The sequence below is a fragment of the Pseudopipra pipra genome, chromosome 10 (genome assembly GCF_036250125.1).
Source record: "Pseudopipra pipra isolate bDixPip1 chromosome 10, bDixPip1.hap1, whole genome shotgun sequence".
Classification (NCBI taxonomy): Eukaryota; Metazoa; Chordata; class Aves; order Passeriformes; family Pipridae; genus Pseudopipra; species Pseudopipra pipra.
In genome coordinates, this window is record NC_087558.1 from 12806805 (window position 1) to 12867752 (window position 60948).

At 52.1% G+C, this 60948-nt stretch overlaps 1 protein-coding gene across 2 annotated transcripts; it reads right to left on the reverse strand.

Annotated features, from left to right (window-relative positions):
- Positions 1 to 27087: 27087 nt before the first annotated feature.
- On the reverse strand, positions 27088 to 60540 carry XXYLT1 (xyloside xylosyltransferase 1). 2 transcript variants are annotated; one of them, XM_064666343.1, is made up of 4 exons: positions 60130 to 60540; positions 54600 to 54747; positions 40518 to 40650; positions 27088 to 28210 (listed from the first exon to the last, which is right to left on the reverse strand). In XM_064666343.1, the coding sequence occupies exons 1-4, from the start codon at positions 60523 to 60525 to the stop codon at positions 27814 to 27816; spliced, it is 1074 nt and encodes a 357-aa protein (XP_064522413.1). In that variant the 5' UTR covers positions 60526 to 60540; the 3' UTR covers positions 27088 to 27813. The 2 variants fall into 2 exon arrangements, with proteins under 2 accessions (XP_064522413.1, XP_064522415.1); XM_064666345.1 differs by lacking the exon at positions 60130 to 60540 and adding an exon at positions 55187 to 56206.
- Between the last annotated feature and the right edge of the window lie 408 nt (positions 60541 to 60948).

The following is a 60948-nucleotide window of genomic DNA, read 5'->3' on the forward strand; positions in this document are numbered from 1 at the left end:
ATGATTTTATTCCTACAGCACCAGCCTTCAGTTTGCAATTTAACTGTGCCGGAGTACACACCACCTGCAGCACATAGGCATTGCAAAATCAAAGCAAATTAATGCTTTATTTTGACACAAGAAACATCACGTCCAGTCAAGAGGTTCAACACCTGCACACGTCCTTTTCAGCATCCTCCCCAGCCCAAGCCACCATAGCATCCCATTCGGTGCACACTCTGCTGCCACTGCTGTGCCCAGTCTGATCCCAGTCTAAAATGACCCCGTAAAGGATATCTTGTGACCTTCCCAGCTTTTGCAAGGAGATGACACAACGACCAGTTGTGACCAGTGCACTACTGCCTCTGAAGTTCAGCCTGGAAAGCCAGCAGCTACTTCCCCAGCCCTGTGCTGTGTGAGGGAGGGATTCATGGGCAGCACGTGATGGATCACCACTTTTAGCCCTGTGACAGGCATGAGAATCTACTGTTGGGTCTTTCATAGGTTTTATCTCAATGTGGAGCCATAAAGAAAGTGGAAAATGCAGCCAAGCACTTTGATGTGGATCAGCACAGAGAGTTCCCAGCATTCAGGCGGTCACCTCAGACTCCCCAGGTCACCAGAGGACGTTTTCTTCTTCCAGCTAAGGGCACAGACCTCTGAGAAAACTGCTGCAGCCCCAAGAACCTGGCATGTGTGAAAGTGTATTTGGAGGGAGGGGGGAATTTCCATATGAAAGAAGGAGTTGACTTGGGAAGAAATAGGGAGACTGCAGCATGATACTAACATGAAAAGCACACTCATGAATATGGGCTGGGTAGGAGAGCCCAGAAACACCCGTTTCCATGTTTGCAAATGCAGATTTATTTTGCATGCAGGACAAATGCTTTCATGTCCCAGCAGTACAACCCTGCTAGAGGGGCTCCAGGCCCTTCCAGCATAAACCTGCAGCAGCATGCTTGGGATGCTCCTGTACTGCTGCCACGACACTCAGACCCTGCGGATGGGGATGCACCTGCAAGTCTCATCCCAAAAACCATTGCTTCCCATGAGTCCCACTGCTGGAATAGGAGTGAGGGTTCTGCAACATACTGCTCACAACACTCCCTATTCCTCCTCTTCCCCTGCATGAAACCCTGCTTGCTAACTCACAGTCACAGTCTGGGAGACCCTGGGATTCCAGCACAAGAAATACTGGCATATAAGTTCCCTAAGGCTGAGGTACCCTTTCTGTTGAAGGATTCTCACATGTATTTCAGAGTTTCTTTGAACAAAATCCAAGCCCAGTTCAGCAAATTGAATCTTTTACCATGGTGCTAAATTTCATACAAATTTCTAAACCTAAAAAAGCAATTTATTAGGATTCTATAACCATGCAATTACATCATGAGACAGGAAAACAGTGACAGAACTTATAAAAAAAAAGCCAGGCTTACTCAGCTCTTAATGTAGCACAAGTGATCACTCAGGCATCCTTGGAATGAGAATTTTGAATTAAGGTTGATGATAGCCTGAAATAATAACCTCCATACTGTCTACAAGGCTTTTATTCTATTAACTCCAGCATCTCAAGCAGGATGATAAATTCACTCACTAATGGTCAAATAGCACTTTTTCTTATAGCTTATATTTTATTTCTCTTTTGCAGATACTGTCTGTACAATCCAGCCTGTGCCGGTGCCGACAGCACTTGCAAGAAGCCTTTCTATTCAACTGACTTTTAATGACTGAGCAGCTTTGCTGCTGGGGAAGTTTTGGTCTCTGAGATGAAAATAAATGGGACATGCCTTTATGTCTCGCTACTCTGTGCTTTGCCAGTTCTTTTTTTGCACAGAAATACCACCCGAGTCCCCAGGACATGGATGAGCACATTCACAACCCCAGCCCTCTGGTCTCTGCTGCCTGGTTCAGCTTCACTTCTCCAGGTTCAGACCTCCTCATATATTTTGAGGAATATCATGATCCCCTGAACTGTCATTTATATCCCACACCTGGTCTGTCACAAGTTTATCAGGGTTGCTGTAAGGGTGATAAGGACCCTGGCTCTGCTGTGGGAATGCAGTGATTCAAACAAAGCCTTGCCTAAATACTGTGTCTTGTCTATGGACAAGGAACCCTGCAGCAAATAACTTTTTTGATTTATACTCAGGACACAGGTACAATAAGCAATTTGGTAAATAAAATGCAATGCCAGCTGGGAAGGGCTCAAGCTCTCAGGGAATTTTCCCCTTCAGAAGAGCTGATTATTCAACAACCTGACATTTAAAGTGTCCTAAATTTCTTAAACTGGACTCATAACTGGAAAATGCAATGGTGGATATCAGGTCCTTAGTGACAAAGGGGAAAATCTGAGTCCCGATTCCCCTGGCCCCTTCCCCTGCCTGGTATTTTTCCATGGCCTGGTTACCCTTTGGACATATCCCAAGTTGCTTCCTGTGGTGGTCTCTGAAATTCATTTAAATCAGGAAATTACTCTGCCTGTTTTTCTCCACAGACTATATGTGTCCAGGCTGACAAAGCACAGCAGGATGGATGTCAACCATGATTTAACCCTTCATATCCAGGGCCAGGCCCATCTGAAGGACACCTATCCTCTCAGCTTAGTGTGCCAACACTGCAGCTTCTGGAAAGGCTCATTTTAGTTATCCTTGTCTGGATCCTCCCTGACTCCAGTTCATCATCCTTGGGACTGCTCACAGCCCTTGGGATGAAGGCACACAGTGGTTTTAGGCAGGTACAAGCTCCGCTGCAGGGTGGTGGCTGATGCACAAAGCAGCACATGTCATGCAGATAGTGCCAGGACCCATGGCAGCAAGACCAACACCACTGCTGGAGCACGAGGGAAGGGGCTTTCAGGAACAGAGCCACAGGGCTGTGCAGAGGCTATTTCTCAAAGAGACCAGAAGTGTTGCTACAGGACAGGACATGGCAGAGGCTGTTCTGCAGTCCTGTGGGGGCTAAGCAGGTCTCATCTCCCCAAGAGACAGCTGAGCCACAAGTGCCTTCAGTAATTAACATCAGTTTCTGACAGCTACATCAGCCTTTCTGGTGCATCAGCTCCACAGGGAGGACCAGGGACTTTTCCAAGTCTGGAGCACTCCTGGCATAAATGCATCTGCAGCAACCAAGCAGAGGTGCCACCTGAGCTCTTGTTGTGAGCACTGGCAGCCATAGGGACCATGCCTGCTTAGCAAGGGAAGGATGGTCACTTTTGCTTTTTTAAAGGACTTTCCCAATCCCCATGTGGGACCAGATCACACCCATGGTGGGGCATGGCAGCTGTGGCAGAAAGCCAGATATAGATTTGAGGCTGACTGTAGCCTTTAAATTCACATTGGGAATGATTTGAAGAGACTCCATCATCCTGCAGTGATGATTCATTTGGCAAGCTCACATATGTGGGAAACCTTCTGACCTAGACGTATATTCCAAGCAGAGCAAATGGCCTGTGCCCACTCCTGCCAGGAAACTGCCCAGGCTGGTGCCACCCATCCTGCCTGGCACAGCAGGCAGAGGACCAGGTCAGGAGGAGGGAGCTTACAGAGTAGGGCTAGACCAAGGCTAAGCCAGCCAAGGTTCCCGTATCCTCCAGCTCAAACAGCCAAGCAGAGCCTGCTGCAAGAAGACAAAAGGTTGGAAAAGTTGATTAATAGAGGCTTGGGAACAAAGTTGACTTGATTTCTTTTGAAATGGAGAGCAGTTCCTCAGACAGCAGCTGGCATGAGCCTACACAGCTTCCAGTGGGAAGGAAGATAAATGCTTGCCTGGATAGAGTCCAATCCAGTGCGAAGGGAGATGCATTAAGGAAGTAAGTGGTTCACAAACAAACACGTGGCTCTCAGTCCCAAGGTGCTGAGATAGGCTTGTAGGACCACGACTTGGGCAGGGGCCACCCCCAGAGCACTCTGGAGGCAGTGCCAGGCAGTGTGTAGTGGTCACAGCCACCTGTGGGACAGCCACACTCTCATCCCTGCATGAGCAGAGCAGAGGCCAGCAGGAGACAGACCCTTCCATCAAAGCCAGCTGGGCCAGGAGATGCAGAGAGCTGGTTTACAGCCCCTGGCAAATGTTCCAGGAGTTGGCCAGAATGGAGAGCAGAGCTACTGCTTGTTTCAAAGTCTACATTGCACTGGTCCTATAAATCAAAGCTTTTTCCCTGCACTGTTTGTGATGTGAGTAAACAGAGCACCAACTCCTGGCCAGAAGGACAGGGAAGGTGGCACCAAGTATTTGTACTGCACAGCACCTTCTGCTAAATGGGGAATAGATTGGGGTAAACTACTCCAAACCCATGTGGGAGTGGAGCTCCAGTCCCCCTCTCCCAGCAGGATTGCAAAAGACCTGCTGGCCTCCATTGAACTGCCTCAGCTTGCAACTGTGGCAGGTAGTCCAGCCACAAACCACACAAGCTAAGGGAATGATTCTTTTAATTAGGGGCAAGCCTCATCTCTTGAGTAGCTTGCAACACTTAAAGGGCTGTTTGTAAAGAAAATGTTTTATTTCCAGGGAGATGGCTCACTTATGACAGCTGTAAAATCCATTAATGAGAGCATAAGAGTTCTAGAGCTGTTACAAAATCCACTGGCTCATTTCTTGCCTTTAGTGTTGCTTACAATTCAATTTGCACACAGGATCATTTGTTTAGCAGATGTCACAGTAGCAAAGGTGAGTTAACTGCATCCAGCATTCCCTCACTCCCAAGACACAATCGCATGCTGCCAAAAACCTGTCTGCATGACCCCTCTGCCAGGATGGGGCCAGCACACAGCATCTCCTGCCACAAGCACATGGTCCCAGCCACTACTTGCTGGTCTCTTGGCATTCCCCTGGGTCACACCAGGCAGCTGTCCCTGTGCAGCCCACCTCCACCCAGGGGGGTTCATAGGTGCCCCAGGCAGTTGTGCAGAGTCCCAGCATCATCTTCTGGGCTTTGCTCCCCATCTTCACAGTGCCTAGAGTATCTTGCAATACCCAGCCCACGTGGACAGGTCCCTTCTTTGCAGGTCCTCTCTTGTATGGGGCAGCCTTGATTATGGTATGACAGCAAATGGGGGTGGGAAGAATGGGGCAGCTACCCATCCTAATCCTAGTCCTTCTTCCGTAGGGACAATAAAAAAATAACATATATTCCCATAGGAACACCACTCAACTTTGCACATTGAACAGAGAATCAATTAAACCAAACAGCCTCTCCTGAAACTGATTCTGTACAGTTTAATTAAACTCCACAAACAGCTTCACACACCCAGCTTTAACAAGGAGGCAGAAAAAACCCACTGCAAAAGCTCCAGCAAAGTCACACCAGGGCAGAGACACTGACCCAAGCAGGCAGGAAAGGTCTGGGGCAGAGGGGCTGCTGGCAGTGCCAGTCCCAGGCACCTTCTGTCACCGATGCTTTTGTGATGCAGAGATGGGAGTGCAGCTTGTGTTGATTGCTGTGCTGAATTGCAGTGCACTGTCTCCATTTATTTGATTTGTATCGCCTGCAGGAAAATGCTTTTGCTGTCTTCATGCACTCTAAGCATTTGGCTTCAAAATAAAAGCTCTGGGGACCTGTCATCACATGCTTTCCTTCCCATAAAGAAAAGGCAAGATCCAGTCTTTTTGAGCTGAATTGCAGAAAAGTGCTCAAGCCCACCGCTGCTGCTTGCTCAGGGATGACCTTGCAAAGGTTGTTTTTGAAAGCAGCTGCCTCCTCCTGCTGCAGTTTTACGTTTAAGCTGTCACATCCTGACTTCCCTGCTTTACCTGGAGGACTTCAATAGCCTTTGGAGGAATCAGAAAAGTAGCAGCATAGCTCAGGCTCTTCCACCCTGAACAAATCTCTCAGAACAAAGCTCTCAGAACTTCATCTGACATGTCCACACGCACGAGTGCTTCTGCTTTTCCACTGGCATTGCAGGGGTGCTCATGTGCATGGCACAGCCCTGTGCCTCTGTGGGATGGGAACAGGTCGTGTCTGCTGGGGGCCTGGATCCTTCCCCTCTGCATCCGGTGAGCTCTGGCAGGATTTCCTCCTCTCCAGACATGCAGAGGGCCATGGGGGAGGTATGTGATGTTTGTGTGCTGTGCTCAGTGCTGCTCCTCCTGCCCCATACACATGTGCATGACCCAGAGCAGTTCCCAGGGACAGTGGTATGGATTTGAATGGCCTGGGTGAGTCCCAAAGAAAAGCACAGGTCAGAGTTGCTGGGAAAGAGTTTGTTTCTGCTCCTGGGAAAAAGGAGTGGGAATTCAGTTCCCCAATTTCCCCCAGTGCAGGTGCTGGTTTCTTTCTCACCTCAGATGCTTCTGTGCAATGCACTTTCTGTGGTCCATTACAAACACACAGATCATGGGGGATGTCACTGCCAGCAGGGACACCAGGCAGCTGCAGTGCACCCTGGGTTCCACTTTCCTCAGACACCTTCACACAGCTACCTGGCACCTCTAGAGCCACACATGCCCAGGCACCCGCCCACAGGAGCAGAGCCTCCCTGCCAGCCCACCACCAGCCACAGAGCTCATTCCTTATTCTTAGGGGAAGAAAATATTTTAATTATCTAATTTGCAACTGACTCCAGTCCATCAGATCAAGACATTCAGCACAGCACACCTAAATAATATTTGTCTAATTCTGCATTGCTCCAAAGCACTGTTTTGCTCTGAAATATTTAGCTTGCTTCAACAGCACTGTTACTGCTCTACCAGATCTCACTCCTCCTGTCTCTCACTTTATCTTTGCCTCTCCTCCCTCCCCCTCCTGTTTTTCCCATCTGTGTTTGGAGCAGAGGAAGCGGAGATGAAACACAGGCTGCTGACTCTTCCTGCGGGCTCTGAATCGCCCAAACCAGTCGACTCCATTCAGTCTCTGCCTTTCTCTGCCCAATTCTGACAAGCTCTGTGAAGATCACAATGTATTTACTCTTCTCCCAGTGCAGTGAGGAAGATGAAGCATGAGTACTCAGTGTATTGGTACAGAAACTGCAAAGAGAAGCTCTGCAAATGTGATGGTCGGAGGATCCAGAAGGCTCTGACCTGACCTAGCACAGGGTCCTGGTTAAACGATTTGCTGAGGGCTGCCAAGGGGCTGTGCAAGCATTGTGCAAGGCAGCGTGCTGCTGACTGCACAAACTACCTGCTTATTTGATTTGTTACGGTTTACACACACACACACACACATACACACACACACACACACTGCCTCCAAAGGGAAAAAAAAAGGGTCTTGAAAGCTCCCACCGATTGTGCAGAGAACTGCGGCATTAGGGATGTGAAGGTGGGTGACCTCACCAGCTCACGGTTCATTCAGCAGCAGCTCATGGGTGTTGCTCACCGGAGAGCAGAGCCATCTCTGGCAGCTCCCTGCCCTACTTCTCTTTCAGAAATACATAATTGTGACATTGTGTTACATAATTTATCATGTTACATTGAGATTGGGCCGTCCTTGTTCGGTTGATTCCTCTGGGTGTTCGAGCTGCTAGGGAGGAGAGACAAGAAGTGCTTGCAAGGAGTTTTCTCGACAGGAGAGGCCCCATGCTGCCATCCCACAAACAGCCACTACTTTAGAAAAAGCTTTTAGAGTTCAGAACAGTTTGAGACACCCTATTCCTGAGCATGCAAGCAAAAGGAGTTGTACAGAGACCAAAGTTTAAGTTCAGAGCAGACCTCAGTCTGACCTGGGAGTACAGAGATAGCATCTCCTGCCTGCACCATGCATGTGCACAGCTCCCCAGCACACTGATTGAACCACAGGGTGTCAGAAAGGACCCCAGTACACCAGCAGAGATCATCTCAAACAACCTGCTGTTTTTCCAGTGCTCCCTTACGTGCTGACCAAAGGCACAAGAAAGGGGCAGCCACGAATGGGTGGCAGTGCCTGTAAGACAGGCTGTAGAGCCAAGCAAGCCAGCATTTGCTGGACAAGTATCCTTACAGAGGAGGGTTACATGCTCACAGCCACAGGCAGACTAAACTGGCCAGAAAACATCTGTGCAGAGCAGCAGGAATTACAGTGCAAGTGCTCATTTCCCAGAAGGTGCTAACGTAAGCAGGGGCTCCAGGTGCCAACATCCCCACGGTGGCTCCACATCTCCCATGGGACAAGCTTCACGTGCACCATGTTTCCACCTCCTCCACTCGCCAGAAGGATGAGGCTCAGCCTGTCCCGTGACACATTCTGCCGAGTCCTGGCTCAACCCCTGCCTGGAGCCCTGCCTTTGCACTCCCAGCACAGTCCCAGCTGCTGCTCCCTGTCCTTGGCACATGGAATTTCACTGGTATGCAATAACGGCACTTATCCTGGGAGCTACCACTCTCATTCCATCAGTGGCAGGATGGCCAGCTCCAGCCTGCATCCTCCCCCGTGCCGGAGCGCCAGGCATCTCTCACCTACTCCCCCGGCCTGACGTGGTGATGAGTTTTGCAGGCACAGCAGCAATTCCTGAACCAACCCCCTCAGCTGTTTAACCTGGAAATGAGTCTATCAGCCCCAGGAATCATGACACTGCCCCATCCCTGGAGACTCCAGCCTTCACCCAAGCAAAGCATGTCCAGCTATGGGACCTACCCATCAGGGAGGGGATGCCAGCCATGCCCAGGGCAGCACAGAGGCGCTGTGGACAGTCACTGCTCATGACACTTCCCCCAATGCCACAGCAGTGGCCCTGTGTGTGTGCACACCACCAGTGAGCCCCAGCACGCCCTTGTAACCACTGCCTACCCCCAACCTCCTCACGAGACGGGGGTGCTCAGCAAGGCACTACCAGGAACTGATGGCAGACAGCAAACAGTCCTTGCTGTCCCCAGAGGGAACTTGCTTCTCCTGTTAATATTTGTAACTGATTGACACTGAGTTTTGCTGCATCAAAGCCTGTTCAATAGAGGAGTCAATGCAGTGTGGTACCCAGGAGCATAGGAAGGATGGCTACAAACCCAGGAACAGGCAGACCTTGGGGCCTCAGCTCAGAGAGGCACAGGGCAAGAAACACTCCAGCACCACCAACCTGGCACAAATAAAAAACACTGCATACAAACACATGCTCTGACCAAGTCTCAAGGGCTAGAGAGAATTAAAGATGCCACTTGGCTATTATGAGCAGCTCCTAGGGGATCAGCTCTTGGTGTTGCATAATTTAATACTTTAACCAATTAACTAAATGAGTAGAAAAGTCTTTCCTGGTAAGACAAGCAGATGACACAAGCTGATGGTGCCATAAACAACAAGGAGCACATACTGCAAGTGCCAGTGATCTGAGTCACCCAGGGAACAATTCAAAATACTCCTTGAAACTGTGAGCACAAGGTCAAGCTTGGACCTGAGGGCACAGATGCTACAAAGGATGAGAGACTCAGTATAGGGAAACAATAGCTGAGGACATGACCTAGAGACCACAGCTGATGAAAGCAACCAGGCTGCCCTGCAATGATGAGGCCATTGATAAATCACTGTTCTGTGTTTGACATAGCACTCAGAGAAAAATAAAACAACTTAGAAAAGATCTCTGGAGGTTTCTGGTCCAACCTCCCACTCTTATCAGGACTATTGTAAACACTGGATCAAGACATTTGAGTTTTAGAGATCTCCAAGAACAGAGACACCCCCAGCCCTCTACCCCCAGTGACTCCTGGCACAAAAAGATGGGGAAAAGCTGCCTGACCAACAAAACAAGGCTTCAAAGTGAAAGGTATGAAGAGCAAGATGTTGCAGGTATGGTTAGTGGACACAGACATGTCAGAAGGAGAACTGAACCCTCTATCTAGGGGAGATCAAATAGCACCTCAGAGCTAAAATGCAACACCCAACAAAAGTCACTTCAACATCATTAAAATTTTTCTACAGTGAGACAGATCAGACACTTACCAGTGAACTGGGAGAACCAACTACTGCCATAGGTCTCAAGCACAAGGAAGAGTGAGCCTTCCTTTGTGAGCAAGGGAGTACCTAAATAGCCTGACCAGAACCAGCTGGGTGCAGGAAGCCAGTGGATGGCTAGTAACAAAAGCCAGTGAAGGCAATGAAGGTGTGTTGTGCTGTGGGATTGGGTTGGGTGTTAGGAGAGTTGTCAATTGTATGCAGCTGTCCTTCCAAGGTAGCAGCTGATGTGCAGCTTTGAGAAGTCCCTGTACCAGCTGAATCATCCTTCCATCGTACCTCTGTTAAACCTTTTTGTCCTGCTCACACCTACAGGCATCTGTCATCGCATCTTCACCGGGTGTGGGTGTGCTGGGTAGTGGTTGGGCAGCAGCACCCTGTGCTCTGGGATGCTGTCCTTCTTGTGGCCATCTTCCTATTTCCTTCCCCATTCTCATGACTGAGTCAGTCCCTGTGCAATCCCAGAGTGCTGACAGCAAACCAGGCACACGAGCTCTTGCACAGGGCCTGCAGCCCTGCGGGAAGTGCCTCGGGGCTGGGATGGGTGGCGAGGCAGCAACCTGGGAAACAAGTGACACTGGACGCACAGCCCGGGGGCTGCCACGCAATTTGGTCCCCACTCTGTGGATGTGCAGCCCAAGGGTTGCACCAGGTGCTGCTTCTGCATGAGAGTACGTGGAAGAAGGCATTTAGGATTTAGAGCAGCCCATGGATTTGCTGGGGTGAAGGTGGCCAGGCAGGGCAGGAGCGAGGGGCTGGGGCAGGGTCACAGCCAGTGCGTGCTGCCATTTAGCCTGGCTGGAGAGCTCGCCATTCCCCAGCCACCAAAAATAGCTGCCACCCAGCTCTTGGGTGATCCACAGGCAGAAATATGTCCCAGCCATGCAGTGACCTCCTTCAAAGAGTGTACAATTAAAAAGCAAGTTTATAATTTGATAATTTGTAGAGAAGAAATTAATTGCTGGCTGTATCTTGTCCTGGTTGGCCTGCTGTGATGACTGGTGCACATGCTGGCTCAGGAGCTCCTGGGAAGGGTAATTACTGGGGAGGAACCCACAGGAGGCCAGCACAGCAATGAGAGGTGCTGTTCACCTGACAGCCTCAGTCTTGGCCATGCACACATGTGCATCAGGCACTCCAGCATTAGAGACATTCAGGTTACAGCACTCGTTTCCTGCAGGACCCTTCCTAGATGTGAAATGTGGGAGAGTCCCCCACTCCACCACAGCCCCTGTGGGCAACCACCAGCCTGCTCCTTCTGGGCTTCTTTTGGGGCAGGAGAGAGCTGGAACCTTCACACACCTTCAAAAGCAGGTTTCTTTTTATTTTCTTAGTGTTACTGAAGCCAAAAATGTTTTCTGTGTGAAATCCCAGCAGCCAAGCCAACGTGCTGCCCAGGGAGGGGTGCATGGAGGAATCCCATCCCTGCACAGCACAGCACTGAGGAGCCACTCATCCCTCATAGGGCTGATCCTTTGGAACATCACCTCACAGGGTGCCCAGTTTCCCACTAGCAGAAGAGCCCTCTCCCTGTGCTTTGGGTGTTGGCTCCTGTGCTGCTAATCGTGTGTGTGGGTAGCATGAAAGGCTTATCTGCCCCTCCTGGGATGAAAGGCAGCCATCACACTCACCCTTGCAGGAACCTGCCCAGCCACCCACCTCCACCTCTGCTCTGCCGGGCGCTGCCTCGGTGTGATGGCTGGAGAGCCCAAGGGGAGCAGCACCCAGGGGTCTGTGCCCACACAGAGCAGGACGGTGCCACAGCCCACTGGAACAGTCAATGGGTTGGAAAACCTGTTACTGTGAAACCTGGAAATGACTGGCCAGCAACAGGGTCTGCAAATAGAAAGCTCAGAGCAGAGGTCAAGAACTGCCCCAGCACGTCGGCCTTGTCCTCAAAGCTGTGACCAGGAGAAGGTGCAGGTCTGCATGTCACGGGGTAAAGGCAGGTGCAAAAATAAAGACCAGAATAAATAGTCTCTGACAAACTGCATGAACATCAGGAGCCCACGAGAGTGGTGGGAGAAGCAGTGAGCATAAGGAGAAATCTCTGCCCAGACTAGAAACGCAAAGGTTGACAAATCATGTAGGCAGCAACCCAGAAAAGGAGAGGTATTTGATAAATATTTCTGTTCAGCGTTTAGTAAGCAAAAGCCAAACAATACAGCAAGTTATAAAATAAAATATAATCACTATAAAACACTTTCCACCCTAGGAGGTCTTCAGGAAGATGTTAAACAATAGCTACTGAGGTTAGGTTTTTAAATCGGCAGGTCTGACACATCGGTGAGTGTAAAAAGGAGCCGGGGAGGGAGCCATCTAATTAGCTCCTGCAGGTCCCTGGGACTTCCCCCGGGGTCCCAGCGCTGGCGCACTGCCCGTTCCTCCATGGAGTAAACAGGATGTCCCAGGCCAGTCCAGCTGACATCAGTCCTGTGCTGCGGGGCGAAACGGCCACGACCGGATTCAGTCGATAAAGGTCTGAAGTGGGGAATTATCATTAGTGTCAATTAGCACCATTTTATGAAAAAAGAGATCTTGGCATATCTACGTTCTTGAGATTGTCCCTATCAGTCACACTGGCGGCAGCACTGATGTAAGTGGCTTGCGTAAGGCGTTTGGCAACTCCAGCTGCTTGGAGCGAGCCCATGGAGCCAGTGCATTGGAAATCCAGACACTCCGGAGGTCCCAGAGCCTTGCTGCAAACATGGCACCACCGCTCAGCTGGGGTGTTTCCGGGGGCCTCTGGCAGGGGTTAATTCTCAGCCCTCCATAATTTAACACTTTCTCGGTTTCTAGTGAAGGTGGAGCTGCCCAGGCTCTGGTGAAGCAATTCTGGCACAGGTACTGGGAGCAGGCTGTACTGCTGGAACAGCACTCGACACCCAGGAGAGGAGGCTGCACACAGGGAGGCTGGGGGACACCCTCCCACCCCAAAAAAAAGGATACCTCCCCAGGGAAGGGACTGAACACAGCTGCCTGGGAGGAGCCTGCAGCCTCCCTGCAGAGCCATGCCCAGTGCAGGGTCAGCATCTCAGGAGGAGGCAAGAAACTGAATAAAGCCCAAAGAGGAAGCCGAGGAGTGATGGATGGCTAAGACAGACTTTTAATGGAGAGAAATTCCCGGGACACCATCCATGTGGGCCAGAAAGAGAGGTTAAAGGGCTAACTTGATCCCAGCTTATTAAAGCTCTTTTTGATGTGATTAAATGTTTGGCAGTGCCTCTGTTTGGCAGACAAAGATGAGAGAAGGCTGTGGTTAGAAATAAGGCATGGATTTCAGTGCGTGAGGGCAGCACCCCCTGAAATGCCCTGTCAAAGCCTGCAGTGAGTTCCCCATCCCTGGCGATGCTGTAACCAAGGTGTGGGAAGGCTCAACATGACACAGCCCTGCAGCTCCACTCTGGACAAAACCTGTGTTTACAGACCAGCTCCTGCCATGGGGCTGACCCCGTGCTAGCCCTGCTCAGCAGGGTGCACCAGGGCTGCAGGCAGAGGGAGAAGCTATTGATGGGCTTTCATAAATATTGACATAACAACAGCTTCAGGGAGGGATCTGGGTTTACAGCTGGCCTCTCCCTGCCCGTCCTTCATCATTTATCTGGAGCAACAAATCATAGTCCCCATGGACTTGTCACTTACTGGGTTTTGATGAATGCCTCTTCTAGGTAATTCCAGGTGAAGACAACTGGTTGCTCCATTTTAGAAGGCAGTTTGCTGCTGATAAGAAGCAGTGAAGAAAACTTGGCTGATTAATATACTGTCTTCTTTGACATGCATGCTAGAAATGGAGGAGTGAATAAAAAGGTGATGATGAACAGTGTGATTACAGACCCACAGGGGGAAATGAACATGTACTTCAAACTGGAGGCAGCAGAACACAACTCAAGCCAAGATTAAAGATGGATTCTTTAATCTGTCCTCGTGTGGAGGCCACCAGCTTCTCTGTAATTTGGTGTGTAATTGGAGTAATTACTGAGAGCTCACTCTAAGGAGTGTGATGGAACATTATGTTGGGTTGTTTCTCTCTCTAGTGATGTGGCAGCTCCTTGTAAATCGTTCTGAAGTACCCGGGTGTGATGCCAAAGGAGCTGGGCATGGTCTGTGCTGGCCTCTGCACCCATCCTATGAGAATAGAGAAAGAGTCCTTCAGCAGCAGAGGTAATGCTCAGAAATTAATTGCCCAGCAATCATTTAACTCCTGCTCCTCTTTTCTCCTCAGTTCTCCCAAGAAGCATTGCTTGGCAGGCTGGGCTGCCTGTAATCACTGCTCCACAATCAGAGCTGCTTTCCTTCCAGCAGGCAGCTGCCCTTCTTGGGTTTTTCCTTCTGCTCTAGCCTCCTAAACAGCCCTCTGCCAGTGGCTGCCTCTTCCCTGTCGCTCAGAAATGTGCCACAGTTGTTCACAGTTGCTGCAAACCATCCATCAGTAGTGTGGTGATGCCCTCTTACTTTAATGAAGGCATAACGACCCTGTCATGGTATGACTATTATGGCAATCCCAGGTATCAATCCACTGGCTACTGCCAGTGATGACCAGTCCCCAGACAAGCTCTGTGGTTGCAGTGAGGCTGCAGCATCCCCTGCATCCCTGTCCTGGGCACTCCCAGCTCCCAAACCTCCCCAGCTGTGTGAGCCAGCTGGGGCTGAGGCATCTCCTGGGTGTGAGCCATGGGCAGACAGTCAAAGCAAAGTGGGTGAAGCCACACACCAGCCAAGAGAACACAGGACATTTATCTGCCACCTTGGGAATATCAGCTGAGGAGTGAGTTTTGCAGAAGACACTGGGCAACACGTGGCTGGGAGGGACATTTATGCCCTGCCTACAGTCACTGCTACTGATCTTTGCCCACACCACGACATCAGTGGGACAGCAAAGCAGATCCCCCACAACGGGACCTGTCCCGTCTCTGCACATCCCTGTTCCAGCACAAGCCAAGAGCAGCACTGATAGGTGCGAAGGTGTGGGTGATCCTGAGGGAGCAGGAGGGTGCTGTGAGTATTTTGAAACTTGAAGAGCAGAAGGCTTTGCACTCCACGAGCAACAGGGCACAGACTGGCCCACAGCCCAGTTTCAGTGGCTCCTCTTCCCAACGGAGGAGCTCAGCAGCACTGGAAATCAGACCATGACATTATGCAAGACCTTTTCATGGCTGCTTATTGCTCCTCAGAAGCCATAGAGCAATCCTGCTCCCTGTGCCCCAGTGTGTAACCAGCTGGAAGCACTCGTGCTGCAGACCACGAGGCCTTCCCTCCCCAGGGCCACTGCTCTCAGGGGGCTCAGGACATCACACTCCAGCAGGCAGGCAGCCTGCTCTGCAAGGTGCCTCCTTGGCTGGAGCTCGTGGTGCTTTCCAGCACCGGATCAAGCGCACGGTCAGTTTTCCTGGCTGCTGCAGTGCTCTGCTGGGAGGTGTTGATTAGCTTGGCTGGTTGTTAATTGCCAGGAAGGGCCCAGTGCAGAGGTCAAGGGTGGCTGTTCTCTGGGAAGAGGGAGGTGAAGGCAGCCTCTGTATGGGACCAGCTTGGTTAAGTGGGTGGAGGCTCGGTCCCTGCTTGGGGAGAAGGGGTCCCACCAGTGCCAGGTCTGGGAAAACCCTACTGCTGGAGCGTGGTTCCCTTTTAAACTCCATGGATTGACATTGGTTTTGAAAAAACACAGTCAAATGTCCATCTGTGGCTCACCTCACATCTGCTCCTCACGTGCTGGAGGAAAACAAAGACCACAGTATCCAAAAAGCTCCTCCAAGGTGCACAGACAGCCAAGCCACAGCTGTGTGGTGAGCTGCTGCTTAGCCCCATGTTAATAACCATCAGCACCTCCCTCTTCAGTTTTAACATTTTTTAAATTATTTTTTTCCCCCAAATCACCCGCAGGTCTGCCCTGGGGCTCCTGCCTCAGCTTCCCCCAGCAAAATGCTGAGCAAACACCCACAGTCCTGTTCTGCAGCACAGCCCTGTGTGCCCATGTGCCAGGAAGAGCACCATCTCACCCTCCTGCGGGACACTGCCCAGGCTTCAAAGGCTGGAGAGCATGGCATGAAGAACCTACCCACATACCCACACACCCATGTACAAATTCACACCCACATGTGCTTGCCCTCCCTCAGATACTTGTTCCCTTCAGACAAATGTCCCGTCACACAGACAAAAGGTACACCCTGCATTTTGGGCCAGGTGTTGAATGAAGCCAGTCTGTGAGAGATGGTGAGGGTGTTTAAAGGCTTTGCTTATGATGTCTGCTAATGATAAGCCTCCAAGAAAGATGAAAGATGCCCTTTGGAAGCAAGAATAAGGCAGGAATGAATGCCAGCCTTAAATTACTGTGAAAGCTGACACTACCTTTTCACATTAAATGTGCAAAAAGCCTGTGTCCCACCACCTCTTGAAAGAAGCCTCCTGGATTATAAGTGTGACCGATAATGACTGGAGAGAATTCATGCCTCCTCCTGGTGAGTGCACAAGCTGCCAGCAGACATTGTCTTTCGTGCTATCACTTTTCCCTGGAAGGCATAGATTCACAAGGTGTGAACATAAATCCATGCAGAAAGCCCAGTTGATGCAGAATATATGGTGGAGAACAGGAGCCCTGCTTACTGCAAGGTCTGGGAGCAAGGAAGGGCCAATGTTTGGGGCTTTCACCTGACCAGGCAGAATAAAGCACCACTTCTTGATTTATTTTGCTTTTTGATTTATAGTCACAGACTCTCAATGCAAAGCCTTCCATGCAACACACATGGAAAGTGTTTCTTCAGGAATGAAATTGTTTACTGGACTTACTACAATCAACAGGAGGTTCTGAGTTTCCTCTCAGGCTCTCAAGGCTTTAAAGACGTCACGGTTGGCAGATATTTCACCTGGCATCATTCTGAAAGAAGAAAAATAGCTGAGGCCTCCAGGATTAACTGTCCTTTCTGTGAGAAACATTTGCCACTGTTCATACTTCTCTCCTCAACCTTTATTTCTATCAAATGCCTGTGACCAAAGATCTTTGCCCTATTTGAAGCCAATTTTTTCCCATCAAACACAGATCATTCAACACTCTCCCACACATACAAATTTCATGCTGCTAGAAAATTAGTTTCCATATCAGCTGGGCAATGAGTTTTGCCAGTCCACTATACTATATTCTGTGGGATAAAATGTGCTGTTCTCCGAGGGGAGGATGTGGGGGCAAAAAGGAATGATGCTTCCCTCAATCCTCCACCCCAGAACCCTGAGGACCTCAGCTCCAGGAGACAGGTCCCCAGTTCTGGGAACCACCCCAGCATGTTCTCAGCCGGGTTTGCAGCATTCCCCAGCAAGAACTATCCCGCAGGCCAGGAGGGCACCATGGACTTTCTCATGGGATTTTCTGGGGACCAGGAACCTGCCTGCTCCTTTTTTTAACAGCAGTGCTCAGAGAGGTCCCACAGGTTTGGCACTGGCACCAAGGGCTGGGAATGAGCTAAAAGTGCTCATTTTGTGACCAAATTTTCTCCTAAAAAAAATAAAACACCCTCTGCTTGTTTGTAAGGGGTATGGGACAGCTGTGACCCCTGTCTCTGCCCTGTGGTGGGACATTGCAGAGGGACTGGAAGTGACTCCACAGCCTTTCCCACGCCATTCCAGCCACAGGCAACAGAAAGAAAATGTGAGGGGAACCCTCTTCTGTAAAATTTGCTTTGTTTGACCAAAGAGAAAAACAGTGCAAGCAGAGGAACTGCAGGAGAGCAATCCCAAATGGCACCAGGGGACCTTGCACACAGCATGGGAGTCAGGCTGGGAAGCCCAAACCCTTGCACACAAACCCTGGTGGCAGTTTTCCTGCTGCACTGAACAGCACCCTGACCCACTCTCCACAGGGAGAGCCCATGACAGGACATTGTGGTCAGGATTGGGCTTGCCCAGTGAGATTACCACAGGTTTCTGCACTTCACCCTGTCAATCCACACAGGGAAATGGAACAGCAGAGATTTATGTTTATCCCCAGCTATGGAAAAAACGTATATCTGCCACCACCAAATCCCCCCCATTTGTTGCAGAAGTTCAAAGGGCTGTAAGGCAATAAGGAGCCTAGTTTTGTTAGCATTGTTGGGCATGGCTGCTGGTGGCTCTGAGCTCTTTGAAGGCTGTGGGAGACACTGGAGATGAGCAGCAGACAGAAGCTACGTGCTTTGAATACAATACCTTGGTTCTTCTTTCATCCAGAAAAGAAACTATTAAAGATTTGCTTGAAAGGGGCATTTTCCTCTGACTGCCATTGATACTTCCAGCTGTAGAAATATCAGCATATTTCCACTGCTTGTTTGTTATGGCAGTTTGCAAGGAGAAGAAACCATTGCCTGATTATTTCCAAGGCAGCAATGAAATTGAATTAACAATATTTGAAAATATAAAAAGAAAACTACAAGCAAATGGTTTGAATTTCTGCAATATTTGCAGCTGATAATGATAATTTTCAACTGGTGAGACACTATCCTAATGACACGCTCATGGAAAATTAGGAGGAGTATTTGCTTCCAGCTAATTGCTGAACCTCTATGCTGTGTAGCAGCACAAAGCACGTTCTAAATAAATCATCATTTGATCTTGAAGGTTATGCAACAAAACTTTTCAATTGCCTTTTCTCATCATCAAAAGAATTTTAGGATTACAGGGGAGAATTAATTTTTTTGTCTCTGAGAACATGGAAAAGCAGAGGCGTGCCCTGACAAGCCAGTTATCTGTGTGCTTTGCCATCTCTGATGATCTGGGGATGTTTCCCAGCTCAGACATTTCCTCGTGTGTGAAGTGAGGGCTCAGGGTAGGGGTGGTGGACTGGGCAGAGAAGCTGACAACGCTGGAATCCCACCAGTGCTGCTGCCCAGCCCACGCTGCAAGGCAGCCCCTGCGTTGGACATGCTCCAGAGGCAGGGCAGTGGGAAGCAAAGCAGCCTTTGGCATTGCCCTTATCCCAGACCCATTCACCCCCTGGAGCTCAACATAGCTCCAAAGCCAACAAGGAGGGTGCAGCTCCCTGTGCCCCTGTCCCAGGGGAGGCTCATGTGGGCAAGGGGCAGCATCCCCTCCTGGCAGTGCCCACTGCACCCATCCCACTGCTCCTGAACTGCTCCTGAACGCTGCGTGTGCAACCTTGGCAATGGATCATTCCTATGCTACAGACATCAGAATCCACTGATTTATCTTTCTCAGCACAATTTATCATTTCAGCATAAATGCTGTCTCACCTGGTGTTGCAGCTCTGTTTGTACCATCCCAGGCAGGTGTCACAGAGCAAAGGCTCCCCTCTCCTGGGGCTGGCCCCCGCTCCCTCCCCTGCCAAGCTGAACCTCTTGGCAGCTTCTTCCACAATGCACCATATATTTTTTTTACAGGGATGGTTAAAAATATCACAGTTCAATCTTCCTTATGTGAAAGACTGTGACATCTGAGGGAAAAATCAGAAAAAAAACAAATGAACTTGCCTCTAACTAAAACTGCACAGCAGTAGGGCACATTGCTCTGCCAGGGGCCCTCCTTAACAGCACCACACAGCCTCAAAGCCTCCAGCTGCTGTAAGCAAAATGAATAGGTCACCTGTGCTCCCCACACCTGGAATTTGGAAAAATTAGCATGCATTTTACTGTGTTTTACAGTCTGAGCCCAGGTGGTCTGTAGGAAGACCCTTGAGAGCTCGCTGCATGCTCACGTGGTGGGCAGTGTGCCGGTGGGCAACCATGGTGGCGGTTCTGGGACCCCAGGACATCACAGCTTATGGCTGCAGAGGGTGCCTGCAGTGTGGGCCCCATGGGACAAATGCCATCCCTGGGTGTGTGGGGACACAAGTGTCCCCTCCTTCAGCCCAGCCCTGCTGTGGCCACAGCACTGATTTAGCTTTGGTCAGGTCCGTGCCTGCTCTTGCAGTACCAGAAGGTCTCTATTCTACAGCCAACTATAAAGGGCCCGAGCACTTGGACAGTATCAATTATGGTTTTCAGACAGTGGATCCACAAAAAGCAAAGTTATTTTGAGAAGGATAAATGTAGCCCAGGCCAGTATATTTAATTCATGTCTGCCCACAGCCTTCCTGCTCTGCGGAGTGCAGTGGCACTTCAAACTCCATGTCTTGTCCTAGATGTGACTTTAGGGGCAGGAGGACTTTGCTTTCTAGTGTTGCAGCTCCTCCAGGAGGAATTCTGACTGCAGGAGGTGTCCCCAGAACATGCTCTGACACCCTCCAATGCTGCTCCAGGTACTCATGTGCACCCTACCAGGTGCTGTTACAGGTATATCCCCAGCATCCTGCACCACATCCTTCCCAGACAGCACATGAAGCTCTGGGTTCCTGCTGAACTGCCCATCCCACCAGAGCAGGGTGGGCATCGCTCTCCTGTGAGGGATATGAAAATGAAATAGGGAAAAGGACCCACAGCACCCTAGGACACCTGGCTCCCAGTCAGCCTCCTATCCCTTCTAGTCTGGGGCATTTGGGACTGGCAGCTGAAAGTACAGCCAGAAAACCTTGAAATACCTCCAGGCCCCATGTTGGACAGTGTTGGACAGCCTCTGCTTCTTTTTACTTTCTAGAATCAGGACAATGTGGTCCCTTCAGAGAGGCTTGGCTGAGCATGGGCCACAGAAACTCAATGGGCAGGAGGAGCTGCAGAACTGAAAACACCAGTAAGTTCATACTGGAGACTACAGAGTCATTCTTCAGGATCTGTATGTGACACTACTGACCCCCACTAGCCTGCCTGATGCTCCTGCCCAAATCCATCTGACACATTTATTCATTAAGAACCTGGTACTCTGTTTTTATTACAAATGTATGACTGCCTTGGCACTCCCTACTTAGCTCAGCATTATTTAAAAGCTTCCCGTATTTGATTATTTGATAATCCATCCTATTACACACAGCTCTTAAGGGAAGGAGAAGATGAAACACTGTGATTTTATATCCTCCTTGTTCTTTGCTGGTAAAACTTTGCCAGACTAATGACTGGCGAAAGAAATTTAGTGGCATCTGCTGAAAAATTCTTGAGGTTTACAAGTAAGTGACTCATGATAGGATATTTAATTACATTTGCTTTAATAATGCTGACTTCTTGTATTTCCTATTTTTGCAGCATCTGCTGCTTTGAAAATGTGAAACACTGGTGTGTCAGCACAGGCATGATGTGCTGGCCTCCAGTTTCTCTTCCACCATATGGAATTTTCTTCTAGATCTGTTCCTGCATCTTTTCCAGGCCAAACATTTTTGACCTGGAAAATTTACTATCCAGTGAATCTTACACCAGTTTTCTCATCCTTTTGCCCAACTTGGGAGTTAAGGCACTAGCTTGGAGTGCCTTAACTGGCACAGGACTGGCATCCTCCTTGCCTTTTGCACAGGCATTACAGTTAATTCCCATTATTTAACTGGAATACAGCCAGCCCTGCTGGACTCCAGGCACTGCTGTTTGCCTTCTGTGGAGTGCAGTAGTTTACAATGCCAGGACATCTTTTCTAATTACCAAACAAAAATTGCTGCTGGACACCTTTGCCTTTTCTGTAGGACTGAAAGTCTCCCAAACCGCTGAGCTGAGATCCTGCACAATTGCAAAATTTCGTTTGTTCCCAGGAGAGGGTGGGAACGTTGCTGATTCTCCTCAACTGCACCGTTCTTGTCCATAGTCTGAAGGCTATTTTAATCCCTGAGGATGATTCCCCACAGCTGATGCACAACGTTCTGCCCAGCTCAGCCTCTGCTCCAGCTCCAGGGGGCTGATGGAGTGGAGTCCGAGGATGGTTTCAAGGCTGGAGCTGTGACTCTGTAAGTGCAGCCTGCAGGGATACACAGTCAGGCAGAGCATGGCCTGGCATTTCAGCCATGTGGTCCATCTGTCTGCTCTGCACTGGCAGTTCTCCTGTCCTGTGCCCATGGAAGAGCTGCTGCAGTGCGTGCCCCCTGAGCAGCAAGTGGAGGGAAATTCCACCCTGGTCCACCCTGCATGTGGGTGCTTGGCTTCAGCAAGGTGAGGAACTGTGATACCTCCCAGATCACCTTCCTGCTCTCCACTGCTCTTCCCTGTACCCTCGAGTTATGCCCTTCTGCACCTGCACTACCCAGCATCTATCAGTGATGAATTTTGTTCCCATTTTACTACCTACTGCTCCATATCAGCCACATTTTCTGCAGTTCTTCACATCAGCTCTATATTTCCCTCTCCTGAATAGCTCAGCATCAGTGGCAGGTCACCATTATCCCCCATTTTCCAGATAATGGTTTTTGACTGCAGGACCATAAGGCCTGTCAGCTCAGCTGAGCATCCTTTACCTGGACAGCTCTCCAAGCCCCCATTCCACAGCTGAGGGGCTCAATCTCACATGCCCATTCACTTTTTTCCCTATTGCTGCTGGTGTTTTTAAGCACTCTGTATAAAATTTCCCTCTCCTTTGAGCTTGGCAGATTATGCTGGAAGGGCATGTCTTTGCTGTGTTCCCAAGGTAGCCAGAGAAGCCCTCCAGCACAGAAAAAAAATGAGTTTGAAAGGAAGAAACATGCAGGAAAAAAAAAAATACACCTTTTCTTTCTGACACACTGCCCAGACCCCCATGTGCCACAGGGCATCCGTAAGCAATTTATTCCCTAAACTGATACTGTCCTTAGGATCTGAAAGTGTCTGTTTATCCTGACCAGCTCCAAGGAGGGGATGTGCTGTGACAAAGGCCCCAAACCTTTCAACAGCTGCAAAATGCACTAAGAGCATCTGTAGGTGATAGATGGAGACACTCCATGCAGTGCTTTCTGTGAGCAGGTCTCTGCCTGCAGCCTGTGGCTTGCACAGCTTTAGGATTGTCACCAGCAGGGTCATAAATTGCTGCTAAACGATGGCTGAGCAGGAGCAGGAGGAGAAGCTGGCACTGGGGCTCTGCTGGTAAAGGCTGGCACTGAGGACAAGTGCCTTGCCAGGGCTACAGGATGCCAAATCCATCAGAAACAAGCCAGGAGAAAGAGCTTGAAGGTGCCCATGTGTTCGGAGCCCCAGGGTGTGGTTTCCTACCTGCTACAACTGCAACATCTGCCCCAGGAAAATCACATCTGGCTCTTAGGAACACCCCAGGACAGACACATCTGGCTCTCAGGAATGCCCTGTAAACTGCTGGGCAATGCCAAAGCCTCCAGCAGTGCCAGACCTGCAGCTCATTCTGGCAGCTCCAGACTCTGCTTTCTTTCAGCTTTTCCTTCAGAAAGGCAAATTGCCTGAATTAACACTGAGGCTTTAGGTACAATACAGCTAATGCCTATGAAATACCACAGGAAGGTAATTTGCTCCAAGCACTCCCCTTGGTTAGCAGCTGATTAGTGAATAAATAATTTCCAGAGGAGAACTGCACAAAGTGAACCCTGATAGCACTGAAAGGCTAACAGGACTGGGCAGCAATTTCTTTGCAATTAGTAATTAAAGCCACAGAGGCTCGTGATGGTCAGAGACAGAGCTACTGAAAGCCTGGCTGAAATATTTACAGGTGCTGGGGAATATGTCCCTCCATGGTTCTGCAAAGCTTTTGAGGAAAAGCTCACAAAACAATGCAGCAACCCAATAAAAATCTTCATTAAAAGGAAAAGCCAGCAGTTGCCAACCTGTGTCCCAGGCTTACTGCTCTTTTTTTTTTTTTTGCCTCTTTCTGTGTCCATCGGGGCAGATTTCACCACCCCAAGGCAGAGGGGTGGTTCTGGCACCCACCTGCTCTGCTGCTGCCAGGCATTTCTCAGCAAAGGCAAAATAATGGGTTGTTTTTTTATTTTTTTGTTTTGCAAAGTCAGGAACTCCATCTTAGCGCTGAAGCCTGTTGTTAAGGTTTGTGTTATTCTTGGCACACTGACCGAAGTGCGCTGGGTATGAATAGCAGAGAGCTGAAAAGTAAATATTGTATCCTCTGGGATCAGCAGAGAGGGAGGGTGGTGATATTGCTTAATGGAGCACCCCAGAGCCTGTTTGGGTTAGGCTCATAGTAATTGCTCCCTAGGTGAGTTTATACCAACAATTGATCATTTCAAATGGGAAAGAAGTACAAATGAGTAAGAGAATAAACACTGATGGTGTTATGAAATGCAGGAGAGGAGAGCAAAAATCACAGGCAGCTCCAGCACAGTGGGCAGAAAATCAGGGATACTGTTTGTTCTACATGCAATTTCTCACAAATGCTGAATGATACAAGAAATTGAATTTTCTTCTAAAGCTCAAGCTACAGAGCTGCTTTCCACAGCCTGGTCTTCTACAAAGAGTTCAAGGAGACCCCTTTGCTCTCCCATCTCCTTCTCCGTCCTGGAAAAACATGGGGCTCTTGACATGAATAGCACTTTGCTGTGAGCCAGCAGGTGAGAAGATAAGGAGCAGGAAGCCAACAGGCATGATGGAGGAGCTCTGTGCCCTTCCACAGGCCCTGGTTGGGGCCACTGCAGCTCTCCCATGGGTGTAAGGGGCAGTGGGCATGGTCCCATCCCTTGCCACCAGCCTGTGCTGGTGGAACTGGTCTCCTGCTCCCCACAGCTGTGTCCCCCCAGCACTGTGTGTCACAGCAGCGTGTCCCCACCTGCCACTCACCCAGGGTTGCCTTTAGCCTGCCACATCTCCAGAGGGGCTCCAACCAACCCATAACCAGGCTCTGGAGTCTGCAGAGGCCCTTTCTTAGGCAGGGGACCACCGCTGGCCCAAGGACATGGTGACAGCCCCCTGGGGACCAGGAGCTGCCTGTCAGTCCCAGTGCTGCTGCCGCAGGGTCACTGCAGCAAACCCCCAGTGCCCACGGGCAAACCGGTGCTGCTCATTGCTTTCTGGGCACCTCTCACTGTGCCTGTGCTGGCAGCTGCTGGTGCTGGCTGCCACAGCCCCAGGCCATCGTCACAGGGACCAGGAGGGGATGCTCAGGTCTGACCTTTTGCGCCTGGAGCAGCATCTGCCTGAGGACAGTGCTGGACGGCAAGGAAGGATGGGGATGGAAAGTCCCTATTCTTCCAGGAATTACCACTGAAGGAAAGGCATGGGATGGCCCAGCAGTCACCAGCTGGCTGGGCACTTAGTGCAGGAACTGCCTGTGGGGGGTGAAGGCTCCTGATCAGGCGGTGCCCTCAGGGATGCTGCCACTCTGGCCAAGCACAGCAATCTCTGCTTCTGTCCCAAAGCGGCCCCTGTGGCAGCACCCTCTGAAAAGGCTGAGCTGGCAGCCCCAGGCTGCCACTGCGGTTTCTGCAGCTGAGCTCATTAGTGCCTGCAATCAGCAGGGCATAAAGGGGAGATAATTACACAGGCAGCACGGCTCTGGCTACGTGCAGGGTCTATATATAGCACCGTGCGGGTCCGCGCTGCCTGCGGTGCTTAGTCACAGCCCCGGGGACCATGTGGGTCTGGATGGGGCAGGCACTGCTGTGTGGGAGCTGTGCCACTGGGCTCTCTGTGGTGTCTGGTAAAAACCATCCAAGCTGAATTAAATGTTTCACTTAACTACGTTTTTCCTAGCTGAAAAAATGCAGTGAGTTTCCCAGTGGACTGCCATTCTGAAAAAAATGAAAAAAACAGACTTTATTTTTGGAAAAATACCTCAATGGAAGGTTCCAGCCTGGGGCTACAATGGTAGGTGTACCCCCATCACAGCCCCTGGAACCCCACAGAGAGGGAAAAGTGCTCCCAGCACTGTGGCAAGCATCCCCTTGTCTTCAGGTGGAGGATGCCTAACACCTGGTCCATCTCCAGGGTTGGCTGTGGGGCAGGGGGGCACCTGGTCCTATGAAGCCCTGGCTCCCAAGGTGTCACCCTGTGGCACCCAGCATGGTGCTTTTGGGCCAGCCCTGACATCCACAGCCACCCCAAAGCTGCTCAGCCACTGGTAAAGCCCTGTTTGCCCATCACCCCACCACTCCCCAGCGCTGGTGACACAAGCCACCTGGCCTGTATTTCCAGCATGGCCATTTCCAAACTGATGGCAAGGTCCTGCCCTGGCATGTGAGGCCCTGTGTGTCACTGGTGCCACCCATGTGCCCTGACCAGCAAGAGCAGGGCTGGTCAGGGCACCTTGCAGCAGCATCCCAGGTACGGCAGGGACCGCGCACATGGGGCACTCCAGGAGCTGCTCAGGGCAATTGCAGGGGCCCCAGGACGTGTCAGGATGGTGACAAAGTGCCAATGCCAACTATAGGACTGTGAAACTGCCCAGCAAGCACAAGACAGCAGTGTGGCACTACCAGGACAGAGGGGAGGTGGGTGGCTCCTGGCCACGCAACATGGAATTGTCCCTACCCAGCTCACTCATAAATGAGAGTGGGCACCAACAGAGCAAAGCCCCCTTCCTAGGACAGCATGTTCTCTCTGGGCACAGCAGCAGCTCTGGCCATCTGAGGCACTTTCAAACCCCCCTTGTCCTTCAGGGTGCATCATCCTGGTGCATCTCCCACACCAAATCCTGCCCACCAGCACCCTGGGGGGCTTCCTTGCCTTGCACAGCAAGGCTGGATCACCTTGTTTTTTGGTGAAAATGTGAGTCTAACACAGCAGGGTACTGCTTCTTTCCCTCACCTTTAATCCCTTCTTTGCTGTTCTTTCCCCAGGGATGTGAAAATACTCAAAGTGGAGCTTTTGTGCTATTTGGAAAGGGATTGGTTCAGCACATCAGAGAGGGCAGGGTTGGGCTGCAGCCCTACCACAGCCTGATGTCTCTGCACATCAGTTTGAGGGAGGAGAGCCTCTCCCTCAGTAATGATAAGTTCATTCGTGGGCACAGGGGAAGGAGCCCAGGACACTCCTGCCAGACATGGTGTGCGCCACTTTTAGGTTAAGCCATAATTAGGTCTCCATCCCTCTCTCTTGCACGTGCATATCACACAGATGCACACACTGACACACACAGGCACATGCTGGCTGGGTGTAAAAGCCAGGCTGGAGGTGGGTTAGTGTGCTGTGCACCTCCCTGACAGAGACCTGTGCAGGAGCTCATGCCTGCTGGCCGGGCTCACCAAGGCAGCATTTACTTAGGGAACAGCATGCTCATACCTGAGGCTCACTCATTCACAGCACAGGCAGTTCCCAGCTCCTTCCAGACCAACCCCAGCTATGGTGGTGATGATCTTTAAAAATCCAGCTTGTATGCCAGACAGTTTATTTGCATCACTTGGGTGGAACAGATGTGGGATAAGCTATGTGGGGCAGCACATTCAACTGCCCAGCAGATACACATCAGCTACTTTTTAATCATGATAAAAGTAGGAAATCTCCTATTGCACAGGACTTCAGTTGTGCCGCAAAAAACAGCCGAGCAGGTCTGACATCTGCAGCTTTATTTCTGTACAAAAGGTTAGAGGCAAAGCTAGAAAAATGAATCTATTGGTACACGCTCACTGAACGCTTCTAGGACAAGGCAGTAAAGCTTTTATTGCTAAGAAGAACCAATGGACGGCTTTAAAGCTCATCTAGCATTCAATTTTTGTTTGTAAGTAACCCAATTTAAAGCAGTTTTTCAGTCTTTAAAGCCTTCTTGCCTTTCTGGAATGCTTAGAAAGGAAGATGACCTGAGGACGGTGTCTGCTCTCCGGAGAGACCAGACCAGTGCTCTGCATGAGGTGCAGAAATGGGCCACTGAGGAACGACAAACAACATCCAAGTGCCTGCTGTGGGCTCCTGCTGACCATCCAAGGTAAGGCTGCACAGCACCCAGGGAGCTGCACCCTGCCATGGGCAAAGGCAGCAGGCTCTGATGGCCCCTTGGCTGTCCCCATGTCCCAGCAGCTGTGGCACAGACAGGCACCATGGACTTGCCCCAGGCAGAGCCAGGAGCTAGTCTGGACAGAGTGACTGGGGATATCCTGCTCCAGCAACTGAACTCCTGAAGGGATGAGGTTACAGGCTGTGGGATACTGAAAGCTCTTGGGATCCCCAGCGATTCCCCTGGGATGCAACGGATCAGAGCTGGCCACCCTTCCCGAGGGACTGCTGGTGCAGCCACTAAGGCTTTTGCAGTCAGAGCTGCTCCCAGGGGTGGTGGGTGTTCTAGTCCTCAGGGATCGGGGTGTTGCAGTTCCCATGGTAAATTTTGACCTCACCCTCGCACTGGAAGTACTGGTCAAACACATCACTGTATCCATGGTCCCTCCACCACGTGCAAAGCTGCCTGTTCCACGTGCAGTCAAGCACATGGAAAAGCTCTGGGTGCTCCATCCCCACCATAGTGAAGAAATCCTGGTCTCCAAGGTGGCCCTTGAAGTGGTACTTCTCCGTCAGCTTCTGCACCATGGTGGGCTCCAGCAGCTGGTTGTAGAGCTTGGACTGCCTCATGGCTTCCAGGTTCAGGAGCAGGACACCACTGTTGAAGCCTGGCAGCCCATCAGGAGGGGGCTCCCCCACTTTGGTTTGGGGGTTCTCGCGGCGATACTGCCAGAAGGTGTGCCTGGAAAGAGAGGAAAAACAGGAACAGGGGAGTCAGGGAGTGCAGCTTGAAGAGCAGCCACCTCAAGTCTGGGCAGGTCTGGATCACAGCACAGGATCTACCACCCACCTAAGAGATCTTGCAGTGCCTGTCTTCCGTCTGGAGGCACCCAGCCCCTCGGAGAAACCACTGCTTCGTGGGCTGCCTTTCTCTCCGTCCCCCTGCACAGGATATTGCCCAGACCTCAAACCACGTTGTTTACCACATCCTAAAGCCCGTTTTGTTTCTACCAGCATCGTTCTGGTGAGCCAGCTGGACACAGGATCGTGTGACTGCTCACACGGCTGTGTGGGGAGACAAAACCACATCCCCAGCGCCTGAGGTGAACCACCAGGAGTGTCCCCATGGCTGGTACACACCAGAACTGCAAGTCCTGCAGTTAATGGGATCTCAACAGCAGAGTTGACAGCATTATTATTATTTGATTATGGGGAAACTCCGGATCAAAGATGGGCCTCAGTCTGAGGCTGTGCAATTAGAAGACTTGAAATATATCTGAGTGTCAGAAATATGTCTTCAAAATAAAAATAAAAAGAGAAATGCAGTGGCAGCATCTCATTAGCTAAACAAGCAGTGCCTTCAGCGCTTGCAGCCCTGGGAAGGTTCAGCTGTAGCAGCTCTGGCAGACACAGTCTTCACCAGCTAATTTCCAGCTGCCAAGGAGATGAGAGTGGTGCAAGTCTAGTAGTAAATAAAACTAACTCCAGAGGTGGATTCAAATGGGAAAAATTTTGATTACCTGAGCAAGCAGCCCCAAAATGTTTTTGGTTCCTTCCTCAGCCCTGGGGCAGTGAATACACCTCATCATACATACAGTGGTTGCTCCCACTTGCAGGAATTGAATTCATCCCATGCTATTACCCAACTACCTGGGGTTGAATCTGTCCCCAAAAGTCACTCCCACTCAGTCTGAAAATCTTCTTCCCCTCAAGCAGCATCCTCTGCTGTAAAGCTGAGCACCTGAGAGCTGTCCAAGCCTGTGGTTTCGAGGAAGGCAGGAGTGACCTATGACCCCCACCACCATCTGACAATTCAGGGCTGCCAGCACTGCCATCTCCTTCCAGCCCTCACACTTAAGGGAAAGTTACAGCAAGGTTCTTTTACACCTTGCTGTGAAGATGTCAAGGAGAAACACTGTTAGAAAGAAGAAGCCAAGGCTGCCACTGGTTCCTCTTTGAATCTGTCAGACACCGACTAAAGTCTCCATGCAGCTCCAGGCAACGAGAATTTGTAGGTAGATGGTGCAGATTTAGAACCCAAAGGTTTAAAGTGGCTTCATTAATGATGTAAACAATGAACATATTTTTTATTTCCTGATCTGGAGAACCGCAACCATCATGCAGCATCACTTCCTTACAACTTTCATTTAGATGCTTTAGATTCAAAGCACTGATATTTCCTGCTTCATTAAGGGTCTTTACACCACTCCCTTTCACCTCATTCAGAATGGAAAGGGTTTTTCCAAGTGCCAGTTTTCCACAGAAGGAGGGCTCAGTTTCTGGGCAGTCATATCCCCTTTCCTGGGAAAGGGGACTGGAGGATGGGCTGCTTCATTGGATTTCATGGGCAGCAGTGCTTGTTGGATCTAAAGGGCAGTGAAGGGAAAAAAGGGCTCTGCCTCTGCAAAGAGCAGTTGTGTCTTGGGGAGAGGCAAAGACAACTCATGGATGCTCCTGAGCATCCAGGCGTTGCAAGGCAAAGCACTCCCCACGCAGCATTAGAGGGAAGCTCAGCCTGCAGAACAAGCCCAAATCGGCCTCCTGAGGTGCTCAAGTCCAGGAGTCTGAACACGACTGGCTCAAGTTCACCTCTGCGTACTCTGCTCTCTCTGCTTCTCCCTAGCAGTGCCTAGAAAGCCATTCCTATGCCCAAAATTTAAGTTGGAAGCAGACAGGAGGGAGAGGGTGAGCAGTGCTGCAGCGTGGGGCACCTTTCCAGCTCCACAGCAGTGAACCTGACTCTTTTGATGTTCTCACCTCCAAACACACGCTGCCCAAGCTAAGAGATGAGACTACAGCCACTGCAAGCACCCAGGATAAGGAAAATGCAAGCAACCAAGCCCTCAGCATTGCCAGGCCACGGCAGAGCAAAAGCAGATCTGTATCAAATGACTCAATTTTCCAGCAATGCCTTTCCCCAGCAGATTACTCGTCGAAGGTTGATAACAAGAAAGGAGCAATGTGCCCTTTTCTGCAGGAAGAGGAGACAGACTGACAAGCAGCAATTGTTCCACCCTTCCTCCCAGTGCTGGCGTGACAGGGCCGTCCTCCCCCACCCGTGCCTGGGGATCGCAGGGGAGTGGGGCTGGAAGGGAGGACAGGGCCATCCCCAGGGAGCAGTGCTGAGGTGACATCCAGGATGTGATGAGCTGTGGGTGGCTCCGCAGTGCCGATGGTTCGGGAACTTGCTCACAGCCCTGCACGACAGCCTTGCCAGTGCTGGGCTCAGGCCAACCAAGGGAAAGGTGTTCTGGCAGGGCCACTGGCAGCAGCTGTTTAGCCTGGATTTTTCTTGGCTTTTGTCCTTCTAACGGAGGGGTTTGGTGCTGTCCTGCAGGGGTCAGGACAGAGAAGAGTGAGGCTGAAAGGCACCTGCACCCAGTTGGAAGTTGAAGGAGTGGCGCCTATGAGAGCGTTGTTCTCTTCGGAGGTGATGGATCTGGGGAAGCACAACCAGCCAAACAGCTACTCCAGCCTGCACTCCACACCACTCTGTCCTGCTTGGCATCACCCCTTGGCACCCACCTCAAATTTTGGTAAAACATAGGGGAGAAAACCCAAGGGGCTTTATGAGTGTGCTGTCAGGATGTGTCCCTGAGACAATCACCAAGGAATCGAACCCCAGCTGCAATGGAAATATCTCCCTGGCCCAAGCCCCTGGAATGGCTGAGATCTCCCCTGGAAGAGGCAGTTTAGGCAGGGCAGTGTGCCAGCAGCCTTGGCTCCAGGGTGCCCTCCTCTCTGTGCCCCTAGCAGCAAAAGCCTGGGCAGGAAGGCAGCCCAGAGAGGCCAGTCACCACCAGGATGATTCGGGGCAGGAAGCTGCTAGCCAGGAGAAGGGGAGGGGAAAGGAAGAGGAGGCATTTTTGGCTTTTGTTAACCACCCTGACCCCTGTAGATAGGAGGGAAAAGAGGTGACCTGTGGCCCCAGACCCCGTGGCATGGTGCAGGGGAGCCGTGCGGGGCTGCTGCCACGAGCACCCGCCTGCAGCCCCAACAGGCTTTGCTTTGAGGAGCTGTTTATAAACAGAGCCGGCGTGTGCTAGGAAACATCTGGAGAAGAGCATTTCCAAGCATTCAAAGGCCGGGCCCAGGCAGCCCAGATAAAAAACCCTGCTTCCACCGGGACTTCCCTTGCTGGCCCAGCGCAGGGCGCTGCGGCCGCACCTCCCCTGCCTCGCAGCCTGCGGTCACGAGCCCCAGCTCACAGAGCTGCCATCACACTTAAAAATGCCTCAATGGGATCAGCTGCTAGGGCAGAGGGGACTGCTCCACCCACCAGCTGTATTCTGCAGGCCCTTCTCTTGCTTTCATGCACAGCAAGGGACAAACAGTGCGTGGGGGGAAGACTTTGTCCAAACGCCTGATCTTCCACTCGTTCACTTCAGCTCTGGGCTATGGGGCAACTTCCTGGGATGAGCTGGAAACAGCTGGTAAAGCAGCTGGGTGCCCTAGCTGGCAGGAAAGGCAAGAAGGAGGGGTTACTGCCAGCTGGGTGACCAGTAGCAAGCTGAAAGCACTGGCCCCACAGACAGCACTGCTGGCCTTGCTGCTGAGGATGCGGAACCCCACCACGAGGCTGCACCTCTAAGAATGCAGACAGCCTCTGGGATCCCCCCAGGCAGCTGGGGACCCCAGGAGCCAGGTCAAAAAGACATGAAATGAAATGAGATGCTGGGCTAGACCCAGAGTGGCTGTGGTTAGAAGATGCTCCTGGAAGGCTGTGGGGTCTCTGAATGCCACTGCGCACCATGCACATGCACTGCATGAGCCTATGCAGTGTGGTACCCAGGGAGGAAGGCTGCACAGCTTCTCCCTCATCAAAGGGGGAAGCAAAGGCAACAGTCATGGGATAAAGCCACAAAGATAAGGGATCTGAAAGATTCTGGATATAATAAATGTCCCAGAATCAGTAAACTTCTTGCTGGAGCTCACTGGTTTGCTTCTACCTCTTGCCAAGCACTGGCAGAGTTTGGGCCAGCTGCCCAGGAGGGCAGCAGCAGCAGCAGCAGGCCAGCACCTTGAGGACACACTGTCACCAAGCCTCTCTCACAGGGGTCAGGGGCTGGGGGACCCTGAGCCCCATCCAGCCACGCACGGAGCTCCTGGCACAGAAGGGAAGAACGGGCTGCCAGCTGTCCCTCTCTGAGCCACATCGACAGCAGCCCTGCCAGCCCAAACACCAACTAAAACAACAAGTGCATGCTCTTGCTCCCTCCAAATACACTGTTCAGTTCCTGAGCCAGAACACAGATGGCTGCCGGCGTTATCCAGCTGCAGCTGCTGGCAAACACGGCGGATCCTGTGCAATGAGCAACGAGGCACAAGGACCGTGCTCTGGGCTCCGTGCGCTGCCAGGGCTCCCCCAGGGTGGGCAGGAGGACACGGCACCCGGCTGTGGTCCCACCAACCCATTCCTGGCCAAGCTGCCCACATGTTAGTGCCTGGTACCTGTGGGGCCCTGGAGAGCTGGCCACAGAGGCGGATGGGATGGGATGGGATGGGATGGGATGGGATGGGATGGGATGGGATGGGATGGGATGGGATGGGATGGGAGCCCCAATGGGAAGTATGTAGTGTCCTGATGGGGACAGGGGGATGTGTTTGAAATGAGGGGGAGAGAGACCAAACAGAAGGGGTCCCCTGACAGCAGCTTCAGTCCTGCCTGGAGGAGAGGGTGCAGGCAGTGGGAAGAGTGATGGGAATGGCAGCATGGTCCATTCATATGCTGATGGTGGCTTTCCCCCTTAGCCCTTAGAAAGAAGCAAGAGCACAGCTAAGAAACCTCCCTGCACCCTTCTCTTGGCTGATCCTTACTGTGGGATGCAGCTGCCAGCCCCTTACCATCACTGTGTTCAACCAGGATTAACCCTCAGGAAAGGCCATCTCCCCTTCCTCCAGCTCCTCCCACCTCCAAAAGCCATCTCTGCAATGAAGGTGGGCCCTTTCAAGTTTCTGCTGCAGTTGGAGAGAGGCAGCTGCCCCGGGGCTGCACTCAGAGCAGCATCCAAACCCAGCTTCCTCCACTCGCCCCAGAGCTGCCGGACCTCGGCCAGGCGAGCTCAGCAGCTTTGCAACAAAGCGGCCCTTGTTGCTAATTGCTTATTTTCCATGTGCAGTGCTAAACCCCTTCAGGAGCTGGGGCAGTGGGGTCAGTACCAGCCTGGTCCAGAGCACCTTAGCTGAAGCTGAGCAGCTTGTGTAATCCAGGAAATCTCAACTCCATGCTTCCTGGCAGCACCATGTACTCAGTGATGTGCAATGGCATCACCAATACAGCATTACCCCTTGCTCTGCAGGGAAAATTGTCACTCTGGGGCAGAGCAACCCCAATTCCCAGCCCGGGACAAAGGGCAGGATGTGTTGATGTGCACACCAGGACCATCTTATGCTCCTCTGATGGGTTCAGGGTGAGGGTCCAGCTCAGGCAGGACCTTCAGTCCTCACACAGAAAACACTGATGAACAGACAGACTGAGCTCCTCAACGAGGACATCAGTAATTCCTTAATAAACTTCTCACGCAATGCACAAATTATGTCTGTACAGTGCTGGTCTCTACTACAGCACAGCCTGCATGCCAAACTTTTAAAAAGCCTGTATTTAGAGCAGCAAATTGATCCTCAATGATGACATTTCTGCGTGGACTTAGTCCAAAAATGGGAACATTTAAATAGATGATGAGTGACAACTTGAGAACACAGTTGGCGAGTGAAACCTTTCCTTGGGACACAGATTTTCAAGGGCAGCCCTCCTCACCACCTAACATTTTTATACCCCACACTGGTGCTAAAATCATCCTCTGAATAGAGGTGGGACCATAAATCCCTGTCTAGGTTGCATCATTTTCTTTCTCTCTACAGATCAAACGCCCGTGGCACTGTGGAGTGATGGGCTGTGCGTGTCAGCGCCGGTAAAGGATGGGGGGCAACCTGTTCACAGGGGGACTCTAAAAAACTGTGGGCCCAATTATGGCCAAAATGGCAGATTTCTATTAACAACTGTGAATGAACTCTGCTCCAGCAGTGTTCTCCTGCCTGCCTCGGAAGTGCAGGCCGCCTGCCTGGGCCTCCCTTGCCTGCTGATGGGGCTCTCAGGAATAGGAGAGGTGCTCTCCCTTCACAGAAGCTCACCTGCTGCTTAATATTACTAATAGCATTTGTGCTAATCAATGCACAGTTGCGGTTGTCAGATCTTGTCCAATTTATTCATTGTTTTTAAATGACATTTCAAGTTTGCTTGGTAATGGGAATAAGTGCAACAGGTCCTACATATTAATGTTATGCACAGATGTAAACAACACAACCCTTTACTTCCTTGGATAATTTTTTTAATCAGAGGTAAAGCTGAATTCCTGAAATTAAGTCTGCTGCCAGTTCCTTGCAGGTTCTGCTTGCTCTGTAATTTTGGCTGCTTTGTGGCAGCCATTGCCAAACAATTCCTAGAACCGTTTTCCCCATGTGTCGAACAGCAGCACTTACTACAAATCAAGTCAAAATCTTGAAATGATTTCAAATCGAAAGTGCACTGGTTCTGGGGCTTGCCAGGACTGTGGGCAGGCAGCAATGACATCACCATGGCACAAATGCCAGGGCACAAACTCTCCTGCCTTCACTGACTGAGGGGCTTGGGGAACACAGAGCCCTTTGTGGTAGACAGCTCCTTGCTTCCCCAGGGCAAAAGCACTTGGAAAAAAGTCGCCAAATCAGGGCAACCTGCCTGCTTGAGGAGTCCATGAAACCAGACAAACTCAGGCAGGAGGACCTGCCTGCTGGAGATGGTTACATCCAGTTCTGGAAAGCTCCATCCCAGGCAGCAGCCCACCTGCACTGCTGTATCTTAGAACCACCACCACTGCCTCAACCGGCAGCCAGGGAATCCAGCTGCTCCCTGCTTGCAGCTGTCAGCCGTACTTTGGGGTTTTTTTTAGATTCCAAGAGAAGGTACAGGATGTACTGTCTCAGCCCAGACTCTGACAGCCTGGCCTGGCTATGGATTCAGCATTAGCCTGCTCACAGCCCAGGATAACTCTTTTCCTCTTCCAAACATCTGACAAAGTGACTTAGCACCGCTGCTGCTGAGCTCCCAGCAAACACCCAGCACTGCAAGTGCTGTGCCTCCACATTTGGAGGCTGCACAGTCCTGCTCCCACTCACTAATGGGCTTCTCAGGGTTATTTTACCAGCTCTCAAACAAACAAAACATGTGACAGAGCACACAGCACACCTTACAGCACCTCCTACACAATCACAAATAGAAACAAAGCTTTTCCTTTCCACAAAATAATGTCCTGTTTGAGGTCTCCCTAGGTTTTAGGCAGAGGCAAAGGCAAATGGCCTTGCAGCCATACAAGAACCCAAGTGTCGGTCCTTTGTAGTCTGTAGCTGTCCTTTTGATGTAGATATCCTTTCCTGTGGGACAAACTTTTATCACTGCCAGTACTGTGGATTCCCAAGCTGCCTCCAGCTTTAATTAGCTTCTTGTCATGGGGGACAGAAGTGAAGATCTTACCCAACAGCAGGAATGGAGGCAGCAGCCACCCTTCCAGCCCAAACTATGTGCATTCTTGGACCTGTGAACCTCTGGGACCTCTCCTGAGGTCCACCATCACAGCAAGTACCTTCTGCCCAGCTGGAGTAAGGGGCTAAAAGCACCCATCTGAGGACCTGTGGGTTAGGTCCTCCCTGTTGCCAGCAGACCATTGCTCTCTAAGGTGAGCAACACGGGGGCAGTGCTGAGGGCTCCAGGTGGTGCTGGCACTGGTGGGCACCCAGAGCCAATAACAGCACCAGCACTGCTTAGGAACTGAAGAGGCTGGGACGGCTGTGGGGATGGGAACAGGGAGCACGGCGTGGCACAGTGGCCCGGGGTCAGCCCGAGGCTGCCGAGAGCAGCTGTGCAATCAATACCACTGTCCTGCTTCCTCTCACACGCCACCAACGTGACCAGAGGGATCATAACCAGGAAACTCGGTAAGAATAGGGTTTAAGCTCTGCCTTTAGTAACCTGAGAGTTTTCAGGACATTTTGGGGAGTGCCGCAGCATTTCCCCACTCTGCTCCTCTCACAAGGAGAGGAGCTTGGGGCTGCTTTGAAATGGGGAGGCTTCACCTGGCCATCACACAGCTCCATTGCAGCCAGAAGCACGGCTAAGCCGCTCCACAGGCCAGGCATACACCCTGCACACACCCTCAGGACAGTGACCTGCCTGGCCACTTGCTCACTGGCTTGCAGAATGCATCTGCAACACTTGCCTGCACATTTCTTAGCAGGACTAAAGAGAGAGAGCCTGGGCTCCTCAATTTGGCCAGGATCTGCAACATAAATATTTATACAGACCATCATCACTCACCCCCTGTAGCCTGGTGAGCAGGACACTCCCAGCATGGCTGAGCAGCTGAAATGCTGCAGGGGACAACAGGACTTTTAATTAAGGTTATGCTTCTGCTTCCATGCAGAAGCACTTCCTTGTATGGAAAGCCTTTTGGACCATGCAAACTTCAGCTGCAGATTCTAGTCTTTCCATCAAAATCATTCTCACTGAAGCCAGAGCTCCCGATCTTGGCTGCAGTGTGAATCTTGTGTAGGCAGACACATGAGCAGGCACATGTCAGCCTGGGAAGAGGCTCTGCCTGCAGGCCAACACCCAAACGTCAGCCTGGCAGGAGGCATCCAGCATTGCCATGGAAAGCCCACAGGCGTCTAGGAGCCTAGTGCACAGTACCTGTGTCCTCAACAACCCCATCGGGGGGGGGCAGCCTCTTGTGGGATGAAGCTCTGTCTGCAGCCCCACCCACAGAGGTGATGACCACACCCCATATCACACATCAGATCCAAAAGCTGCAGGAAGGACAACATGCCTGACCCACGGACAGAGTGCCTTTTTCCCCTGCCACAGCTGGAGAGAAGTAAACCTGATGTTGATGGCCTCAGACCTCAGATCACCTCCTGCACCTGACGTGGGCTCCCGTCACCTCCCCCTCTGCATCCAGGACGTTCTGCCAGACACCACAGGGTGATCCATGTCCAGCTTCAGCAGGAGCTACTGCTCTCCACAGGCCACTCCAACCCACCCTGAGTGACCCAAGGGACAGGCCAAGCCCAGACTGTGCAACAGTTAAATCCCAGTGCTGGCCTTGCAGGAGGACCGGGAGATCCTGTTGCTCAGAAAAATGCATTTGTCCAAGACAAACAGAGGCCGGGCATTGTTTCAGCATGAGTCAAGCGAGTGGAAACACTCCCGTGCCATCCTGTTTTGCTGTCTGGAGGTTTCCCCTACCTTCAGGATGTGCAGACAGGCTCCGGGACATTTCCGATTTTCTGTTCTCTTTCTCCTCTGTTTCCCGTGAGTGTCCGTGCCCAGCACTGCTCGGTGCAGCAGCGCAGCAGCCCAAGCCTTCTGCAGCTCCAACCTGTGCCTAGAAAGTACAGCCTACAGCCAGGCAGCCAACAGGAACAGTGCTGCTTCCCAGAAAACAGGGCACCAGCTACAAAACACACCCATTTGCCTTCTCTGATGGGCTAAGCAGGTCACAAGGATCCAACACAGCCAAGTCAATTGATCTCCATCCATCTTCTCCATTGCTACAGAGAGAGGGAAACATGGCACCCAGACCCTTCCCAGCCACTGGCTTACCCTGCCCCAGGGCTGTGAGTTTACAGCTCCGTGAGCAAGCTCAGGACAGCTCTGCTAACTCGCCCGAAGCCCTCTTAGTGCTTTGGGACAAAGCTGGTGCTCCAGAGAGCTGCGTGAAATAGGGAGGAAAATGTGAGTGCCAACAGAGAGACCCCACCATTACCCCGTAACCCCCCTCCACCCCCACAACCCCTTTCCCAACTGATGCTTCAAGCCTGCGCACGTGGAAAACCACACGGCTGGAGCTAGTACCTCTGATTTCACACCTACAACACGTTTTTTATCTTGCTAAAAGTATAAAAATAGCAAAGTTTTGTTTTTTTTTTTTTTTTTTTTTTACAAAGACAGTCACGCTTTGTCAGTTCGTGTTTGTGTCTGGAAACCCTTTCAGCGGCGAGGTGCGAGCCCCGCGGGGCGCGGGGCTCGGCGGGAGGGCAGCCTGGCGTTTGCACGGCTCGCCCCGCCACGGGTGGTCTGGCGACAAGGAGGATCAGGAACTTGTTTTCACACGAAGATCAAAACAACACAAGAAGAAAAGTACAACATAGCCCAAAGTGACCCAGAACGTCAAAACTGCAACAACAGAAAGTTCAGCCCAAAAATGCAGCCTGCGAGGGCTGTTATTGCTTGGCTTGTTTGTCCCCACCACAGGCGGCAGGAGGGGGAGAACACGGCTGTGGCTTGGGTCAGGTATTCAGCGCTCAGCCCCGTGATCCCATGCCTTGTCCCCTGCCATGCTGAATGGCTCTCCAGCAGAGCACCCCAAAGCTTAACTCGGTCCCCTCCAGGCATGCCCGGCCCCACAAACCACATCCAGGCAGCGGAACACCATCCCCACTCCCTAGTCATGCATGGAAATAATGCAAAACCCTGCAGAGATGAAAACACAATGATTCTGCCATGGACTAACTGCAGGCAAACAAACGCCTGATTTATCCTGTTCCAGGTTGCAGCACTAACGAACGGGACCGGCCCTGCCGGGCAGCGCTGACCGAGGCTGACACTGCAACAGCCCCGCGGCCACACTTGGCTGCGGCTGCTCCCTCCATCCCCCTTTAAGCTCTAACAATTGGATGTGATTAACTGGGGCTGGATTTACCATTCTGGGCACCAAAATCCTGCCAGCACACCCAAAGCAGATACAGGAGCCCTCCATGCTCCCACGCTATGGAGACAAGACCTCAGCACCCCTGTTCCTCTAGTCCCAGCTCTCCTTGCCAAGAGTACAAACCAAGAGGGGAGATGACACTTCTGATACGGACACAGAGATGTCTTTTTCCAGCCCAGGAACAGTGGTGACTTCTGTAGTTTGAGCAACCTCACGCTCTCAGCTGACTTAGGCTACGAGGAAGTGACTGGTGGTGATTAATGACCATCAATCCCCTGCTGATGAACTCCTCTCTGTCTCCACCCTCCTCCCATCCGGATGCACATGAAATAAGAATGGCTGCTTCAGATCTTTGCAGCTCAGCCTTTGCCTAAGAGTGCTGCTGGTCATGTCTTAGGAGGTTCAGTAAGGAAGCAGGCTTTCAGTAGGGAAGGAAAAGACATACAGAGTTCTTCAACTTTTTTGTCCTTCTCCAAGAAATTTTCCATTAGGATTAGCAAATCTAGCCAAGTCACCTCAGATGCTCAAACTCAGCTCATCTGAGAAGCCATTAAGGCATCCTGAGTTGATTATCTGATTTACTTTGGATTAAAACAAAACCTGAGGTTCATCCTTGGAATAATGCAGGCTAAACTAAACCAATTTTTTTAAGCACGAGCCTGGAAATATCTGTGTCCCTGAAACCCATCAGTGGTCCACGACTGAGAAGAACTGAGTCTCCCCTCAGTGAGTGATTCCCACTGTTAGCTCCCACCAGTCATTGGCTGGTGGACCAAGGGTCTGAAGAGCAAGTGACCATGGGGTCACCCTCATGCTTGCAAGCCCAGGCCACCAACAGAGTTGTCAGTTTGGCCTTCCCTGAGGGAAGCAGAAGGTGCACTCACACTCCAGGGACCCAGAACCTCATTGTTGCCCAAACTCAACCCCTACTCTCTGCAATCTTCACAGCCGGAACCTCCGAGCCCCAACACACACACCGATGCTCCAGAATGCAATCACAGCCCCTCAGCAGGCATGGCTGGGCAAACAATGCCTCTAGCAGATGTACTATAGCCCAGGTATGGATTTTGGCACCAACAACCAGGAATTTGGCTCTGAAAGCCTTGTGATGGTGTGTGAGAACAAGTAAACAAACGACAGCAACACTGTACACTTTGCTCATACCTACCTACAAGTTTCAGATTAAGTTCCCCTGCTGGGATTAAAGCAGGAAGACCATTTAGCCCTAGAAGCCCAACCTGAGTTGAAGAGAAGACACATCAGCCACCCACTGCCCACACCCTGGCCCCCATAGGGAGGGAGCTTTACCTGTACACTGGTTGCATTTCCCTGGCAATTCCAATCACTGCTCCCTCTGGGAAATTGTCAAACTCATCAAACAGGTCTCGGATGTTGGTCTTGTACTTCAGGTCCAAGTCTACCTGGATGATCTGTGTTATTTCTGAAAGCACAAAGGGGGAAAGTCAGCTATATAAGACAAAACTGTAACCAGTGATTACCAGTGGCTACCTGATGAACTGCTCCCCGTGAGGATTTGGTGCATGGTGAGCATTCAGCTCCATGGGCAAGACTCAGCCAAGTCAGGGCAAAACCAATCTAGCTGCAACCTCTGCATGAAGCTATTGACCTTCAACCATCATGAGAGCCTTTACCACTGTGTATTTTAGGCATGATTTACTTCAGGAATACTTTCTGGTGACCTCCTGCTTCTATCCACTCCCTCCTTCTTTCCAAAAGACTGTTTTTCCATATGACCGACAAAAACAAGAAGCAGCTTCAATCCAGTCTTCTGCAGGAGCAGCCACACAAAACCCCATCCTCACTTCTGCTACCTACTGCTGGGAAAACCTGCCAACTCCATGAGCGTTTCCCACCTCAAGCCCAGAAAGCAGCCATCCCTGGCCTGACAAACCAGAGCAATTCCCATCACAGACATCAGGCAGCCACATGACACCTCCAGGATCACCTGCACAAGCCCATTAGCTCCCAGCAGGTTGCCACAGCCTTCCCCAAAAGCAGAAATTACAAAGCCCTGCCTGTACAGCATGGCTGGTAATCTGCAGCAGCCTGGAAGACTTTATTCTTGCTGGTGGTCAGAGATAAGGAGAGTTATGCAGACATAGAAGCATCTTCCACTTGCAGTGGGAAGTCAAGAACAAGGAGAGACTGGAGAACGTCATTACCAAGGCCAGGCCTGAGCTCAACAACAGGGTCAAGCCTCTGCCCAAATTTGTCACCTGTCTCCACTGCAGGACATGAGACTGATGGATGGAGATGCTGCCTGGGAGAAAGTACAGGAGATGTGCCTTGTCAAGGCTGTTCGTCCCATGTGGATCTGGGGATGCTGTATGGATTGCAGCAGGCCCAGTACAATGCAGCAAACACAAACACTGCAACAGGTCAGACCATCAGATGGATTCCCCCAGCCACAGGCAAAGCTATGAGCATCTTCAGCCCTCCTTAGGGACTGTGAGTGGAGTGGAGCCATCCCCCATGGCATTATGTAATGCCACCGCTATTTATATGTGTTATAAAAGCCAAGAGCAAATTGGCCAGGTTGCTTAGCACTCAGCACTAATTGGATTGTGTCAACCTGTTTCGGCCCCACTCATCATGCACAAGTGCCCTTACAGCTCCCTGCAGGCTACACCTGCCTGTCACCACCACTTCCACAGCAATTAGCAAACCAGGCCCTCATCCTTCCTCCTGCCGAGTACCTGCAGGCAGGAGGACAAGGCCTGCCTGCCCTCACCTTCTGCTGCCTGCATCTGCCATGCCTACGGGCAGGGTTTCCATCAGGCTGGTGTCACTGGAGCAGTGCCGACACTCCAGCCTTCCCACCACTACGGTTCCTCACTCCTTCATGCTCAGGATAGGCTGTTGGCTACCACTGGGCTGCTGAGAGCAGGAGGCATTGCTCTGTTTTAAGCCCCCAAATCCACCACTGGGACTAGAGACCCAGAGAGCAGCCAGGCACCAGCAGCTATTGCCTGGCATGGGAGTGCAGCTTCGCCATTTCAAACATGCTCATCACTTGCTGATTGTGTTTCAGGCAGATGCTGGGCTGTACAGCAGCTCTGAATTTTTTGCAGATCTTGCACTAATCCGGGACTCTTGGCAATTGGTCATACCTACCATGCTGTCCTCATTTAAGAATGAAAAGGCCCTGTGAGGTTAAGCAAGAAATATACCGCTTACTCTGCGAAGCATCCAAGCAGAAATATAAATCAAGGAGAAATAGTATCTAAGATACAACCCAGGCTGTATCTCAATTTATTTTTTTCACATCCATCATGCTCTATCTGCTAAAGGGAAAGGCCATGCTCCCTTCATCCGGCAGTACGGCAATCCCCAGGTCTACCTAGTATTTACCATCACCATAATCCTCTGTTTGCAAAGATTTAAAACCCAGGCGCAGTAATTCACCACAGGCTAAAGCAGGTCTTGACCTGAAAGCAATTTCCCCTAGGCTTCTGAACTGCCTTAGAAATGGCCAGTGCAACTCAAGCATGTGAATAAGCAAAGCAGCAGATTTGTGCAACAAGGAACAAGACATGTATCCCAAATACACCAAACCTCCCCAGTGGCCCATACCACAGCAGGGCAAAACCCCAAAACCTTGATGTTACTGCACTTGAGAATATCCAGACTGGTCACAAAACTCCAGGGCAAGGAGACCTCAGAGCTACAGCACAAGCTCAGCCCCAAAGAAATGCAGGGGGAGCCTGAGCCTTCCAAGGTACTGCCAAAGCCAGGAAGAGGGGAAGGGGTTCCCAGGGGGATCCCAGCACAACTACGCCCAGTGCACAGCAGCCTTCTGACGCATGGTCAGGTTTCAGTTAAATCAGCTGTGAGGCACGCCATCCGATTGTTCTCTAAAATTACAGATGAATGCCAACTGCAATTAATCACAGCGGAGAACGAAAGCTGAGCTTGGAGGAAGCTCCAATCCCAGCCCTGCCTGCCCCAGGTGAAAAGCTCCAGAGGGTCCCATGCAACCCAGAGGGTGCTGCCCAGCAGCAGCATCTGGCCATCCCCAAAAGCCTTGGCCGAGCAGGGAGCAGAGCACGAGTGCAGCTGCAGTGCCAGGCAGCGATGCCAGCGCCACAAGAAGCCCAGCATGGAGACGCACTGTTTATTTACACAAACACGCTGGGTTCTCCATCCTGCCCTTCATTAGAGGCTCCCTGTGTTGGGCTCGCCCCCGCATACTGGTCCCATGCTGTGCCAGCAGAGACCCCAGGAAACACTCACTAAGAAATTAGACCCAGTAAGCATCAACTACTTCTTATTTTCCTTTTTTCTTTTTCTTTCTTGTTTTTCTTTTTTTTAATTTTTCTTTAAAGCAAGCATGAACTGCAACACTGCAGACACAACCGAGCATGGGTGACACTAAGCACCACTTTGCCAGATGCAGCTTGCATGTTCAGATTAATGGCTGAGATGATTTCTCTGACTGGGACTGGCAAGGGGCCAGGCACTAATATTTATGATGTATCAAGCGCTTTGTCCTGGCTGCCATGTGGGGGTGGAGGAATCGCGTGCTCTCTTAGGCATACACTGCTTGGAGGGATCCAGCTGGAAATGTGGGGAAAGGCTGAGAGTGTTCTGCTCAGCAGTGAGTTTTCTAACTTTGCCATACTGTGTATCACCCTCCATTCCGCTCAGCTCCAGCTCTTCCAGCCACGGCACGGAAAGGGGAGCTGTGCCACTCAAAGTAGAGATGGTCTCCATTAGCAGTGACAGCTTTACAACACAGGTTGGCCCCATTAAAAGCTCATAATGTTTTACTGCAGCCTCATACCAGCAGCCACAGCAGGGCTGTGCTCCAAGCTTGGCTCAAATCCTCCCTTCCAGCCATGTCCAGAAGAGAAAGGCCAGTTCCAGGGATGATCTCACAGCCTCATCCCAGCAAGGGGGCACAGGCAGGCAGAAGTCATGTCAACCCCCCTGTGTCCTGCTGCCCTGCATTCTCTGCCAGGACTCAGCAGAGCTATGCCAGCACACGGAAAGGCACCCCGTGTGTGTGTGTGCTGAGGGGCCTGGCGGGTTGTCTGGATGCTCTGAGTGACGTCCAGGAGCCCCTGTGGCATGGGACAGCTTCTGCAGCAAGTCTGACAGCCCTTGCCAGGAAGCATGGACGCCACAGCACAGCAGGGACAGAGTGGGCATGCAGCAAGCCAGGCCACCCACCAACACACGATGAGATACTTAGGAGGAAATTTGGTCTAGATGAGCAACCTGACCTAGTGGGTGGCATCCATGCCCATGGCAGTGGGGTTGGAAACAGATTATCTTTAAGGTCCCTTCCAATCCAAACCATTGTATGATTCTATGACTGTGTAAATGCTCTTCCCAGAAACATCAAGCAGGACCATGAGTGGCAGCAGGGGGCACAGGGAGGAGAAGAGCTGCTTTGGCTGATTGAGCCAGAGTTCCGGGGATGCTGTGCAGTGAGAAATCCTGCAGCAGCTCTTACCTCTCTAGGGCCCTTTTTGATGCGCTGCCATTGTTCAGAGCAGCCTATGGACGGGCAGCCTTGAACCTGCCTGTAGGATAGGACTATATTTCCCTAGCCTGAGTTGAGAGGATGGAATGAAAAAAATGTAAATAGTGAATTTAGAACTACATGACAGTGGATGGAGGGTCAGATGAAGAGGCAATACAAAGGGTGGAGTCTGCACAGAGCAACACAGGCTGTTCTGCAGCCAATCTCATTTACACTCATCCTAACAACTTTGTATGAGGGTCACCACCCTGGCAAAGCTGAGCCCACACAGCAGGTGCAGGGCTGGTGTGCAAGTGTTGGCCTTGGCTCCTAACCCCCCACTTTCATACAAACTATGCCAGATCTGGGGCAGAGGCATGTCACCACTGACGTGGAGAGTTGAAAAGAGTGAACCTCTGTCCAGGAACAAAGAGCAAAATGGAGAGTTGCCATCTGCAAAGGGCAGAAGCTGTCCAGCAAACAGTGTGCTCTAAATCACTGATAACTGAGCAGTGGCTTAACAGCGGTAGGTAGAAGAAGCAAGAATTCAAACCTCCTGGAGGTGGTGAAATTCTCCAGCCCACTGACAGACTCACAGTGGCACGAACTCAACCCTCTCAGAGTACAAAACCCTGCCTACAGCTGGTCTGGCAGTGGAGATGCTGCAAGCAACAGTGGGATGGCAGGAGGGGACAGGCCATTGCCCTGCCAGGCTGCACTGTGCCCAGATCTCACACACACTCCTGAGGAAAACACCTGTCACCAAGGCTGGTGGTCATTTGGCTCTGCTCTGGCCATCCTCTGCACTGGCATCTCCACCTGTCTCAACAAACCTGTTTTTAAGGACCTAAACATTCTGATGCCCCATGCCAAGGAGGAGAGACTCCAACACAGAATCATAGAATTGTCTGGGTTGGAAAAGACCTTTGAGATCATTGAGTCCAACTGTTAACCTGGCACTTGGCATGTATCAGATGGAAGCACCTTGACCTCCCTGCACCTCCTCTGCATCACAGCAGCAACTTTTGGGGCCAAAGGCTGGCACCTTAAGAGGTGAGACCAAGGAGGACACTGCTGGGATTGCCAACTGTGCCACGTGAGCTCTGTGACCCAAGCACATGGCTTCACCTTTTCCATGCAGCCAGCAACAGCCAGTTGGGCAGCACAAGGAAGTAGGATCCCCCTCCATCCTACAGGAGACAGCAGGTGGCTGGGCAACGGTCTGGAGAGGGCAGGGTGATGGGCAGGGAGAGAGAGCTGCTGGAGGCAGAGCAGCTGAGACCCTTCTGCTGGGCAGCAGCATGGGTGACACGTTGCAGCCAAGGGACAGGAGTGTCCCCTGCTGGCTGCAGCTCTGGGTGTTGCAGGACTGCAGTGGGGTCTGGGGAAGGGCCAGGGGGTAGCGGTGCATTTTGCCATTTTGGACCATCAGAAGGAAGAGGGCCAGGTGGCCCAGGCTCTTTGAGTTGGGGTCAGAAGGGCTGGAGGGCTCAGATCTGCTGGTCTGCAAACACTGGGCACACCTGGACAGCTTCCCCTCCACCTCTCTGCATCTCTTTGAGCTTGGCTCTGACTGCCAGTGTTTTTCTTTAAGTCAGAAAGTTTTTAGCTGTCCCCACCATGACAGGGTAAGATCCCAAGGATGGAAGGAGCTGTGAAGGACCAGCAGTGACTTTCAGACAACTGCCCTGGTCAGTAAACCTCCTGGAGCAGGGCAGCAGCAGCCCCCGCTCCAGTGGGCAGTGTTCCTGCCAGCAGCAACACACAGACCCACAGAGCTGCCCTTGCTGGCTGTGAAACCAGGATCCTCCGCCCTCGCTGGCTCAGGGACACGCGTGGCCAAGACAAACTCCACTCCCACGGCCAGCACCAAGGCCAGGCATGGGCACAGAGCGGGTCACAGGTTCTGGAGGGGCCCTGTGCAACCCAGAGGGTGCTCCCCAGCAGGAGCCCACTGCCCCTGAATGCCTCAGCTGCTGCAGGGAGCAGGGCATGAGCACAGCTGCAGTGCCAGGCAGCGATGCCAGTGCCTCAACAATCCCAGTGTGGAAACACAGTTTATTTACACAAACACACTGGGATCTCCATCCTGCCCTTCATTAGAGGCTCCCTGGGTTTGGCTCACTGCCCCCTCACTGCCAGCTGCCCCTGGCTGCTCTCCCTCCTGCTGTCAGCAGGGCTGTGAGCAGCTTCCTCTCCGGCTGTGTGCTGCCCTGGCCAGGCCATATTTTCTCCACAGACTCCCCCTCTGCTTCCAGGATTAATCACCACTGCCCGTGCAGCTGACCCTGGGCAGCACCAGAGAGCCTCGCCCAGGGGAAGCAGCCGAGGCAGGGACACCCCTGCAGGTGTGCAAGCACAGCACACTCCCCGGAGCTTGCTGCCAGCACGCCGGCAACTGGGGCCTGCAGTCCCCCTTCTCAGGACCTGGTGCTGCTCCAGAGACCACCCTCCCAAGAGAAGACGACCCTACAAAGCCCTGCACCAGCAGAGCTTGCTTGCCAATGTGCAGTGCAGCTTACCTTGCCCGCTTGAACACAGGTCCTCACCTCTGCCATGCAGCCAAGGGTCTCCTCTGCTCCTTGGGGCAGCCCAGCAGCCCCCTTCCCATCAAACTGCCTCCCTTCCCTGCACACAAGGCACCAGGGGAGGGCAGGAGGTGAGGGGGGATGTGCCTCCTGCCGCTAACATGCCCCTGGCACTAACCAGGTTTCTGCAGCACTGATTAGGCGCCCAGTAGAGCAAAGCAGTGGTTGCAGCACAGCAGCTAATCAGCCTATCAGCTAATTAAAAAATTAGGCTGCCTGCCAGAGATAGATGACAAATCATTGCTAAGACCCACACAGAGCAGGCACCTGGGTGAGCTCAGGGGTCTGGAGCAGCAGCAATGTCTCCAGGTATTGACGATGGCATCGCTCTGATCACCTTGCTCCACACCCCACAACTGTCTCCAGAGGGATGGGGAAGACTCAGCAGGAGATGGATGTGTTTTGTTCCAGGAAATTAATTTTTCCTGTGCACCTAAGTGTCTCCTTGTAATCCATCAGGGTCTGAGGGACTAATATTTAGCAGTGCTCAACACTTTGGCTCTTAACTGGACTCCAAGGCAGCAACATCGCTGAGCATGTGACAGCTTTCAGGATGGAGCTGGAAATGCTGTTTGCTGTGTGTTTAATATATGGTGCTGCTGGGGCAGGAGTGTGAAGACACTTCTTGGAGCTGAAGGAAGAGCAGCAGGAAACCTTTTAATCAGACAAAATAAGGTTTGATTCCAGGTTGCTATAAATTACAAAACGGTGTGGATGGAAAGCTGTGAAGTAACAAGCAGGTAAGATGGAAAGGGAAACCAAAAGAGATACAGGATAATAAATTTTCTGTGCTCATGTCCTGTTTAACTGCATACACTGAGGGAAGGGGCTGCAGGTAGATTTTGTACTTGTTTCTTCCTGCTAAGCTCTAATGAGCCATGGCAGAGCGGGGAGAGAGGCTGTGGGGAAGAGCAGCCCCAGCATCAATGCTGGGTGACCCCCAGCACCTTCCAACCCTTGGGGATGGGGCAGCTGGTCTGGCTGGGGACAGAGGAGAGCAGCACCCACCCACAGCACCAGGTGATGAGACCCCGCTGCTCCGTGAGGAGGGGGGAAACAGCCAAACACGCCTGCCCTGGCCTGACAGATCTAGGACATCCAAAAATAATCGATGGTGGCACCGCAGCAAGGGGCAGCCAGTGGAAATGATGAGAAGTGACACTACCCCCAGGGGCTGCAGGTCGTGCTGGCCCCCAGAGGCAGCAGTGCCGCAGGGAAGGAGTCTCCACCGTGACGCAGTACCCAGGGGGCTTCCAGGCACCTGCTGAGCAGCATCCACATCCCCCTCATCACAGCAGCCCTTCCTGACACCTCCACAGCTGCAGGGCTGGGGCCAAGGAGCTCTCCTGCCAGGAGAGGCACATCTCACAGGCAGCCAGACGGGGTTAGTGGCTCACCTCAGCAGGTGAGGACCCCCCTACAAGCCCAAAGCCTACCCTGGTTACCTGGGGTGGGCTTATTCAGAGGTCTGCTGTTGCCTGCTCCCAAAAAGTATCACAAAAGCAACCCCCTTGGCATAACAGGCTCACCCCAGCAAGGAACAATGGCTGGCACCACTCTCCCTATTACTCACAAATTGATTACTTGAGCCTCTTCCCCATCACAGCATTTGACATGAGCGTGTGCAGCCTGGAGACAGGCTGGGAAAAGAAGCTGGATGTTTTTCACATGGTTGCAGCATGAAGCAGGGAGGGAGGTTATGAGAGCACACCAGAAACCATTAACACTCCCTCCATCCCTGTAAAGATGGAAACATTTTTGCCAGAAAATAAACCCTTCAGCTACTGCAGCATCCCATGGGAACTGTGGCTTGGGAGCATGTGGCTCTGGGGCCGTCTCCCACGACTCCGTCACAGACCCCAGTTTTCTGTGCCTCTTCACAACATCTCCCCTTTGGTAATGCACAGTCAGGCCTGGAACATCTGGGACAAGGACACTCTCCTCCCAGCGCTCTCCCAACCACTGCATCTCTGTGTACCCCAATGTGGTGGGGCCCAGCAGTGATGGCAGTGCTCAGCCAGCAGGAAAGGATCAGGAGTGACGCACTCTCAAAACGCTCACTTACTACAATGTAATTTGCAGTTTTGTGGGCAGCTGCCCCGTGCACCAGGAATTGCTTCGCAGCTGACAGGAGGAAGAAGAGGGAGTGGTGCCTCCCCATCTCCCTCTGCCAGGCTCCCTCTCAGAGAGCTCTGATGCACCGTGTGACACTGGGTCTGTGCACTGTAAATCTCTGCACAGGGGTGCCACTGAGGGGAAACATCAGGTGCAGGGACCTGGCACCCCGTGGGCAAACAGAGTCTGACCTGGGCAAGCCTGCACTACAGATTTGAACATTGCAGCTGCAGCGTCAAACCTCATGCACACACCCCTGCAAACACAACGGATAATGTTTTTAGGACTCTGCCTGCCAGCTTTTCCAGAAGCACACTAGCAGAAGACAGTTATTTGCCAAGGTGTTATTCCAGTAAACAGACTATTTTCCTGATACCTCTCTGCTTAACCCCTTCCCCCAGCTCCCAGGCTCTCCATGTTCACAGCCAGCAGCAGGAGTGCTCGGCCTCAGCACAGGCAAGGTACCCTGAGAAAGCAGAGCACAGCTCAGCGCCTGCTCCAACAGCGTCTCCTCCCCGGCCTTTGCCCTCCCTCCCGCTCTGCTCGGTGGGAAAGGCATAAGCTGATGCTCACAGAGGCCACTGTCTCCAGGCCGGTACTCCCAGAGCAGACAAAGGCTGATATCAGTTTCATGGGAGACCAAGCTGGAGCCAGCAGCTGGATCCTGCTGCAAGCAGCACCAAACCCCAAGCGGCCTGGGGCTCGGTCATTAGCAAGCAGTTTGAACAAACATCATTATAATTTGGTCTATGCTTAACAATGAGTACAGCTGTTGACAATGAGCTGGAGAAAAGGTCCAGTTCAGAGTCTGAGGCCAGGGAGACCACTGGACCTCCCATTGATCCCGGTGTGTCACAGACATTAAATCTGGACAGCAGCTATGAAGCCAAAGGCACAGCTCCCCACTGGTGGCCACCTCCCTGGACATGGTGTTGCTTATTCACCCACACCAGCCATCTGTGCTTCCCCCCACCACACAGAGCTGTGTCCCCCCAACATGCTCCTGCAGCTTTCAGCTTGTGGAGACCCTGAGGCTTGCTGTCCATCAGACAGCAGCTTGCCATGATGTCCTCATCCATCAGGAAATCCAGCACCTACAATATCCTGCAGCGAGGTGCTCCACAGATCACTGCACTCTGTTTTAAACCCACTTCTTGCCAACTTTGATGCCCCTCAGTTCTTGTACAAACATCTGCCTCGCATGGCTTGTGGTTTCATGGACCACATCGTAACTCCCTTGGCCAGGCACCCCCCCCAGACTGGAAGGTCTCAGTCAAACAGGCTCGTCCCACATAGAAGCCACTGCCCTTCTCTAAACCTATTCAATTTTTTTTTCCAGCAGACCATGTCAATATGCCATAAATTTCAGCAATACATAGTCATCAGTCCTACTCTTCTCTTTCCTCGTAGCTCCACATCTTTGTTTAGTCACACAGAAACTTACCCACTTCTCCCACAGCTGCTTAGTCCTCCTACAAGCCACTAACCTTACCGAACACACCTGCAGACCAAGCTCCTGAATTTTCAGGCAGCAAGTCCCCAAGTGCCTCTACAGCACATGGAAGATGCTGCATGAGGACAGGACAGCCCAGGGGCCCTTTGCAGCTTGTGCTCATCTTCCCACCCTTGGTCACAGCTTCTGCCTTCAGGCTGGGCTGGATAGTGAGAGAGAAACCCTGAGAACTCAGCAGGGGACAAGGAGGCCACGTTCTGAGATGATGCTACTCCCCAAGAAGTGAGCCAGCTGTTTGTACAGCCAGGAAACCCTGCTGCCTCCAATTTGTCAAATACCATCTTCAGTCAAGTTGTGCTAAATACCCTCACTCCGCATGAGGCACAATACCTTCAGCCAGGTCTCAGAGCCTCCCCTGATCTAATGGACTCCACTCCTCTGTCCAAGTTGGCAAAGAGAAGCCACAAAGCTTCTTCTCCATCATATCTCATTTTCCCTCTGCTCCTTCTCTTCTCCCACAGGGTCAACCTGCTGCAACACAGTCACCAAAAACAATGGAGTCAAACACCAAACAGCAGTTTTCAAAGCTCTGCCCAAGCTTCTGGATGCTGACATCTCTCCCTTGGACTACCAGCTGATGAGGATAACCACTTGCTAAATTAATTCTTTCTGAAACAAGGATGGGGGCCAAGAATTCCATGGGAAGGTCCCAGCTGCCCTTCTGTCACCTCAACTCCTCCTCCCCTTGCCTGTGCCACCAGGAAGGTGATAAAAGCTTGCTGGGTCCTCTGAAGTTATACAACTGAAATGACAAGTGATTACAGTGATTGTAGCCAGGTGGGAACGTTCCCTCTGGATGGGCTTACTGAAAAGGAAAATGAAAAGGTCTGCATCCTTGTTCTCCCTCCTCCTTGCCTTGCTCCACAAGTATCAAGACCATTTCATGCTGGCATTGTCCTCATCCTGGCAGGTCCTCCTACACCTGAACCTGCTCATCCTCTCTCTGCATAACCTTCTCATCACTTCTCCCCTGCAGAACCGCTGTGATGGATCAAGCCCTGCTCCAGCTTCCCAGGCCTGGCCACAGCACATTAAAACAGGATTTATGAGCTTTGAGCACAGACAAGAGTTATGCAGTCTGCACTTCTGTGTGCTGCATACCAAGTCCCCAGCTGGTTTAAATCAGATTAACTCCACTGATGTAAGACATTTAAGGCAAGAGTGTTCCATGATTTACACCAGCTAAGAAGCTGTTATATTATAACTTGGCAACTGCAGGTTTTAGATCTGGAAGTTTTTTGGGCAAGGATCCCAAGCAACAGTGAACGACAGAGCAGCTGAGTGGCAAACCCCATTTATCCTCAGTGCAATATTCATGCAGCAAGCACGTGTTCCACAAAAGTCCTTAAAAAAAAAAATAACCCTGGTGTTCAGTTTTCAGTGCCATTGGCCCACAAATGTGCCCTGTTCACAATCCAAAGGCTCCAAACAAATCACTAAGTCATGATAGTATGGAAATGCTTCCCTTCAAAAAATGATAAATTTGGAAAACTAAAGCCAGGCAACTTTAATGCAAAGGCTGCTGAAAAAAAAACACAGACTGATTAATGCAAATGCAAACAAACACACGAGAGTTTAATATTCAGATCAGGGCCTTCATTTCTGCTGGAGGATGCTCAAGCTTCCAATCAAATCTGTCCTCCACAAAAAACCAGTGCTAATGCTATGGAGCCAGATGTGCTTGGAGAGGTGCAGAAAAAGACACATCATTCAGGGCAGGAGAAATCCACCAAGGAAAATGTAGATACTGCCTCAAAAGGAAGGCTTGGTCCTTTCTTCTCCAGCTTAGCTAAGTGGCTTCTCGAGACCAGTAGATACTGGCTTGTCAGAGCCAGGAGAGCAGCAGGAGCCCAGTGCCATTCCCACACCACCCACAAGCCTGTGAGTGGGCAGCAGAGCTGAAGCCTTCCCTGCTGCCTCCAACCCACTGCTGGCTGCACATGGAAAGGGCCAGGGAGCCGGGCCAGCCCCATAAATCACCAGGCACCCAGCACAGTAAATCTGACCTCCCTCGCAAGGGAAATATAAATCAGCTTTACTAGCAGCTTCTGAAACAAAAACTAAGATCATAAAACTGTAAAAATGCCTCTTTAAACATCCTGTGCCCTGAACAGACCACTGAAAGCCCAGTCAGGATGAGGGAGAGCAAATAGAGTCGGGTTGATGAACTGAGAAAAGGCATTTCAGACCGAGCAGCTCCTTGCTGGCAGGCAGCACGACACAGATATCTTTAGCACACAGTAAAGACAGAGCAGGGAATCGGGAGGAGTGAATTAGCCAGCGTTAATACCATCATTTGTATGCAATGTACTTCAAAGCCCTGGCAGTGCAGACAGCACCAGACACACAAAAAACCACCCAAGTCTGATGGAGAGTGAAGTACAGCACATTTGCTGGAGCCCACAGAGTAATGATCAGCGGGGGATGGATGGGACCCTCAGGGTCACCACTGCCCCACTGTTTAATGAGCTAGTGTGGGATGGCCGTGCCAGGAGGAGAGGGGCAAGTCCACAAAGGACAGAGGAAGTCTCATGAAGCAGTGCAGAGGTAGGAGCTACTGGGTAGAACCAAACTGGGCAGGACTCAGTGAGGGCACAGGGGAGTTATATCTGCTCACATCTCAGCAAGAGTGCACCTTAAACCCATGGTAGGAAGTCTGCAGGGAATATTATGGCTGGGCAGAGGCTCCAGAGGCCAAGGAAGCTGCTGGTGTCAGCAGTGCTAGCCATGGGAACAGCAATTTCAGCGACACACATGTGGGAATTGGCCATCACCACAGGACACCCAGAAACAACTTCGAGAAGCTGGTCACCTCCTCCTGGGGCAGGTGTACAGCCAGGCAGGATCCCGAGGTCCTTGCCACCACTGCCATGGCCCAGGCAGGACATGTGGTCAGCCCAGAAGGGGATGCTGCCATCAGTGGTGTGTCAGGCCAGTGAGGCAGCTGACAAGGAGAGCCCAGGGACCAGCACTGGGAATGGACCGGCAGGCCTGGGGGAGTTCCACTGGAGGGGTTTGGAGCCCCAGGATGCAACATCCTCCTTGTGTAACCAGTCAAAGGCTAGACAGCATGCTGGTCCCAGGAGAGCCAACCGTGCGCAGCCAGGGAAGCAAAACATGGCATCAGCTGAGCCAAGCCCCTTCTGCCAGCTGCCTTGTTTTCCTGCAGATTTATTGTTGTTCCCACAGTCAATAACAGCAGAGCAAAGGCACAATAAGGAAACTGAAGTGATCAGTGGCTGCTAATCAGCAAAGCTTTCCAAGAGCTCCCCGAAGCCCAGAGGAAAGGCTCAACAACCGCCCTGTGCCGATGCTCTGGAGCGCGCAGCCGCACCACGGGCACACAGCACCTCTTCCTGCTGGCACCCCAAGGCTGAGGGGGGCTGTAAACACACACAGGGCAGACACGCTTGCTCTTGTCTCACCTCTCCTACCCTCTCAGGGCATGAAGGCATGGCCAGCTGCCATATGGCACAGAGAACCTCCTGTCACTCATCCCAGTGGAGACCTGGACGTGGGCAGTCTTAGACTGATGGGTCCATCACTCTGCAGGAAGGAGCAGAATCCCAGGAGCCCATCCCAGAAGTTTATTGACTTTCTTTGCGTTTCAAATAGTATTGGATAACATCTCTGCACAGAAGAAAAAGGGAGCCTGTGTTGCTGGAGGTGGCTCAGCAGAGCCTTACCTTTGGGCATGATGCGATGCATTGCGACCGACAAGAAGAAGATGGAGTCGCTGTAGTAGGTCCCTGATCCAGCGCTGAAGTGTTTCTGCATGGCTTCAACGATGGGAAACAGCTTTTCCGTCAGCTCATTCACATCATGGACTATTACCTGGGAGAGACACCAGAAACACCACTCAGCTGCTGCCTCTGGGGACTGGCCCAGCTCCAGCAGCCTTTGCTCAGCCCACACCGGCACGGGGCAAGGGGGTAGGTTGTTAAAGCACAAATCGTGCTGGTGACATTGCAGCTGCACAAAGGGGCCTGGCTGCACCAGCCCCTCTATGTCCCCTTGTCACAGGAGCCACTCACGTGCAGCAGGGAAAGGAGGGAAGGACTCTTACAGCCATTTCATAACTGTAAGATGGGCAGAGACTTGAATCCACTCACACAACCATGTGTGTTCCATGTTTTGTGGTTTTTTCCTAGTCTGTTCCCACTGCCTGATGCAACCACATATCTGGTGTCCCATATGGAGTCCATCAGAAGAGGTGACAGTTTGCTCCAGGCTCTGGCATCATGACGTTTAGAGGTCAGACCACATCACTTACCCCGAGGACCAAGGCTTGCTCCCTGCTACGGAGGCAGGCTGTGACAGGGCCAGGATGCAGCCCGGATTTCCTGAACCTCAGCCCAGCATGGAGGCAATCTCTGCAGCACATCCCACCAGGGCTGCAGGGGAGAAGGGAGGATGGGCTGCAGCACACCAATGAAAACCCAAACATCAGGAGTTACAGCAGAGCTGAGCAACTGCTCTATGTGGATCTCAGCCCACCTGTGCTGGAGCTTTGCTGGTGCTCAGCCAGCACTGCTCTGCCCCCCTCAGCCCTGCGGGAGCCCATGCACCAGCACGGGTCCTGACACGCCTGCGCTGGATCGTGGCTATGGCCCAGAAACAGGAGCAACCCCAAATGCACCTTGTCAGCTACTGAAACTGTACAAGCTTAGAATTTTTTTTGGTCAAAGTCTGATGAACAGGAACTTTCATGCAGCTCGTTACACCCACAGAAAGATACAAGTCACTGAATCACACAAGATAATGAGAGGGATTTTTGGGATAATTAAGAGAGACAGGGACATGACCCCGGTGTAGATAAGGGGGAGTGCAGGAAGTGTGGAGACTCGAGGTTGTGCTGCCTTCTTCAGGCCAGGGAAAACAGGAAGAGCCTCACTGGAACTGAAGGCCAGCAAGAACATAACTTTGCAGCAATACCCGAATTTTGGACAGGGTAGCCTATACCTCTTGTTTGAGGGATACCAGGACACTTCCCCAAGCTGGCCCTGCCTTCAGCAGGGAGCTCAGCCTACAATCTTTTTATGTCCCTTCCAAACTAAACCATTCCAACAACTCTACAGTTTCAATTCTTTTCCTTACTAAAACTTCATCTGCTTAAGAACAAGGGGAACATGCAGGAGAGAGAACTTTTTTTTTTTTTTAATTAAAAATACCCATAAACCAAACCAAGTGCTTCAGAGGAGAAGGCAACTCCGGAGCCTGTGCTGGTGCAATGACCATCCCCTCTATGGGGTTCACAAGGGGTTGCTTTGATGCCCAGTGAGGCTGGCACAGAAGCAGTGAGCAATGTGGAGCTTCCTCCTTCCACAGCTTCTTGCAGAACACGTTACCCCAAAGTGCTCTCACAGCAGAGCAGAGCAGAGCTCGCTGGGGTACTGCTCGTGGGACCCGCAGTACAGTGAACAAGGTGATGGGGCCATCCTGGCACTGGCCATGATGGCTGAGCCCACAGCAGGGTCTTGCTGGAGGACAGGCACAGCTGACTCCCCAGCCCTGTGAAGGGCACCCTAAACACCCACCCTTGGCCACTGGCCCTTGCCATCAGCAAGAGAGCCCTCACACAGGCTCTGTGGCCAGCGTGTCCCTCAGCGGGGCGGCCCCGCTCCGGGCCCGGGGCCAAGCGCCTGCAGCAGAACGGCAGGAAAAACACAGGACAACGTGTACCAGGAAAAGTGCATTGGGAGAGCTCACCAGCAGCCACACTTGGCTTTGGATAGCACGGCATATTCCCCAAGACGCTGCAGTGGAGGAAGCTCTGTTCCCGGTAACATTACACAGCACCTCGCCCAGCCCTGCCGGCTGTGCCATCGCGGTGAGAGAGTGGCACAGCTGTGGGGAGCAGAACAGCAGCACCAAGTGCTGCTGCCAGCAGCCATCCCAGGTGACCAAACAAGCAAACCACCGTTACTCTTCACGTGCAAAGGCACTGACAGCCTGTGCATGGAGCAGAGCACCACCAGCACCACTCCACCGTGGGGACGTGCAATGCTCTGCTCCCAGCCCAGCTTGAGTGGGGCAGCTTCAGGGTCTGCCTGGATTGGAGAAGCATGAAGGAAAAATACAGCACCTGTAACCACCCTTCTGCATCCAGCAAAGGCAGCCTTAAGTCTGTACAGCATGTAGGAAAGGTGGGGGGAGGGAAAGCCAAACCAATTCCAGTCACCTCCAAAGAAAGCAGAGTGCCAAGCATCACTGTACAAAAATTACGGGAGAATACTCCTGAAACTCCAGACACAGCATCATCTGCCTTCCCTCCCCTGCCAAAGACAACAGGAAAACCTGTCTTTTGCCCACTCTCTGGTTAGGTACTTCTGCAAAGCAAACTCCTCAAAGCAGCTGAATTGTCCTCCCGCAGCCACAGGTCAGGCAGCCTCTCTGGGGCCACAAGGGCTTCTCCTCTCCTCACCGCTCACTTTAGCACAGCTAGTTGATCTGCTGCTAATTTTGCACTTCGTTATTTATTTGTGTAACAGCTTTTAGTAAATCCCTGTAGCTAAATCTGGCCATGTTTGCTGAGGACACTAAGAAAAGTTCTAGGGGTTTCCTGTGCAAGCGCAATTTTATAAACACACGTCCCACACTGATAAAAGACCCTTTCTACTGATTCATTAGGAAAAAACCAACCCGCATTTCTTTTCCTTTTAACTTTCCCTCCTTCTCATGTCAGGTATTCTCATAGCTCTCCACAAACACGGAGTGATGGCAGCCGAGTTACATTCACTCCCAGCAGGATCTGAACAGGGGACTGGGACAAGCAGCGAGCCGAGCACGCGGTTCGTATTACTTTGGCAGGGAAATGGAATCAATAAGCGATAGGAACCGCACAAGGAGGGTGAGCACACAGGCCGGAGTGGCAGAACACGGGGCGAGCCAGGGCTCTCGGTAAGCACAGTGCCCACCGCCGAGGCTGGCCCGGGATCACTGCCGGGCACTTCCCGCTGGCCGGGAAGCGGGAGAAGCTGGGAGATCACCCTGCGACCCGCGGGCGGGCCACGCTCTCTGGGACTGCGGACATAAAGCCCTGGTAAAAACCCACAGAGCCTCGGCAAGCGGGGGCCGGGAGGCCGAGGCACAGGCAGGACGGCGCTTCCCGGCCCTTCCCCTCCGCCCCGCGGCCGCACACGCGGAGCTCGGGCTCCCTCTGCCGCCGCCGCACGGCTGCGCTCCCGGCGCCACATCTGGGACACATCTGTGCATCCCTGCGGGATGGGTGACACAACGTCACGCCCGCCCACGCCCGGAGAGCCCTGCTCTGCCGGGAGGATCCTATCCCTGAGCTGCTCCCATCGCCGTCACCCTCCACGCTGATCCCAGACTGCTGCCGGCTGCTTCGGTCTCCAGGAGACTGAAAGTTCCTGAATCTGCCAAGGGAGAGACAAGCCGCCCACAACCTTCCCCACGGGTTAGGAACCTTCCCCGTGGGTTGGGATCCACGTCTGACTCTGGGCTTCAGTCTAACAGAGGAGCCAACTGATCTCAGCTCCACTAGAATGGGAGGGCAAGGGAAGCCCCAAAAGCAGGGCACGAATTGCTTCCTCATGAAGAATAAAAGTAAAGTTCAGAGGTTTTATCAGTCCTGCCTCAGCAGTTCCAGCTGTCCCCTGAGCACATTATCAAGCCTCATCTCTGGGCCTGATCTAGGAAAACAGCGTAAGAACCAAGAGAATGTTCTGGAGATAACAGGGGAAGCAGGGACGGAGATGGTTTACTGCTGGGGCTGAGTGTCAGGATCAATCACCTTCGACATTTTAGCAGCAGCACCAAAGGTCCAAGCCAGGAAGATATTTTCTGCTGGTAAAGAGGAGGAATGAAGTAGGCTACAGCAAGATTAAAGCAGTGCTGTCACCTGCTGGCATTCCAGAAACTGGCACAGGGATTAGGGGCAAGGCTGTATGCTTTAGAAGCAGGAACAGTCTCTGCTCTGTACTGGGAACTCCACCTAAAAGCAGAGAAGTGGACAGATCCAAAGTGTTCTGTCACTGGCTGGCCAATGGAAACCAGGATACATCAGGCTCTGCCAGGAGAGAGGGAAGAAGCTGACTGAGTAGATCCCAGTGAGATGCCACCTGAGTCCTCCAGATCATGCTGCCTGCTTACACCCCAGAGATCAGTTCTGGTGCACAACCTACTCACTGAGCCATGAACTAGGGTTGCCTGCGAGTCCACAGGCATGTAGAGAGGCCCCTCCGTAACAGACACATCACTGCATACCCTCACCTCCAACTCCCAGCCCGTGTTGCCCTGGAGAAGCAAGACCAGCAAGGCTGTCCGCAAAGAAGTTTATTTCCTAGAAGGGCAGATGGCATAAGGCAGCCACACACACAGAAGGGGTGATGGCAAGGGTGATGCACACCATGGTGGTCCCAGGGGTCCTCCCACTCCAGGGGCCATAAAATCACAAACCTGAGCTGGGCTGTTGCACCACATCAGCACTGCACCATCATGGGGCAGTCAGTCCATCCTGCTGTGGCACACGGGAATCCTCCTGTGCACCCCCTCCACAGAGCTGAGCACTGCCGGCACAGGGTGGGTCACCCACCATGGGTATGCGACCTGAGTGTCAGCACTAGGAAAGGGCTTGTTTAAACAAAACAAGAGGTGGCATTATTTACTAGGAAATATCTGAACAACATTAAGGTTACGTGTCTGCTTACATCACAGCAGAGTTCACCTAATACTAAATAACAGAAAGATGAGTTATAAAAAGTCACAGCAGGACTAGAGGACACTTCCAAGCAATCCTCTCAGAAGCAGCACCTCAGGACAGGGGGGTCAAGTTACCTGGAGTCTCTGAACTTAACACCCTTACAGTTTTCAGATACCTGTTTGATGCAAAGGAAAGTCTGACTTTGCATGGACTGCACTGGGTATGTTTTTGGGAAGCAGGACGAACATTCTCATGTGGATGCACTCCTACCCCTGCAGGCTCTCCATTCCCGTTCTCAAGAGCCACCAGCAACAGGCCAACAGCCTCTTCCGATCCTGCAGGACGCTCAGGAAGCCACTGACTCAGGAGCACACGTGGTACTTGTGTTGAAATGCTGAACCAGGACTGAACCGGGAGTTTCTTCCCGCTGGACTGCTGTTCCCAGTGTACCGCAGGAAGATCACAAAGACCACACGGGACACCCGAGCGCGCCCCCCGGAGTGGGCAGAGCCCCGCTCGCCCCCGGCCCGCCCCGCTCGGCCCCCGCGCACCTGGTGGCGGAAGGCGGCTCCGCGCAGCAGGTCCCGCAGCAGCCCCAGGCCGATGTCCCGGCTGGCGCCGTCGGTGACGAGGTGGAGGTGCAGCGTGTCGGCGGGGCCCAGCCGGCCGTGCCGCAGCAGCGATCGCAGCGCCGCCTGCGCCTTGTCCCGGAGCGCGGGGCCGCGCTCCGCCTTGGTGAACATGAGCAGGAGGTGCAGCCCGCGGGCCCCGGCGCGGGCGGGCGCGGACGGCGTGGCCCGCAGGCGGCGGGTGGCGCTGGAGAAGGTCTCGCCGCCGCCGCCCAGGTAGTAGAAGGCGCAGACGGCCACGGCCGCGGCCGCCGCCAGGGCCGCGGGCTGCGGGCACCGCGCCCAGCCCCGCCGCGCCGGGCCCCGCTGAGCCGCCATCGCGGGGGCGGCGCCGCCCCGGGACCCGCCCCCGGCCCGCCCCGAGCGGGGCGCTGGGCAGTGACAGCTTTAATGAGGCCGCCCATTCACAATGACAAACCACGCTCAAGTTTGCGATACAAGTCTACAGCCATACACAACGCGGAGTACACAGTCTGTACAGTTACAGCTTAAAAGGGGAAGTTTTTTTTTTTTTTTACACATTTTACTGCTGGAATGCTTAAAAAAACCACCAAGTACAGAGGAACGCGTGGATAGAGAAATAAAAGTTCATTATTTCAGACGGAGTAACCTCTCTGCTTGAGGAAGTGATGATTTCTTGGCGATTTCTGTCGAAACATGGAAAATCTGGGATCCTAACAGAAAAGTGAGTGGAATTTTTCCTTCTCTGTCATCTCCTTCCATGGGAAGAGAAACAAGAAA

Coding starts and splice junctions, on each gene's coding strand:
- XXYLT1 (XM_064666343.1), bottom strand. CDS start 60,525: ATGGCGGCTCAGCGGGGCCCGGCGCGGCGGGGCTGGGCGCGGTGCCCG. Junction 40,651..54,599: donor GCATCGCATCATGCCCAAAG/GTAAGGCTCTGC, acceptor TTGTGCTTTCAG/AAATAACACAGATCATCCAG. Junction 28,211..40,517: donor GAAATGCAACCAGTGTACAG/GTAAAGCTCCCT, acceptor CTCTCTTTCCAG/GCACACCTTCTGGCAGTATC.